At 36.1% G+C, this 72089-nt stretch overlaps 2 protein-coding genes across 2 annotated transcripts; one reads left to right on the top strand and one right to left on the bottom strand.

Annotated features, from left to right (window-relative positions):
- The first annotated feature begins 15748 nt into the window (after positions 1-15748).
- On the top strand, positions 15749-21189 carry LOC107810796 (zinc finger CCCH domain-containing protein 49). The gene is made up of 5 exons (XM_016635625.2): positions 15749-15967; positions 16058-16183; positions 17705-17974; positions 18684-18907; positions 20200-21189. Exons 2-5 carry the CDS (start codon positions 16079-16081, stop codon positions 21029-21031), a joined length of 1431 nt encoding a protein of 476 aa, XP_016491111.1. The 5' UTR covers positions 15749-15967; positions 16058-16078; the 3' UTR covers positions 21032-21189.
- A 36327-nt stretch (positions 21190-57516) lies between these two features.
- On the bottom strand, positions 57517-61662 carry LOC107763995 (protein SUPPRESSOR OF MAX2 1A-like). The gene is made up of 3 exons (XM_016582518.2): positions 60221-61662; positions 59507-59807; positions 57517-59414 (listed from the first exon to the last, which is right to left on the bottom strand). Exons 1-3 carry the CDS (start codon positions 61471-61473, stop codon positions 57807-57809), a joined length of 3162 nt encoding a protein of 1053 aa, XP_016438004.2. The 5' UTR covers positions 61474-61662; the 3' UTR covers positions 57517-57806.
- Between the last annotated feature and the right edge of the window lie 10427 nt (positions 61663-72089).

The raw sequence follows: 72089 nt of genomic DNA, 5'->3' as shown, positions 1-72089 counted from the left end.
TGAGTCAAGTCATGTGAGGCCGCCCTTGCCACGATGTGCTTAGTATGGTAAGCAGCATGCCGGGCAATTCCTTATGGGGTTGGGTGTTTTTTATACTTGTGGTTATCCAGGCCACGTTATGAGAGATTGTCCGACGAGAGGTGATGCAAGCATAGTTCAACCAGTGGGATCTGTAGCTGGTTCGTCATCATCAGTACGCCCCCCCTGGGCAAGGTTCACAGGCACTAGCCGGTCGTGGTAGAGCCAGAGGTAGAGCATCTAGCTCGAGCGGTCCTCAGAACCGCATTTACGCATTAGCATGTCGACATGATCAAGAGTCGTCACCTGATGTTGTTACATATATATTATCAGTCTCCTCATATGATGTATATGCATTGATTGATCCAGGTTCCACCTTATCATATGTCACTCCGTTGGTTGCTAGTAACTTTGGGATAGAACCTGAGTTGGTTAAACCTTTTGAGGTGTCCATACCTGTTGGGGATACAATGATAGCTAGGCGGGTATATAGAGATTGTATAGTAGTAGTTCATAGTCGAATACAGTAGCAGACCTAATTGAGTTAGATATGGTTGAATTTGATGTTATAACGGGTATGGATTGGTTGGCTTCTTGTTATGCCAACGTTGATTGTAGATCAAAGATGGTTCGACTCCAATTCCCAAGGAAGCTTATTTTGGAGTGGAAAGGTAATACGACATCGCCGAGAGGTAGATTTATTTCCTATCTCAAGGTAAGGAAGCGTCACGCCCTGAAATCGAAGAACGCGACCGGCACTCAACCGAGTGAACCCGACCGAGTAAACCTGTTAGATTTTCTTCTACCCAAACTCATCCATGAATAAAGAGGAGAAGTACTCCATTAATCAAACATTGAAACGATTTCATTAGCAACTCCCATTTCATTTCCATTAGCTGTTTCATTTATAATTTCCAAATTATTATAAGTTTATAGATATAATGAAAAATATGTTTTTCAAATACCAACATTTCTAGTTCAATTCCCAACATCGAATACCACCAACAACCTGTCTACGGAGCCTCTAAGTACATCACAAAAGTCGTATGGAAGTGCCGGCAACAAGGCCCCAGCTATACCTCAAAACACAATGTACAACTCAAATGAGGCCCAGAATATAGTAGGGCTCACTAAAACCTGCTGAATAGAAAGTGACTGCTAACGAGGACCAAAACTGCCCGCTGATGAACCACTTGCATCCATTAAAGATGTAGCGCCTCCGGCAAAAAAGGACGTTAGTATATATAGAATAGTACTAGTATATAAAGCTAACTGTCCTCTTTCAAAATAGAATACCAGTGTAAGAAAGGGAAAATCATGGAAGCAACAATCAACAATCAATGATATTCAAAAGCCAAGTTAAAACATAATAATTTCCAAAATAGGAACATAACATTGTGAAATGATCCAAATATGATGATAATATTATTTTTGGTTGGGAGATTTTTAGCATCGACATACCATTGTTCGCAATACCACTGTTCACAATATCAATGCTCACAATACCAATACCACCATATTTTTAGCATAGAGTTCGATCACGACCCGATCGGCTAGGCCGTCTCATCCGAGACATCAACCACAATCACAATTTCAATTAAAATTTCCAGCACAATCACCACCATGTGTGTGGCAAGGTGTCTGATCACAACCCGATCGGCAAGGCCATCTCACCACAATGTCGTGTGGATTGACATCATCCTTTTCTATCAATCATCTCATCCCTATTAAGGGGAATAATTTTATCTCATCAATCTCATACCAAATAAGGGGAATAATTATAATCCACTCCTACACCGACACGTGTAGTTTCGGAGCTAGGTTATTTCAACCTACCCTTCCTCGGTAACTATCGATACTCCCAAAAATATTTTTTTATTTGCTTTCAAAGGAAACAACAATACAAATGTATTTACTTCATAACCTTTCATACCGTATATAGCATTGTTGGCATTTACAACAACTTTCAACATCATTATTTCATTGGCTCTTTTGGCTATACATATGATTCTTCATTCATGGCACAATGGCCGTAATTCATATTCCACACTTTCATTTCTTCCCTTTAATGGATCATCATCATAAATATCAACAAATAGAATACCCCGGAAATCACAACTTTAGGTTCATTAGTAATGATGGCTTTAAACACAATAAATTTCTTTCCAAGAAATGGAGTAAAATGACTACAATCGAAGCACAAGTTAAAATCATAAACAAGTAACATATCATTTATTCTTGAAATACTTTTTCCCAAAAAGGGCAATACACAATTTCAACTCACGAATATGTAAGAACGCAAAACACATTAAAACTACTTATAAAGCATAGCATTAGTTAAAACAGCCACATATGGGCATCACTTGGGTTCATAAGCTTTTAGGCAATTCTATTTTTGAAGTCAATTTTGGAACAGTTGAATCAAAGTTCATTTCATAATCTTTTTCACATCTTCTCATTTCATTGGCACCTCTAGCCACAAGTATAACTTTCATTCTTGGCACGGTGGCCACACTTTATATCTTCAACTCACTTCTTTCACTTTCGAGCATCTTTATAGATTATCAACAACAAGGCCTTTCCAACCAAGACTTTAGGTACACATATGAGCAATTAAGAGTCTTAAGCATAACGAGTTTTTCTCACACAGTTTGGTATACTAGTTTTCATTTGGAACACGACTCAAAGCCATAATATTTTAATACACAACCCGTACTTTGAACATTTATCTTTCGACATAAGGCTCAATCGGAATAGTCAAGTTTATAAGGAATAACTCGGAACATAGGAATTAGGAACTTGATCCAACCATGCTTGAAACTTACGGGAACATCATAGAATTTAATTCTAAGAGAGTAGTCTAGCCAACATACTTAGAATTCGCCCCTTAATAATACTATGACGTTCCACCATACTAAACAACTTCAATCTACAACAATGCAACATAATTGCACCAATGTTAGCAATATTTCTATACTTTAAGTCATTTAGACTTTTTATCAAACATGTAGTATGCATATATTTCTACAACCCCCTCCAATGGAATTTCTTCACCTAACAACCACCTTCCACACCAATGATTCACCTCATAATCGCCTCTAGGCCATCCACAACTTCCATTAGCACATGCATGCCTAACAATTTAATCCCAAAACCATCAATCTCATCAATTAAACCATTTTACCATCTCTACAACACCAACACAACCTAAGTTAGGCACTTATGGCTTCCAATCACCATCTCATAAGTCGTAACACACATTTCATAGGTCCTATACCATAGGTCTCCTTTAATACTCGAATACGTTATCCTCAAATACCGCTGGCACACTTAAAAATCTTAAATCATTAGGGAATTTTAACGGGCCTTATATTCTCCCTTGCTTAGGATTATTCGTCCTCGAATGAGATTTAGAGTCCGCCATGGACATCTAATGTGACATAAATCTTTATCCACACACCAAAAGCTCCAAAATTTGACTAACTCCCCAAATTTCCAGAAATTTCGGCAGAGTCTCCCCTGTAATTGGGCCTAATCACCTGCCAGAGAACCACCAAAACAACTCCTAAAAACACATCAAAAACTCAACAAAGTATCACAGTATATATCAACAACATTGATCTCAACATTAATGGCATTACATTAACAGAAGTGGCGTCTAGACATGAGTTGCACATATTTAAATCATAACACATAACAAGTACCCTTTTGAACCATAAACATTTGGTTATACATGCAAGTGAGAATACTTACTTTACTTTGACCGTGGCAGATCTCAATTTCCAGACTTATCTAACAGGGATGACAACTAGGTACCTCTTATAAGCCAATTACCCATTAACTTTACCTTTAATAGTTTCCACTAGAACGATAGGCAAAGGATTTCCAACAACCTTCTGGAACTTAGATACATGATGCAACGGGTGTATGGAGGACAACGATGGGAAAACATCATACTCATAGTTTGGCCTATTTCCTTCAATATTCCATAAGGACTAATGTGACTACACATACTTTACCTTCCTTAACAAATCACCCAATATATTCATAGAGAAAATCTTGAGAATAACCCATTCACTTTCTTCAACTCTAAATCCCTACCCGAACACCTAGACTAAACCTTTGGCGACCTCCAACAATTACTCTAAGATGTGCTAGCTTGAACATTACTATAAAACTTCCTATCCAATATATTTGATCACGAGATGATGCTTCTTCTTTGACATGTTTGAACCTTCAACCCCCATAAGTTACTATAAATAGGAACAACGAGGTCCGAGATTGGGCTGAAAGTTTTCAAGAATCCATCAATATGCTGAGCATGGCATTTCAGGAGGTTATATCCTAAGAGACATGAAGGTTACTACCAATAGTGCTAACTTGGTTAATCATTGTGATGACGTCATTGATTCGACAAATGAGGCATAGAGTTGCCTAGTAGGCATTGATAATATAGGGACCATGTGATTCTGAGATTTAAAAGAAATGAGTCGTTTTAGACATGTGACATATGAGAGGCATGGTCGGGAGGATAAAGACAATATCGTCAGTTGTTCTTGGAATACTATGAGTCATGAAAAGGACAACAACAATTGTTTCATTCCATATGTGCCTTGTTCGGCAATAGTAGGCCTCAAAGAGAAATAGCCAAGTACGTGACACCAATCGCCTCTTGGAATGTAGGGAAAATCAACTTAACTCGAAATGAGAATATTCTGGCACCCTGAATGTGATATGGGTTTCAAAATACATGTAGTTGCATTACGCTCTTAACATTAACTAACACAAGGAATAGATATGCCACAAGCCCATGAGGATGAAAAAAGAAGTTGAACACTTGTGAGATTATTATCATTCTGACAGCTTAACCCTTCACAATAGTTTATCCTATATGAGAGGACTAGAGATATAACAAACTTGTCTTTCAAATCAATATGTTCATGATATGTGCTAGAATTTAAACATCCACATGAGGTTGGGAGGGAAAGGTCGCGATAGGGCTACTTAACTTTCAACCACACACAAGGGAAACCATGTAGCTATGACATCTTAATGTTGGGATGAAATCATGTATTGGTTAGAGAGAATGAACATTTTGCTATGAGCTAGACACATTTCCGCCATAATAACTTTCAAGATGCGATACCAGGCCACTTCATGGGCAACTACAATACTAGGAACAAAGTATTCTACTTACTGCAGAATGATCTAAGTGGACATGAAATTCATACTGAGATGGGAAAACAAAAACATCTACCTGTGACCCCTTTCAATTTACAGGTACACATATGATAGGTGCTGAGATATGCTCTCATGTTACTAGACAGTGAAAAGGATTCTTGATAATATTCACAAAGGAGTTAAGTGATTGTTCAAACTATAGGAGCTACATACACCGGAGAGAAAAAGAGTGGCTCAAGAAGGATCTCAACACTAGGCCGCTATACATTGGATTTGATACCACATAGGTAAGCTTTATGACGGTGCATGCATAAGCATAAGTGAGCAGATGTTATCCATTTGAATCAAAAGGTTCTATGAGAAATTATTCAGGTATAGTCCCTTGTTGAGAATTTAGGGAAGCAGTGGGAAGTATTAACCTAGGGTTATAACTCATTTCAAGGACATAATAATGACTCGCCCCACCGACCTAATATTTACCCTTTTTGCATACATCATAAGTATTCCCCGTATCCTTCCTCCAGGACCCCATGGCGGGATTAACAATCTCTGCAATAGCTCATTGTATGGACTTTTGGAATTGCCCAAATCTACCATCCCTAACACGCTTCTGAGCATACTCACAACATGATGCGAAATATTCCCGCCTGCATATCGGGTAGACCGGGATGTGTGTATCCAACCTAAGGGTATTTGTTCTTCTTGTTCCCCCTCTTTCCACAACTATAACATATTTCAAGAGTGACCCAACATAAACCCAAGTGGTGCTTCTTACAAATCAAACAATCCGGCTTATTGGGGCCGACAATCCTCTTTTATTTCTTAAGTTCCCTCACCACATGATCTGGTGGCGCAGTGACATTAATAGGAATAAGGAAACTTCCCCTAGTAACTGGTTCTTTCATTTCCTTCTCATTGCCTCAAACTCGTGGGTTACTCATCTAGAAAATGAGATATAACGAGGAAATTAACTTCCTATTTTATGCTTTACCGCACGATCTGGAATACAAAATAAGGGTGACATTCCTAAATGTCCAAGTAGCCTCCTTATTATAGATGTGATCGACAACACACCGATAAGAAGGACTCTACTAGACACGGATCCGAGACATCCTAGGACACTTTAAAACCTTAGGCTCTGATACCAAGTTTGTCACGCCCCGAAATTGAGGAGCGCGACCGGCGCTCAATTGAGTGATCCCGGCCGAGCAAGTCTGTTAGATTTCCTTCTACCCAAACTTATCCATGAATAAAGAGGAGATGTACTCTATTAATCAAACATTGAAACGATTTCCATTTCATTTCCATTAGCAGCTTCATTTATAATTTCCAAATTATTTCAAGTTTACAGATATAATGAAAAACATGTTTGCCAAATACCAACATTTCTATTTCAATTCCCAACATCGAAAACCACCCACAACCTGTCTACAGAGCCTCTAAGTATAACACAAGAGTAGTATGGATGTGCCGGCAACAAAACATCGGGTATACCTCAAAACACAATGTACAACTCAAATGACATCAGGCCCGGAATAGAGTAGGGCTCACCACTGGTGACTGCTAACGAGGACCAAAGCTGCCCGCTGATGAACCACCTGCATCCATTAAAGATGCAACGCCCCTGATAAAAGGGACGCTAGTACATATGGAATAGTACTAGTATGTCAATCTAATTGTCCTCATTCAAAATAGAATACCAATGTAAGAAAGGAAAAATCATGGAAACAACAATCAACAATCAATGATATTCAAACGCCAAGTTAAAACATAATAATTTCCAAAATAGGAACAAAACATTGTGAAGTGATAATACAAATATGATAATAATAATATTTTTGGTTGGGAGACCTTTAGCACCGATATACCACTATTCGCAATACAACTGTTCACAATACCAATGCTCATTGTACCAATACCACCGTATTTTTAGCACAGAGTCCGATCACGACCGATTGGCTAGGCTGTCTCATCCGAGACATCAACCACAATCACAATTTTAATTATAATTTCCAGCACAATCACCACCATATGTGCGGCATAGTGTCCGATCATGACCCGGTCAGCTAGGCCATCTCACTACAATGCCGTGTCGATCGATATCATCCTTTTCTATCAATCATCGCATCCCAATTAAGGGGAATAATTTTATCGCATCAATCTCATCCTAAATAAGGAAAATAATTATAATCCACTCCTACACCAATACGTGTAGTTTCGGGGCTAGGTTATTTCAACCTACCCTTCATCGGTGACTATCGATACTCCCAATTTTTTTTTATTTGCTTGCAAAGGAAACAACAATATAATTGTATTTACCCCATAACCTTTCATACCGTATATAGCCTCATTAGCACTTACAACGACTTTCAACATCATTATTTCATTGGCTCTCTTGGCCATACATATGATTCTTCATTCATGGCACAATGACCGTATTTCATATTCCATACTTTCATTTTTTCCCTTTCATGGATCATCATCATAAATATCAACAAATAGAATACTCCGAAAATCACAACTTTAGGTTCATTTGTAATGATGGCTTTAAACACAATAAATTTCTTTCCAAGAAATGGAGTAAAATGATTGGCAATCGAAGCACAAGTTAAAATCATAAACAAGTAACATATCATTTATTCTTGAAATACTTTTTCCCAAAAAGGGCAATACATAATTTCAACTCACGAATATGTAAGAACGCAAAACACATCGAAACTACTTATAAAGCATAGCATTAGTTAAAACATCCACCTATGGGCATCACTTGGTTCATAAGCTTTTAGGCAATTCTATTTTTGAAGTCAATTTTGGAACAGTTGAATCAAAGTTCATTTCATAATCTTTCTCATATCTTCTCATTTCATTGGCACCTCTAGCCACAAGTATAACTTTCATTCTTGGCACAGTGGCCACACTTTATATCTTCAACTCACTTCTTTCACTTTCGAGCATCTTTATAGATTATCAACATCAAGGCCTTTCCAACCAAGACTTTAGGTACACATATGAGAAATTAAGAGTCTTAAGCATAATGAGTTTTTCTCACACAGTTTGGTATACTAGCTTTCATTTGGAACGCGACTCAAAGCTATAATATTTTAATACACAACCCGTACTTTGAACATTTATCTTTCGACATAAGGCTCAATCGGAATAGTCAAGTTTATAAGGAATAACTCGGAACATAGGAATTAGGAACTTGATCCAACCATGCTTGAAACTTACGGGAACATCATAGAATTCAATTCTAAGAGAGTAGTCTAGCCAACATACCTGGAATTCACCCCTTAATAATACTACGACGTTCCACCACACTAAACAACTTCAATCTACAACAATGCAACACAATTGCACCAATATTAGCAAGATTTCTATACTTTAAGTCATTTAGACTTTTTATCAAACATGTAGTGTACATATATTTCTACAACCCCATCCAATGGAATTTCTTCACCTAACAACCACCTTCCACACCAATGATTCACCTCACAATCGCCTCTAGGCCATCCACAACTTCCATTAGCACATGCATGCCCAACAATTTAATCCTAAACCATCAATCTCATTAATTAAACCATTTTACAATCTCTACAACACCAACACAACCTAAGTTAGGCACTTATGGCTTCCAATCACCATCCCATAAGTCATAACACATATTTCATACATAAATAATCACTATAGATTAGTTAGAGATGGTGGACATACCTCTTGTAGACCAAATATTGAAAGATAACTTTTTGGGTGTTCCTGAGATTTTGAAGAAATTCTATGAAATCCAATCAAAACCTTGTTGTAACTAGTGATTGAGAAGTGAAATCATCATAAAAACACACTTAAAATCTCACCTTAGGTGTGTATTGGAAGCCTTGGCCGGATGGGTGATGGAGAGAAAGCCCTAGTCTTGAAGAAATGACTTAGTCCCTCTCTCTACCCGTCCTTGGGGTTATTTAATGGGCTCCTACGTGCGTGGCCGCACACCTGGGCAAGTGGCCGCGCATCTGGTCGTGCACCTAAGGCAGAATACCCTCTAATATGCACGGCCGCGCATCTGGGCGCGCATATGGCATATGTCCGGTAAAATGGCCATAACTTTCTGTAGAAATGTCCGAATGATGAACGGTTTAATGCGTTGGAAACTTGACTCAAAGACCTTTAATTTGATAGGTATATCACCTCCTAAATCTTTTTAATTTGGTATCATCATGTGGTTTAAGTAGGATGTTGTGCAAATTGAGATATCCTTTCCACTTAATGTATCCAACTTGTTCCGCATAAATTCTTGCCATTCACAAAACTCCTTAGTATGTTCCAACGCACCTTAAACATATATTTGCATTTCAAAATGATGTGGTCCTATTCCATAGGTCTCCTTTAATACTCGAATACGTTATCCTCAAATACCGTTGGCGCACTTTAAAATCTTAAATCATTAGGAAATTTTAACGGGGACTTACAGGAAGATGATTAGAAAGGGCTATATTTATCACTTAGTTCAGGTAAAGGATGTGAAAGTAGAGTCACCAACCTTTCAATCTTTCCCTGTGGTTAATGAGTTTTCCGATGTTTTTCCCGAAGAGCTTTCTGGTCTTCCGCCGGAGCGAGAAACTGAGTTTGCTATTAACATATTACCAGATACTCGACCAATATCTATTCCTCCCTATAGAATGGAACTTGTAGAGCTGAGAGAGTTGAAGGAACAACCAAGGGACTTGCTTGAAAAAGGCTTTATCAGACCTAGTACATCACCGTGGGGAGAACCTGTGTTATTTTTGAGGAAGAAAGATGGTTCCTTGCGGATGTTTATTGATTATAGACAGTTGAATAAGCTGACGATCAAGAATAAGTATCCGCTCCTGAGGATTGATGATTTATTTGATCAGTTACAGGGTGCCAAGTGTTTCTCGAAGATAGACTTGATGTCTGGGTACCATCAGGTAAGGGTTAAAGAGAAAGATATTCCGAAGACATCATTCAGGACCAGATATGGGCATTTTGAGTTTCGTGTTATGTCGTTCGGTTTGACCAATGCCCCAGCAGTATCCATGGACTTGATGAATCGTGTGTTCAGACCCTTTCTAGATCTATTCGTGATTGTATTTATCGATGATATATTGGTTTACTACCATTCAGAGGCTGAGCATGCAGATCATTTGCGTATGGTGCTCAGAGTTCTACAAAAAGAGAAGTTGTACGCAAATCTCTCAAAATGTGAATTGTGGTTGAATTCTGTAGCTTTCCTTGGACATATTATTTCAGGTGAGGGTATCCAGGTTGATACCCAAAATATTGAGGCAGTGAGGACTTGGCCTAGACCCACGACACCAACGGAGGTTCGTTGCTTCCTCAACTTGGCAAGTTATTATAGGAGATTCGTAGAGGGATTTTCTTCTGTTTCAGCACCATTGACAAAGTTGACTCAGAAGGGAGCTAAGTTTCAGTGGACTGATGCTTGTGAGCGGAGTTTTTAGGCATTGAAGGATAGATTGACTTCAACACCGATTCTAACACTCCCAGAGGGAACCAATGGTTATACTATCTATTGTGACACTTCGGGCGTTAGATTGGGTTGTGTAATGATGTAGCGTGGTAAGGTTGTAGCTTATTCTTCTAAACAACTAAGAAAGCACGAGAAGAATCACCCGACCCACGATTTAGAGTTAGCCGCGGTGATTCATGCACTAAAGATATGGAGGCATTATTTGTATGGCATTCATGTTGATATCTATATGGATCATATGAGCCTTCAGTATATCTTCAAGCAAAAGGAATTGAATTTTCACCTAAGGATATGGTTGGAGCTACTAAAAGACTATGACGTTGATATTTTATACTATCCGGGGAAGGCGAATGTAGTAGCCGACGCCCTCAACCGTAGATCTATGGGTAGCCTGTCATATTTACAGCCAGAGAAGAGTGGAATAGCCCATGAGATTCATCAGCTAGATAGTCTTGGAGTTCGATTACTGGACTCAGGTGATACCGGAGTTACTATTCAAGACACGACAACATTCTCTTTAGTAACTGAAGTGAAGGAACGCCAGTACGAGGATCTTGTGTTAGCTCATTACAGGGATACAACCCCTCATAAGGAGAAGACATCATTTGAGATTACAGGAGATAGAGTCCTTAGATATCGAGGACGATTATGTGTCCTTAATGTTGCAGGGTTGTGCCGACAGGTTATGGGTGAGACTTACTATTCTCGTTATTCTGTCCATCCAGGAGCAACAAAGATGTATCATGATATAAAGGAAATATATTGGTGGGACGGAATGAAAAAGGATATAGAGGAGTTTGTTGCTTAGTGCCCTAACTATCAGCAGGTTAAGATTGAGCATAAAAAATTCGGTGGATTATTGCAGGATATAGAGATTCTGACTTGGAAGTGAGAAGTAATTAATATAGATTTCGTCATAGGCTTACCTTGTACCCAGCATAAGTTCGATTCTATATGGGTGATTTTTGATAGACTTACAAAATCAGCCCATTTTCTCCCCGTTAGGAATACATATTCCACAGAGGATTATGCAAGGCTTTACATTAAGGAGATAGTACGACTTCATGGTGTCCCTATATATGTGCTCAGTTTACAGCTAATTTCTGGAGGTCCTTCCAAAAAGGATTAGGGACTCAGGTAAGTCTTAGTACAACATTTCATCCCCAGACAGACGGACATGCTGAGAGTACTATTCGGACACTTGAGGATATGTTACGGGCTAGTGTGATAGACTTCAAGGGTAGCTGGGATGATCATCTTCCGCTTATTGAGTTCGTGTATAATAATAGTTATCATTCCAGTTGCTCTGATGGTAAGCACCCTCCACTTCCAACTAAGAGGTTGTGAGTTCGAGTCACCCCAAGATCAAGGTGGGGAGTTCTTGGAGGGAAGGATGCCGAGGGTCATTTGGAAACAGCCTCTCTACCCCAGGGTAGGAGTAAGGTCTGCGTACACACTACCCTCCCCATACCCCACTAGTGGGATTATACTGGGTTGTTGTGTTGTTGTTGTTGTTATTGTATTCCAGTATTCAGATGGCTCCATATGAAGCTTTTTACATACGGAAGTGTAGGTCGCCTATAAGATGGTTCGATATTGGGGAAACAAAGTTAGTAGGACCATAGTTAGTACAACAGGCAATCGAGAAGATTAAGCTTATACATGAAAGGCTATTAGCAACTCAAAGCCATCGGAAGTCTTATGCGGATAATCGACGACGAGACTTGGAGTTTCAGACGACTGGGTATTCCTAAAGGTATCACCGATGAAAGGCGTTATGAGGTTTGGTAAGAAAGGAAAACTTAGCCCTCGGTACATTGGACCATATAAGATCATACGCAAGGTAGGCCAGGTAGCATATGAGTTAGACTTGCCTTCTAACTTGGAATCAGTACATCCGGTCTTTCATGTGTCTATGCTCTGTAAATGTATCGGAGATCCTTCCAGAGTCGTGTCAGTTGACGATGTTCAGGTCACATAACAACTATCATATGAGGAAACTCCCATTGCTATACTAGATAGACATGTTCGGAGATTGAGGACTAAAGACGTAGCTTCGGTGAAAGTACTTTGGAGAAACAATAATGTGGAAGAAATGACTTAGGACGCCGAAGAAGACACGAAGTCTAGATATCCTCACTTGTTTCCTCTTCCAGAGGAGGATCAGACTGAGACATCACAGCCTTAAGGTGTGTATATGGATTCTCGTGTTAGTTATTATCATTGGTCGTATGAGGCCATTGTTGTTGTTGATGAATATGGCCCTGTATGGCCTTGTATTAGTTTCGTTGAATGTTGTCAGTTTGGGATAAAATATGGTCCAAGCTATAATACCCCGTATTTATGGACTAGTGACATACAAGGTACCACATGACCATGATAGTAAGGTATATAAAGTGGGTTAAAAGTGATTAGTATTTTAAGTAATTTGAGATAATTCTTAATTATATGGGTAATTGGTTAATTATTGATTTAGTGGGAGATTAACAAGCTAATTAGGAAATTGTAGATAAGCTTAATACCTCCCAACGTGGCAGCAAGTAGGGGTTCTTAACAAGCCTAATATTGGCTAGGTGAGTTATGAGGCTAGGTGACATATTTAAGGAATTCTTTGGTTAAGTCATCACATAAAGTCAGTCCCCCACCCACTATGATAGATACACATCCCTATATCATTAAAGGGAAAGGTATATTCTTGCTAGTAACGGATGGAAATTCTCAAAAAAGAATTCTTATGAACCCCTACAATGCTATATCTGCGTGAATTGCAAATTCTGAGGGAGCTCGGTATAACTTTTTTCAAGAATATCATACGGATTTTTCACTACTTCGATCTCGCCGTTATGTGTTTTGTTGCGATTGACGTGTGTTAGAGGGATTGTCAAGAGAATCTGCTCGGTATGTTAAGGCTATCCCTTCTTTCATTTTGGCATGATCTATACGATACAAACGAAACGAGCAAACATACAACTTTCATAAATGCCTATATTCAAAGAAACACTAGGGATGCCAATGTTGTTGATTCCCCACGTGTCTTATTATTATATCATTTGTTCATGGGTTTTAGAAAATACGTAAGTTGATAAAGTTATTTCGTGATATTACCCGAAGGCATATTGATCGTATGACATCCCGAGAGATCTTATTGACTTACTTCATTATGCATTGCATTCATTTATACATGTACATTGACCCATGACCATATGGTGTTATATACGCATATATGGGGTATGGAGAAAGGTTACAACGTTATATACGCACCACCACCTGATCAGTTGGTATACATTAATGATTTCGCCCACTAAGGCCGAGATGATATGGTGGGATTCCCTCAGAGGCTTGATGACGTTATGTACGCATATACCTATGCATAATATGATATTTATACGCACATGCATGACATTATAAATATTTTAGGATTCACAAAGTTATTTAGGCTTACAGGCGGATTCCTTTACTCCATCTTCTTTTATGACTTATATGTACTAATTTTCATGCCTTACATACTCAGTATATTATTCGTACTGACACCCCTATTTCCTGGGGCCTGCGTTTCATGCCCGCAGGTGCAAGTAGACAGGCTGACAGTTTCCCTTTTTAGGATCCTTGATCAACGAGAGTTGGTGTGCTCCACTTGATCCGAAGTTGTTATTAGTTTTGGTACGCTATTTTTGTATGTAGATATGGGTACGACGTGGCCCAGTCCCGTCTTTTATATAGTTGTACACTCTATTAGAGGTCTGTAGACAGTCATATATAGTTGGATAATATGTGGCCTTGTCGGCTTCTAATTTTGGATATATAGTTGTCTATAACAGCCTTGTCGGCTCGCCCTACCGTATTCTGCATGTATATGTATATATGTCTTTTGGACATGTTTTCCTCACATATGTTATTCACGTGATTCAGCAGTTTATTGACAGATGTTATTCATGACCTACCCTTAATTCATGTTTATATCTTAGACGCATGCTTAGGGGTATTCGACACGTAGGACTCAGGCACTCGTCATGGCCCATCGATTTGGGTCGTGATATTGTAGTAAGTCAGATATTGCATGTTGAACAAATTTCTTTTTCCGTAACCTTAATAACTCATAATTTTGATTTCTTGACCAACATGGAGCCAGGTGTTTCTGGACGTAGAGGAGTTTAAGAAGCAAATGAAAACTTTTGACACATTTAAATACGCAAAGTAGATGATGAGAATTTCATGTGTCTTTTTACATGTTCATTTCTTAATAAAAATAATATAAACATTTACATCAAGTGGGTTCCAATAAGTCATGTAACAAAGGCTAAAATGAGAATTGCATGGTTAAATAATTTATCAATATGAAAATATGATAATCTTTTTAAAACAAACTAAAAGAAAATATATATCACACCACATAACAACTTGTTTGGGTGGTTGTTATGTATCGTTTCATAATGTTTTGTATTGTATTGTATTGTACTATATCGTTTTAATGTATAGAATGGTTGGATAGATTGTATTGTTTGTTGTCGTTTCAGGATGTTATGCATCAACAATGTGAAGAATAAACGTGTAACATTACAAAGAAAAAGTAAGGTACAATGTAGAATTATTATATAAAAAGGTAGGGTAAAGGATATAATAAGATTGTTTAATATTAAAAAAGGATAAGATCAGAGGAAAAACAAGGTAACGACGCGACCACATTAAATTGGTCGTTACATAAAGTGACACTTTTCGTTGTCATGTAACGACGAATTTAACAATACGATATAATAAAATTTAAGTAACAATCAAAATAAATATTATATTTAAAATAATAATACAATACAATACAATACAATAGGTAACAACCATCCAAACAAGTTGTAAATGGATGAACAAAATATAGGACAATAGGAAAATGTCAACTTCGTGAAATTTATTTGCATTCTATGTTTACACCAAATTAATAAATAAAAAGTATATATTTTTAGTACACATATTTATCACTTGATTTTGATTAAATTTTATTTGTTTGATGTAAACAGGGTAAATATTTAGTTTGAAGTTGGGGTAGTTTTACAATTTACGAAACTTGTGGGGAATATGTACACTTATTGATAGCAGAAATCCACTAGAAAGAGATGATCTTATCTCGCTATTGTTCCCGCCGAGCAGGGCTATTTGCTTCGTTCTCGTTCATCGGAAGCTTCTTCTCTCCACCGACGCCGACCGCCGAGGATTACGACGCCGACCATCGAGGATACCGTTAAACTGAATTTCACTAGCCTAAACTGCCTTTATCAGGTACTATTAATTTCGAAACTTTTTCAGATTCAACTCGAATCTGTATTAAAACGTTTGGAATGAGCTTTCTCATACTTGTTCGTTTGGCAGATTGAAATATAGAAATAATCGATGGCGCATAGGTTGCTGAGAGATGCAGAAGCTGATGGATGGGAACGATCTGATTTCCCTATTATATGCGAGTCGTGTCTTGGCGACAGTCCTTACGTGCGGATGGTAATTTTTTTGGCTCAATTTTGTTGTTATAGAGATCGTGAATGATATTAGGGTTTGTTATTTTCTCGTCATTGTGAATTTTGAAGCAGAATTGCTAAGTTATGATTTTTAGTGCCTTTGGTTGCTTGGCTGCTAATTGAATGACGGGTGTAAGAAATATTTACAGAATCTGGTCCTAATTAAACATTTAGTAATTAGTAACCTAGTAAAAATAGTAACTAACCTTGTACAACAGGTTGAAATTCGTTGACAGTAGCACCCAAGGGCGTGACCTAGTGGTTAATAATGTGGGAGGATAACCATGAGGTCTTAGGTTCAAATACCAGCAAAGGCAAAAAATACTAGGTGATTTGTTTCCTATCTACCTAAGCCGTGGTGGGCTAAGTTGCTGGGTACCTGTGCTGGTGGGAGGTAGCAGGTAGCCAGGGATCCAGTGGAGTTGTCGAGGTGTGCCGAAACTGGCCCAGACACCACCGTCCTAAAAATAAATAAATTCCACTGACTGGAGGAAAGTTTTCATATTTGCACTGCTCCTACCTGCTACTGAGGTGAAGTGTAGAAAACTGTATTAGGCAAAGAACTTGCGAAAATTCTGGCCGTAGTTTTAGGTGATTATAAGTGTAAAGAGGCTAGAGCAGATGGATATTGAGGATTCATATAACCAACAGTAAAGTTTGGGACTGAGGCGTAGTTGAATGACTAGTTGATTGATGTGGTTTTAGGTGAATATAGCAATGTTACTTTTGAATACATCTGAAAGTTCATTTTCAGAAAATTTTGGGTGAATTTTTCAAGAATTTTGAAGAAATTAATTATTTTGCATATCCCAATTTTATTAATACAGTAACTGTGGAAAATTTGTGTTCCATTGAAAAAAAGTAAGTTAAGAAGGATATCTCTATTCAAGTTTAAAAGGTTAAAATCTGTCATTTCATCAATCTTGATGAAAGGTCGCAGTCCCATTTCGAAATCGTGTGGGATTAAGTTATATGTAACATGTATTTCTTCCTTAAGAATGTGAAATGTGTGGGGATGTGGTTGGATCCTTTGATAGAGGTAGCACAACTTAATGTTTTCTCCAAATTCCTAGGTGAAGTTTGAATTGATTTTTGTTTCTACAGGAGAGGCTGTTAGCCTTTTTGTAAGAACTGTTAATTCATTGCAGTTATTTAATTGCTTGGTTTTGTGCAGGCTTCAGCAAACTGTATTTTAAATTCCATTTGCTCATAGTTAGGTGGGACCACTTCCATTCGAATCTTTGTGGCAGTCTGAAAGAGCTCTATGTTTGGACCTTTGTCTATTTATAGCTTCTCCTGATTCACTGCTACTTTTTGGCACATTGTTACGATATTGACTCTCTTCATATAGTTGTAAGGATTAATTTCTTTCAAGATTATCTCTAGTTTGGCGGTAGAATCAGTCTGGATGTTTGACTTTGTTTCAGCTGCACGTTCTCTACTTTAATCTTTCTTTCTCCAACTTCACTATCTGACTTTTGATCTGGTTATGGATTTCATACAGACAAAAGCAGACTATGACAAGGAGTGCAAGATCTGCACACGACCCTTCACAGTGTTTAGATGGAGGCCTGGTCGGGATGCAAGATACAAAAAGACTGAGATCTGTCAGACCTGCAGCAAATTGAAGAATGTTTGTCAAGTTTGCCTATTGGATCTTGAATATGGTTTGCCAGTTCAGGTCCGAGACACTGCTCTCAGTATCAACTCGAATGATGCCATCCCGAAGAGTGACGTAAATAGAGAATATTTTGCAGAGGAACATGACCGCAGGGTACGTGAATTACTAAGTGGAAGCACAATTTATTGTTATGACATGCTTTTTACCTCATTACTTGCATGGCAATTTAATATATTCTATGTTGCTCGGACTCTCCGAAAATATCGATGGGTGCGTGTCGGATCCTTCAAAAATAGTGTATTTTTGGAGGATCCGACACGGATGCGACAACTATTTTGGAGAGTCCGCGCAACACAGAATATATTCATATAAGTAAGGACAGAGAATTATTTCGCTGAAGCATTAGGCCCCTCTCTCTCTCTCTCTCTCTCTCTCTCTCTCTCTCTCTCTCTTTTTAAAACTGAATTTACTTTCTTAAAGAGGACATATACTTACCAGTAAATACTTTTGAGTGTCTTCCCACCCCACCCCCTCACAAAAAAAGGCGAGAAATTGATACTGCTTAATTGATAAGTGTCCAAATTTTGAGCTGAAACTATTTTAAGCTTAAGTTTTGACAATTTTGGGAGCTGTCTTTATTATTGGTCTTGTCGCCTTCCCCCCTTCCTCCAGGTCTTGCAGGGAATAACTTAGGGATGACGTACTTTTGAGATTAGGAGGAAGAGATTAAACCTGGTGAAACCAAGGGTTTATAAAACTTAAAGAAGCACCTTGACAAAAAAGCTGATGTTTGTGATGCTTTTTCTTTTTACATTTTGGTTTCCCCCCTAGGTCATAGACTCATAGTTTAATGTTTGACCAGGCAAGAGCTGGTATTGATTATGAATCTTCATATGGGAAAGTCCGTCCAAATGACACTATCATGAAGCTTCAAAGAACAAGTCCATACTACAAGAGAAATCGGGCACATGTTTGCAGTTTCTATATACGTGGTCAATGTACAAGAGGTCTGGAGTGTCCTTACAGGCATGAGATGCCTGAGACAGGAGAATTGTCACAGCAAAATATTAAAGACCGTTACTATGGGTATGTCAAACCGATTTCTTTATTGCTGATGTGAATTTCTCCTCTTTCCATTGATGCTCACATATCTGTATTGACATGTTTCTGATTGGGTGCTGGATCTTAAATTTTAGTGGTTGGGTGAGAGAAGGGTGGTTCACTTTTCTGTTGATAAGTCCATGGAGGCTAACTTGTCACTGTAATACGCTATCTGTTTTCCTTAGCTGCAATGCTAATATAGGATGAAGGACAGTGTTGTATCATGGCCACCAGATATTATATAAAATAGTACTCTCGTACAACAAGTGGGGAGTAAAATAGGTAATAACCTGGAGCTTAGATCTCCTCTTTTTATCATGTAAGAAGGAATGAAGGAGAAGCAAAACAACTCGAGTGAAATATATCTCAATATGCAAAGGCAGTAACTTGGACTTGGTCAAGTCAGGAGGCAAATAGCTTGTCTTGAGTTGCTCTTTTAACCTCGTTGAAATAAAAAAAAAAATATCATATGTGAACATGTGAATACCTCACATCTGACATTTAAGTCCTCCTGCTGTCAATATACTGTATACATTTTTCATAGTTTTTACAGCTAAAAAATGCTGATGTTTTGTAATTGCTTTTCTACTGCTTGGAGTCTTTGTTCTATACTTTTTTAGTGGCTTATTCCTCTCTGGTTTCTTAGTCCCTTCCGCTTGTATATTGGTTATGCCTTCTTTAGATATCTTTACTTACTATGCTTGTTCAAATCCTTGCATCCTACAACCAGCGGAAGTCTAAGAAGAAAATTTTGGGTGAATGCTTTTTCATGCGTTTCAATATTTGGTTAAGGTTTGAACAAAAGCTGGAGGATTACCGAAACTAGCAAGGGTCCTTGTTACAACCCAGTCAACTCTATGGTTATCGACATAACTAAGTTAGATACGTAAATCTAGAAAAATTCCTTTGTCACATGAGCAATCAATGAAATACTCTATGCACTTTTGAAACACACCTTGCCTTGTCTCTCCATGATTACATGATGACTAGGCTGTTTACTGATGGCATCAATTTGCTGGTCACTTTTCTTTTGCTTATCTTTGCTGTGTTGGTTGTATGGAAGAATCCATGTATTTGTGACACTGTGGTTTGTGGTTTGTAGTGACTATAAAATGTCTGCTACATATATCTCCTCCTCTTTTACAAAGATCTATTTAATCCTACATTATTCTCCTAACTTAAAGTGAAAAAATGATTTGTATTACTATCTTGCTGAATGTTCATTGGCTTATGTTGTTTTCAACTGATAAGTTTTCACTGTACTGTAATGCTTGCAGAGTCAATGATCCAGTGGCTTTAAAGCTACTGAATAAAGCAGGTGAAATGCCTACATTGGAGGCCCCTGATGATGAGAGCATTAGAACCCTCTATGTCGGTGGTGTTGATGCAAGAATCACCGAACAGGACCTTAGGGACCACTTTTATGCACATGGTGAAATTGAGTCCATCAAAATGGTGGTCCAACGTGGTTGTGCTTTCGTAACTTACACAACCAGAGAAGGTGCAGAGAAGGCAGCTGAGGAACTAGCAAACAAGCTGGTGATAAAGGGCCTGAGACTGAAGCTACTCTGGGGGAGACCTCAAGCACCCAAGCCAGAGTCTGAGGTCCCCGATGAAGCAAGGCAGCAGGCTGCTGTGACTCACAGTGGATTGTTGCCTAGGGCAGTCATATCACAGCAGCAAAATCAGCCTTTTCAGCCACCAGGAACTCAGGACCAACCCCCATCCATGCCTTACTTCAACATACCCCCGATGCCTCAGCAAGACAGACCATATTATCCATCAATGGATCCACAAAGGATGGGTGCCCTAGTTCAATCCCAGGAGGGGGCTTCTAGTTCAGCTACTGGGTCCGGTCCCGGTGAAAATAGGAGTGGTTCTGAGAATCAACAAGGACAACGTTATGCATATCCACCTGGGGCACCACCTCAAGTTCAATTTTATCCGCCTTATTATCCACCCTATGGGTATACGCCACCACCTCCTCCACCTTATCAACAGTATCCTCCTCAACCTTATCAAGCTACAGCACCCCCACCACCTGGTGGTCAGCAATCTGCACATCTGCAGCTGCCTCAGTCGGCGGCAGCAGCCGCACAACAGCCTTAATCTTTGCAGTTTTGTCAGGCATCTGCAATCAGGGAGATCAATGTGAACATGGCCAGCATATCTGTTACTGCTGAAAGTTGTCTGTACTCTTTTAGCCATTTTGAATTAAGTATTGATTCTGTTGTGTCAATGAAAATTTTTGGTGTTATGTTTCTCGTCACTGCCAATTTGGTTCTGTTCAAGTTTCCTACAATATGATCTCATTTAACCCTTTCAGCTCTTGGGCAAACCGCAATTTACCCTCGTTTTTTCCCCCTTCATAGAAGAAGTTCCCCGCGGTTTTTATGAATTTTATATTTGTGCTTGGCATATAAATGTGTATAAATGCACCTTGCTAAGCGTATACACGAGCTTATGTGTATTTTCTTTGGTAGGCACATGTCATATGATTGCAAGTACACAATGATCAGTGAGAGCTTATATTATCATCGCCATCCTAATTGAACGCCTTTAGAAAATATTTATGTAAATCTATGGTTAAGAAATTTATTTCTTCTTAATAAATTTTACGGGCCCATGAGAAACGATATAATGAATCATAGTCATTGCTTTGCCATGACCGTTCCTCGTTTTTGACGTTTTAGAGCCATAAAATAGAAATTCATAACAATTCCCACATGTCCATACAATCCGAATGAATTTGGACGACCGGCCCTGAATCTCCTAAAATTTTGCGAGCCCGTAAAAAATGACTTAATGAACAATAATCATCACTTTGCCATGACCGTTCCTCGTTTTTGACGTTTTAGGGCCATAATAAAGGAATTCAGGATGATTTTTGCCGTCCACGTCATCTGCATAAATTCAAGCGATTGTCCTCGAAATTCCTAAAATTTTGTGGGTCTATCAAAAACGATCTAATGAACAATAGTCATCGCTTTGTCATGATCGTTCCTCATTTTTTGACGTTTTAGGGCCACAAATCAGGAATTCAGGACGACTCCCAGATTTTCGTGTGTTATAGACCATGCCTTCTGCATGAATTCGGGGGACCAACCGCGAGTCTTAATTTTGTGAGCCCATAAAAAACGTCGGAATGAACAGTAGTCATCGCCACGCCATGACCGTTCCTCGGTTTTTTGCGTTTTAGGGCCATAAAACAGTAATTCAGAATGATTCTCAAATTTTCGTGTGCTATTGTCCATGCCATCTGCATGAATTCGGGCGACCAACGCCGTATCTCCTAAAATTTTTGCGTTCCCATAAAAAATGACCTAATGAACAATAATCATCGCTTCGCCATGACCGTTCCTCGTATTTTGGCGTTCTATGGCCATAAAACTGGAATTCACGAATTCAGGACGATTCAAGATTTTCGTGTGTTATAATTCACGCCATATGTATGAATTCGGGCGACCGCCACCGAATATCCTAAAATTATTCGTACCCATAAAAATGACCTAATGAACAATAGTCAACGCTTCACCATGACTTTTCCTCATTTTTGAAATTTTAGGGCCATAAAATAAGAATTCAGGACGTTTCTCAGATTTTTGTATGTTATTGTCCACGCCATATGTATTAATTTGAGCGACCGGTCCGAAATCTCATAAAATTTGCGGGCCCTAAAAAGAAACCTAATGAACAATAGTCATCTCTTCGCCATGTTTGTTTCTCATTTTTTGGCATTTTATGGCCATAAAACAAGAATTGAGGACGACTCTCAGATTTTCGCGTCTCTGGCAGTCGACCCCGAATCTCCAAAACATTTATGGGCCTATCAAAAAAGATCTAATGAACAATATTCATTGCTCGCCATGGCCGTTCCTTGTTTTTTGGCGTTTTAGAGCCATAAAACAGAAATTCAGGATGATTCGAAAATTTTCGTTTGCTATAGTTCATGCCATCTGCATGAATTCGAGGGACAGACCCCGAATCTCCTAAAATTTTGCGGGCCCATAAAAAAGGCCTAATGAATAATTATCATCGCTTCGCCATGACCGTTTCTCGTTTTTTGGCGTTAGGGCCATAAAACATGAGTTCATGACGGTTCCCAAACTTTCTTGTGCTATAGTCTACGCTATCTGCATAAATTTGGGCGACCGACCCCAAATCTCCTAAAATTCTGCGAGCCCATAAAAAACGACCTAATAAACAGCAGTAATCGCTTCGCCATGACTGTTCCTCGCTTTCTGGCATTTTGGGGCCAAGCAGATAGTGTGGCCTATAGCACACGAAAATCTGGGAATCGGGATTCTAGTTTTATGGACAAAAAATGCCAAAATGGAACGGTCATGGCGAGTCGATGACTAATGTTCCTTAGGTCATTTTTGATAGGCCGATAAAATTTTAGACGATTCGGATCCGGGCGCCCAGGCCCATGCAGATGGCGTGGGTTTTAGCACATGAAAATCTAGAAATCTAACAGAATTCAAGTTTATGCCCCTAAAATGCAAAACAATGAGGAACGGTCATGCCGAGGCGATGACTAATGTTCCTTAGGTCATTTTGTATGGGGCGGAATTTTTTTAGTAGGCATTCCACGTCCGGGCGAATGGGCCCATCTAGATGGCGTGGGCTATAATACACGAAAATTTAGGAATTGGGCGAAATTCCAGTTTTATGGCCCTAAAACGTCAAAAAGGGAGAAACGGTCATGGTGAGGCGATGAATAATGTTCCTTAGGTCGTTTTTATGGGCTGGCAAAATTTTAGGCGATCCGGGTACGGATGCCCGGGCTCATGCACATGGGGTGGGCTATATAGCACACGAAACCTAAAAACCGGGCGGAATTCTAATTTTATGGCCTTAAAACGCCAAAAAATGAGGAACGATCTTGGCGAGGAAATGACTAATATTCCTTAGGTCATTTTATATGAGCTTAAATTTACCCGGGCCTATGCTGACGGTGCGGGCTAGAACACACGAAAATATAGGAATCAGGCAGAAGTTCAGTTTTATGGCCCCAAAATGCCAAACCACAAGGAACGGCTATGGCGAGGGGAAAACAAATGTTCCATAGGTCATTTTTGATGGGCCGGCAAAATTTTAGGCTCCCGGGCCCATGCAGATGGCGTGGGCAAGAGAACACGAAAATCTGGAAATCGAGTGGAATTCGAGTTTTATGGCCCTAAAACGCTAAAAAATGATAAACGGTCATGGAGAGGTGATGACTAATTATCCTTAGGGCCTATTTGATGGGCCGGCAAATATTTAGGCGAATCCAGGTCTGGGCACCCGAGCCATGCAGATGGCGTGGTCTTCGCACATGAAAATATGAGAATCGGGCGTAATTCCAATTTTATGGCACTAAAACTTCAAAAAATGAGGAACAACCATGGCGCGGCGATGACTAATGTTCCTTAGGTCGTTTTTGATGGGCCAACAAAATTTTAGGCGATCCGGGTCCGGAAGTCCGGGCCCATGCAGATGGAGTGGGCTATAGCACACGAAAATTTGAGAACCGAGTGGAATTCAAGTTTTATAGCCCTAAAATGCCAAAAATTGAGGAAGGGTCATGACGAAGCGATGACTAATATTCCTTAGGTTGTTGTGATGGGCCGGAAAAATTATATGTGATCCGGTATCGGGCAACCGGGCCCATGCTGATCGCGTAGGCTACTGCACAAGACAATCTGGGAATCAGGCGGAATTCCACTTATATGGACATAAAATGCCAAAACATGAGGAACGGTCACGGCGAGGTGATGACAAATGTTCCTTAGGTCATTTTTGATTGGCCGGCAAAATTTTACGCGATCTAGGTCCGGGCGCCCGGGCCCATGCAGATGGCGTGGCCTATAGCACACGAAAATCTGGGAATCGGAAAGAATTCAAGTTTTATGGCCAGAACATTAACAAACGATAAATGGTCATGGCGAGGCGATGATTAATGTTTCTTAGGTCATTTTTGACGGGCCGTCAAAATTTGAGGCGATCCGAGTATGGGTACCCGGACCCATACAAATGGTGTGGGCTATACCACACGAAAATCTAATAATCGGGCAGAATTCCAATTGTATGGCCTTAAAACGCCAAAAAACAAGGAACGGTCATGGCGAGGCGATGACTAATGTTCCTAATAACGTTTTTGTTGGGCCGACAAAATTTTAGGCGATCCGGGTCCGGGCGCTGGGCCCATACAGATGGCGTGGGATATAACATACTAAAATCTAAGAATCGGGCGGAATTTCAATTTTATGGACCTAAAACGCAAAAAAACAAGGAACGGTCATGGCGAGGCGATGATTAATGTTCCTTAGGTCATTTTTGTTGGGCCGACAATATTTTAGGCGATCCAGGTCGGGGTGCCCAGGCCCACGCCAGGCGATCCAAGTCCAAGCACCTGGGCCTACACGGATGGCGTGGGTTATTTTACACGAAAATTTGGAAATCGGGCAGAATTTCAATTTTATGGCCCTATATCGCTAAAAATATGAGGTACGGTCCTGGTGAGGCGATGAATAAAATTTCTTAGGTCATTCTTTATGGGCCGACAAAATTTTAGTCAATCTGGGTAGGGCGCCCAAGCCCATACAGATGGCCCTGAAACGCTAGAAAACGAGGAACGGTCATGGCGAGGTGATGACTAATGTTCCTTAGGTCATTTTTGATGGGACTACAAAATTTTATGTGATAAAATGCCAAAAATGAGGAACGGTCATGGTGAAACGATGACTAATATATTCCTTAGGTCGTTCTTGATGGGTCTCCAGTGGTTTGGTTCGAACCGGGCGAAGCTAGACTATTGGGGACAGACTTGGTTCAGGATGCCTTGGAAAAGGTTAAATTGATTCAGGAACGACTTCGTATAGCCCAATCTAGACAGAAGAGTTATACGGATCGGAAGGTTCGTGATGTTGCATTCATGGTTGGTGAGCGGGTCTTGCTCCGGGTTTCGCCTATGAAGGGTGTTATAAGGTTCCAAAAGAAGGGCAAGTTGAGCCCGAGGTATATCAGACCTTTTAAGATTCTTGAGAGAGTTGGAGAGGTAGCATACACACTTGCACTACCGCCTAGTCTCTCTGCAATTCATCCGGTATTCCATGTTTCTATGCTCCGGAAGTATCACGACGATCCGTTTCATGTGTTAGACTTCAGTTCAGTTCGATTGGACAAGGATCTATCTTATGTTGTGGAACCAATGGCTATTTTGGACAGGCAGGTTCGAAAGCTGAGGTCAAAGAACATTGCTTCCGTGAAAGTTCAATGGATGGGTCATCCGGTTGAGGAGGCGACTTGGGAGACCGAGCAGGATATGCGCAGCCATTATCCTCATCTTTTCACCACTGCAAGTATGTCTCTATGCTCGTTCGAGGATGAACGATTGTTTAAAGAGGGGGAGGATGTAACGACCCGGCCAGTTGTTTTAAAAGTTGTAGACCCATTCCCCTATTTACTTCTCATTCTGTACTTTACAACTGATATATGTCTTGCCGGAGTTATTGGTTTAGGTCCGGTGAGGTTTTGGAATGAATTGAAATACTTAGTTCCAAGTTTTAATGCTTAAGTTCAAATAGTGACCGGATGTCGACTTATGTGCAAATGACTCCGGAATAGAATTTTGATGATTCCAACAACTCCGTATGGTGATTTTGGGCTTAGGAGTATGTTCGGAATTTTATTTGGAAGTCCGAAGTTAAATTAGGCATGAAATGGCTAAAATAGGAATTTAAGTTTGAAAGTTTGATCGGGGAGTTGATTTTTTGATATCGGGGCCGGAATCCAGTTCTGAAAATTTTTATAACTCCGCTATATCATTTATGACTTGTGTGCAAAATTTGAGGCCAATCGGACTTGATTTGATAGGTTTCGACATCGAATGTAGAAGTTTGAAATTCTTAAGTTTCATTAAGCTTGAATTGGGATGTGAATTGCGATTTTAGCGTTGTTTGATGTGATTTAAGGTTTCAAATAAGTTCGTATAATATTTTAGGACTTGTTGGTGTATTTGGTTAAGGTCCCGAGGGCCTCAGATGAGTTTTGGATGGTTAACGGATCAAAAGTTGGACTTAAACAGCTGTTGCAATTTTCTTCTGCTAGTAATGCAGAAATCGAAGCCCAGAAATCGAGCCAAGGATCGAAGCTCGGAAATCGAGCCCATGATCGAAGCCCAGAAATCGATCCCAGGGTCGATGACCAGGATCAAAGCCAGGGTCGAGGCTTAGGATCGAGGGCCATGATCGAGGGCCATGATCGAGGCTCGGGATCGAGGGCCATGATCGAGGCTCGGGATCGAGGGCCATGATCGAAGGCTCAGGATCGAGGGCCATAATCGAACTCCAGAATCGAGGGCCATGATCGAGGCCCGGGATCGAGGGCTGCCTGGACAGAATTATAAAACGGGGGACTTCGTCCCATTTGCCATTTTTGACGAATTGGAGCTTGAGGAGAGGCGATTTTTAATAGATTTTCAAAAAAAAATATTTGGGTAAGTGATTCTAACTCGGATTTAGTCAATATACACGAATATATCATTGTTTTCACCATTTAATTAGTGTATTGAGATGGAAATTTGGAAATTTTTTAGAAATCTCATATAAATGAATTTTTGAGATTTCGGTGTCGATTCAGAGTCGGATTTGAGTGAAACTGGTATGGTTGAACTCGTAATTAAATGGGTTATCGGATTTTGTGAGTTTCACCGAATTTCAAATGTGGGCCCCACGGGCGAGTTTTGAGTTAATTTCGGGGTTTTATTGAAAAATATAGTATTTTCTTATGAAATTGATTCCTATAATTTTTGTTTACTGTATCAAATTATTATGACTAGATTCGAGTTGATCGGAGTCGGAAAATCAAGGAAAAAGGCATACTACTTGATTAAATTGGAGTAAGTCGAGGTAAGTAACTTGTCTAATCTTGTGTTGGGGAAATTTTCCCTAGGATTGGTATTGATTTGATAATTGTAATATGATGAAAGTCGTGTACACGAGGTGACGAGTATGTACACGGGCTAAATGTGCAAGATTATATTTTTAAATTGTGTAGATCATTGTTGCATATTAATTAAATTATTAAATCTTGTTATATTCTCCATCATTGATCTGATTTATATACTTTAAATTTGCTTGACCTTCTCCTGCTAATTGTTTTTACTTGTTTAGTTAAAATTTGGTTTCTTTTATTCTGTGCATTATTTGAAGGTGGAATTTTTTTGATTTAAATATTATTAATATCAAGTATTTGATATTTTGAATTTGGAACTGAGACAACGTATTAAAAAATTTTAAATATTATTTTGTTGAGTTATTTATTCCCGAATATTTTGTGAGATTTTGTACTCATTGTGATTGAGTCGTGAGCTCCCTGTTGCAGAAAGTATTGTTGATGTTGTTTATTTTGGCAAATTGAATTATTTGGGCACTTGAGGTGTAAATTGTGATATATTGTGATATTGATACGCATGCGGTGGTATAAGGTCTGGGTGTTGAAACGCATGCGGTGAGATAAGGGTGGCTTGATACGCGTGACTAGTAGGGGAACTACTAGAAGTCATGCGGTGTGATAAGGGTAGCTAAAACGCGGGATGCTATTTCGGGAAAAATATTTTTCTTTAAAATTAAATGTGAAGGCTCCCGCGGTGATATAAGAAAATGAGACATTGTGAATTTATTTATGATTACGGACTACAAGGCGGTACCTAGAGAGTGCCCTTGTTGATATTGATTCATGGCCGCAGTTTCCTTTGATTATTGTTGTGATTTTCTTAAAGTTGAAAATGATTCTGTTTTGTTTCCACGAGTTATTATTTGCCATTATTTTGCGTAGTTAATTGGTGACATACTACTTACTTGATTCATTTCCATTGTCATTTTATTTTTATTATATTGTTAAATATTTTACCTTGTCTTTTATTATTCCAGTAGGGCCTGACCTGACCTCGTCACTACTCTACCGAGGTTAGGCTTGGCATCTATTGGGTACTGTTATGGTGTACTCATACTATACTTCTACACATCTTTTTGTGCAGATCTAGGTATATCCTACCAGTCCATACATCAGTGAGCTACCTGTGTACGTAGATTTCGAGGTATATCTTCCAGCATCCGCAGACTCTGGAGTCCCCTTCTATCATTATTATGTTGCTTCCTTATTTTTCTTAGACCCCGATATATATTGATACATCGAAGATAAATTCTTAGAAGCTTATGACTTATTTCTATCGGGTTTTGGGAGTTGTAATTATGTGAATTTGAAGATTATTTATTTCAGATTTCTATTGTTATTCTGCATTGATAGGCTTACTTAGTCTTAGAGACTAGGTACCATCACGACATCCTACGGAGGGAATTTGAGGTCGTGACAAGTGCCCTCCATCACTAACGGGAGACTCATAAAGCCAAGTGGAATATATGTGAGGGCAAGTTAGACCTAGTTCGAATTGTACATGGGCATATATGAGTCAGTTATATTAGTTTACTTAGACACCTATTTGACAACACAAAACTAATTATCACAGTAAATAAACTAAGTCATAGACACAAATATTCAAATGAACGGCAATGACTTCATTAAATCCTAGTAACTCAAAGGGGTGGAATCATAACAAAAGACAATGTCGGAATGTTCTAGTAGCTCAAAGGGGTCGAATAGGAGGTGTCGTTGCGGACTTGCTGCCAATTATTTCATGGCATGGACTCCTTTAATTGCTGGGAGAAGGTTTTTCAAGTGCCCGAAGCATGAGGTAAGTAAATTTTTTGATGGGTTCTTTTAATTATTCCGATTTGCTTGTAAATTTGTTTTATTTATTTTTGGTTTTTAGGATGAAAAATATTCCTTTTGGGAATGGCAATATGAAGATATTCCTCCTAGAGTTTCAAATCTCATATGTAGTTTAAAGAAGGAAACGAAAGCTCTAATCCGTAAAAGAAATGCTCTCCAAAGAAAAGTTTGAAATGTTATGATGCTCGTCGATCATGGAGGAATAGAAGCCTTGGAATTGGAAAGAAATATTCTAATAAACAAAGTGACCAATTTAGAGTACTTAGTTGTGCTTGATGCTAAATTTTGGAAGAAAATGTGGATTTCATGTGTGTGATATTGGGATATTTTGTTATGTTCTTGGGATCCGTGGAAAATAATATGTAATGTTAGTGTTATTGTGGCTTAATTATTGTATTTTATTATATAATAAAGCATTATATTTTTGTACAAGGATTTAATGAACTCATTGTCGTTCATTTGTTGTGTCTATGACTGAGTTTATTTGCTATGATAATTAGTTTGGTATTGTCAAATATGTGTCTAAGTAAACTGATATGGAGTTGTGAAGTGTTTAAAAAATGACTATTATAACTGACTCATATATGCCCCTGTACAATTCAAACTAGGTCTAACTTTCCCTCACATATATTCGATGTGGCTTTATGAGTCTCCCGTTAGGGATGGAGGGCATATACGAGCCCATTTGTTGACGGCAAGGGCATAATAGAGACCAGTTTTTAACGGATGGCTAGCCTGTCCTATTTCATATAGTAAAGGGGTATTTTAGGACCTTTTCCGTATACATAATAATGCTACAAAGAGAAATACTAAACCAAAAATTTCTCCTATTTATAGCAATCAAGAAACAAACATGTAGAAAAGTAAAACCCCACTTCAACCTACAAAGAGAAATACTAAACCAAAAATTTCTCCTATATTTATAGTAATCAAGAAACAAACAATGTAGAAAAGTAAAACTCCACTTCAACCAACAAGTCATGATCGCGCACTCGATGAAAGAGCTTTACAAGCGGCATTGCCCTTCTTCACTCACAGCTAGGGGAGTTGCAGGACTAATTACATTTCCAAAGCTAAAAGTCCTAGACTAGAAGGGAGATTTGCTTGGTATTAAGTCCAATCAATTGAGTAGAGAGGGCAATTGAATCAGTCATCATCCTTTGCTCTTGTGCTAAAAGCTCTCTTACCACAGGTCATCATTCCATTCTTTTTCGAAAGGGTAGATGCTTTTCTCCTCGATTCATCGAGTTCCATCAGAATCGAGAACTGCGAAGAGGTTCTAACCGGCCTAGCCTAACCAACCGCTAGAAGAGGGCAGGAAATAGATGTGGTGGAGACTCAAGTCAAGGCGATTGAATTCCTTCTATGGTTCCACATGAGAAACCAGTATGAATAATTGAAATACTACATAACAAAGTATGAACGTCCAGGAAGTTGCAAAGGGATTTCCAAACAACAATGCATACAGGACGTCACGATAACAGATAAGGAATCGTTAGCAGCCTTAAGATAAAAAGAGATAATTGTTTTCTTTCTTCTCAAGTACTAGCTAATACTTCAATGGAGATGGGACTTACAGGGCAATCAGATAGCAGATTCCCCTTTACTGTCTTCAATGTAGGAATGACTGACTATAAGAGAAGGATAGAGACTTTCCTAAATAGGTCTTATATATTCTTAAAAGTCTTTATTATTTTTTTACCGTCTTGCTTAGGAAAGACACATCTCCGTCCAGACAAGATCCTTAGATGATCCTTTTGTATCGTATGTCCTGTCTTGAAGAACATCTTTCCCGGTCTGAAATAGGTCAATAATCGTGGAAGGCCCAGGATGGTCGCTATAACGTCTTTTTTCGGCACGGTAACAAGGTACAACGATGAATCTAACATGGAAGACGGTTATTATGCCTTAAACGATGCGATATAGGCTTTAAAGAGGGTTTTCACGAAGGATAGTGGGATAACCTTTCACTCGGACTTGAGATCCTTCCCTTGGCTGGCCAAAGAGAAAGATCTCAAATATCTGGAGTTTCTTTTTATATATTATATGGATGATCCGATCCGCAAGGACCATGATTGGGAATTGTTTGATTGTCTTTCTCTAAGGAAGAGTCGAAATAGAATCAACTTGAATTCGGGACCGCTATTCGAAATCTTGGGGAAAAACTGGATTTCTTATCTCATGTGTGCTTTTCGTGAAAAAATACCAATTGAAGTGGAGGGCTTCTTAAAACAACAAGTGGCTGGGTCAACTATTCAATCAAATGATATTGAGAATCGTTACCATCTCCTCTCGAGAAAGAAGCGGGCTATTTCTTTGCAAAACTGTGCTCAATTTCATATGTGGCAATTCCGCCACGATCTCTTCATTAGTTGGGGGAAGAATCCGCCAGAATCGAATTTTTTGAGGAACGTATCGAGAGAGAATTGGATTTAGTTAGACAATGTGTGGTTAGTAAACAAGGATCGATTTTTAGCAATATATCGTCAAATATTCAATATGATTCCACAAGATCTAGTTTCGTTCAAGTAACGAATTCTAGCCAACTAAAAGGATCTTCTGATCATAGTCTAGGGCTTTGCTTGGCATTGGGCTTCGATATAACTTGCTTTCCTGGTCTTGAATTAAACGGAAAACATGGGAGAAAGATGCACAAACGAAAAAGGGCTAATAAGGACCCTCATACTAGAAGACATAGTTGATTAAATCGAGAAAATGGAAGAGATCTTCTAAAAGCCAACTCGAACACCCCCTTAAAAGAACATCGTAATAGGTATCTTGGAGGTGTCCTGGAATTAGAAAAGCCTCGTCTCTCATAACAACTTGAATAAGATTTGTTATGTTCGCGCTTCTCCTCCAGCTCCCTCTTCTGTCGTACATGTGCTCACCATAAACCTGCCTTTTAAAGAATAAGTTCTGGAAGTGGATAAGCCAATGGTAGGGAAGGCTAGCACACATTATTTCTCTAAGAATAAGTGAGTTTCACGACGAGTCCAGCTCGTAGTGACCCTAAGACTGTGTTATGGCGAACCGGGAATGCTTTCCAAGTCTATAGTCTTATAAAAGTAGTAATGTCGTAGTCTTACTTAAATAAATAGGAGTTCCTGCTTCTAGCTAGCTCAACCAGTGCGCTGGAGTTCCGTTCTTTCAATCTCTCCGCCAGGGAAGTGCTCTTCGGGCTGAGGTCCAATTCATCTCGTAGGCCCCTTAACTAGGTTTTTTACTAATACTAACTAATATGCTTTCAAAAGCTTTTCCACACAAAGAGGGGAGGAAGTGCTTGCTGCCAACTTGGGCAAGGCTATTCCAGGGCGCCAAGCGTTTGTAGGCCTATCAGCCATAAAACCCTTCTTTCACTACGCCCTATCACTCTTGAACTACTTGAACAAGGAGGGCAGGGCTGGGGAATTCATACGAAAGGGAACGAGGAATTCTCAACAAAAAAAGTGCTCTCTGAACTGAACGTGAAAGTAGTTTTCCATCAGACGGCTTTTCCTGTAACTCTACTCTCGACTTGGATTATATATCCAAAAGCATATTGTGGTTGTTTCGGTCCTTCTGTCAGCCTTGCACTTCTATTGAGTAATGCCTGAGTCGCAGCATCAAGGTCTGAGCTAAATTGAGCAAGGGCGGCCACTTCGCGATATTGTGCCAATTCCAGTTTTGAACTACCGCAGACTTGTTTCATAGTTTTCAACTGAGCGGACTGACAGATAAGCCGCTCATCAGCAGAAATGTCTCGAGGAGTAGTTAAACGGGCAGGATAATAACAGAATAATTGTGTGCTCTGGTAGACCAAAATGCCTGCACGCCTGCCAGTGTTTTCCCTGGTCCTATAAATTGAGCTTCCGAAAGGGGTGCTTGCTGGAGCAGCTCAACGATATGAGAGAAATACTAAACCAAAAATTTCTCCTATTTATAGCAATCAAGAAACAAACAATGTAGCAAAGTAAAACCCCACTTCAACCTACAAAGAGAAATACTAACCAAATATTTCTCCAATTTATAGCAATCAAGAAACAAACATGTAGCATAGTAAAATCCCACTTCAACCTAGAAAAGAATCAAACTTTAGAAACTATACAACAACAAAAGAAGGCTCAATATTCCCATGAATTCCTTTACCTCTGAAGAATCATAGCTTCTTCAATAGCGCACCTGAGGCTTGATTTTTTATGACCCAAACCTGAACATCAAAAGGTTTATTTTTAGAATAAACTGAGTTTCTTAAACTTTTTGGAGTAGAAAAAGAAAACCCATTTGAGGAAAATAATGGTGAAGCAAAAGCATCGTAAAGTTATGGTTTAAGCTGCAACTCTAAGTATGAGCGTTTAAATGTTTTGATCGCCATTTCTGAATAACATAACAGAGGAACAGATGAGTATGAAGATCCAGAAACTTACTTTGGTCCCTCAAAGTGTGTAAATGTTTCAGTTTAGTACCTCGCATAAAAAGATGCGACTTATATTTATGATGATTTTTCCCTTTTTTTTTAAATATTTTTCCATTCTCCATTTTCGTTTTGGACTTTCTTAGTAGTTATATATAGATTTTTTAAAAAAAAAAAATTAATTCTTTATTTATAATTCTCCAACTTCGGATTCTAAGGTGTGCTTGCTACTGCACTTCCTTTTATCTTTTCTAAGCCGAGGGTCTTCCGAAAATAACAACTTTGCCTTCTTGAAAGTAGGGGTAAAGTCTGCATACATACTACCCTCTTCAAACCCAACTTATGGGATTATATTGTTTCTGCTGTTGTTATTTATAATTCTCCAACAGATAATGACTTACAAAAACAAGGTTTCTCTTTTATGGTGTAACCCTTATATAATGAAGTAAATAATTTGCCAATTTCTTTGATAAATGTTGAAATTCACTTATGCTCTTTAATAAATATAGAAATTTATTGATGCATATGTATACTCAATAATGCTTTATAAGTTAAATTTGTTTAGTTCTGAAAAATAAATCATTCCTCTGTATAGGAGAAACTCATTTTTTTTATTTTAAAAATTTATTATTTATTGAAGAATTATAAATGAAGAGCTAAAGTTTTTAAAATAAAATTAATATGTACTTCCTTCGGTCTCAAAGAAAGCAAAAATTTGATCTTTTTAGCTATAAATAATTAATTGGCTAATATTGGTAACATTTTATAAATTGACTATTTTTTTTTCATAAATAGGCCTGGCCTTGGGCTCCGTGTCAACCTAACACATAATCTCGGCCCATGAAAAAATGGACTTGGACTAACCTTCAGCTTAAAAACATAATCCTATAAAAGGAAGCCCAATATGAAAAGCCCAATTCAAATTGTTTGAAGGCCCTATATCTCCACATAAGACGGCCCATGTAATTTTGCCTTTACCATCATCAATTTAACCTATAGTTGTTGTTGATCTCATTGTTATTGTTTAGATTGGGGGGGGGGGGGGATGACGAGAGAGATCGCAAAAAATACAGTAGAATCACGCAACACACGCTATTGGTGTGCTATTGTCACGTCGCACGAGAAAAGGATTTCGAAAGTTTAGCAACTGCTATGATTCAGTATTGCATCGATTGTTATGTGCTAAAAACTATGGAATAAGAACTCCTAAGTCCTTTTGGCAAAATTATGTGTTCGCCATTGTTGAATTTGAGAAGAAATCTTATTATTGTTAAAGAATTTAAACTTAGTCTTACCTTTTCCAATATCTTTTTTAGTGTCAACAATAGGGTGTGCCAAGGGATCTACATTTTAGTCTTTCTTTTTCTTCACTTTATTTATTTCACAAAACTACCTCTTGAACTAAATAATCGACATACATCAAGCTGTAAAGATATTTTTGGCCACAGATGGCCAGAGATCAATGGATAAGTACAAAATTTGGGCCACATTGTATCATTCTAAATATAGCAGAAATCCAAAAGGGTCATAATCTAATAATAGCAAGGAACGTGAAGGTAGGCCAATTCAGTCACTTCATGCATCTATTTCTAGATCAATACTCTATCTTAAATTCTATCAACTATTTTGAAGCTTTGAAGTAGTCAATGTTTTATTACTAAGGGTGGTTTGGTTGGAAACAAGTTATCCTATTATATCGGGATTGTTATCTCACCCTCTCATAAGGATAAAAATAACACTACAATCCCGAGATTAGTTATACCGCGATTATATCTCAATCAAACGCGGGATAAACTCATCTCAAATATAATTCCGGGATTATCTTCGTACCAAACGAGTCCTGAGAGGTGTACTGGGATGTCGCTATCGGAAACAGCCTCTCTACTTGTGGGATTCCACTGGGGTTATTGTTGTAGTTGTACTGGGATGTCGGAATCCCTCCATACTTAAATAGAAGTCTTGAGTTCTAACAACAAGAATAGATAAACCTCTTGGTAGAAAGTATTTTACCCTCCCTTAATAGATTTATATTTGATACGAATCTGAACTAATCGAGTCAGTGAATTCTGAATACCGGTTCCTAAAAAGTAGTAGTCAATGTTTTTATGTCAAGTTGCCCTCAATACAAAGGACAAGTTGGCAAGTTAAGCCATGCCAAAGCCAACTCCTCTATGGCTCCCCACATATTAAAACCTATGGTTGATCCTTTTTTATTTGATTGTCTAGATCCTTGTTAGTAACTCAATTGTGTAGCATAACTAACACCTGGAAAAAAAAAGTAAAGATTGTTTTTATGTGTTTGGGATTTGTGCCTTTACTTGCCCTTTTTAGTTATTGTCCCCTCTATTTAAATCCTCACCCAACACACACATGGGCTCTTTACTCTTATATAAGACTCAATCAAACTATCGATTAGATCCCTTCATTATAATTATAAAATTGTTTCTTGTTTTTCCTTATAATCTTTAGATAATTTGTGTGGGGATGGTATCAAGATTTGGATGGGAATGTGACTTGCTATTTGTGTAAAATCTTTTTTTTCTATAGGAATAATAGTTTTTTTTCGTTTTTCATGGTCATCCATAATAATGTATGACTAATTCTACGAAAGATTATATTTTAATGATAATAAAAGTAGCTATCTGACATATTAGGAAGTGCTCAAAATGTAATCGGTCTGTTACGATTAATCATTAGGGTGATTTTTATTTTCGCTTGGTTCTGAACTATCACTTGAATAGGGTGAGATTGATCAATCTACATAAAAAAAGGTCTGATTTCCATTTCATTGTCACATTTACAAAATAAAGAAAATAAAAGAGAATCTTGTAGCAATGATAAAATTGTTATCGTGTGACTTATAGGTTACGAGTTCGAACCGTAAAAATAATTACTAATGCTTGTATTAGGGTAAACTTTATACATCATACTTTTTGAGATTTGACACTTCTTCGAACCCTATGTGAACATAAAATGTGTGTACGGGACTGTCTTTTATTTACAAAATAAAGAGAGCATGCACCACGATTTGGGCAAATAAAATGAGACAATTAATTGGAGACAGAGGGGTTGTTACTTAATAGTACCTTTACTCATCTTGTTTTCTTTTCTTTTTTTTTGGGGGGGAGGGGGGGGGGGGGTTGCAATTTTTGGATTTAGACAAGATGGGGTGGGGAGAATGGGGGGTGGGGTACAAATTGGTAGTAATATATTGACAAAAATAAGTGAGAGAAAAAGGTGATAGAAATAAATAATATATGGAGTGTGGTTAGAGGGAACAGGTAAGCATGGTACTCAAAAAGCCTGCATATCTACAAAAAGATGAGCAAATAAAAAGGCATGTTCTGATTTGTCTTTTACTTGTTCAATGGCTCTCACATAAAGGTGTTAACATTCCATTTTATTATTCTTTAATCAAATTGTATCTTATTCATTGATTAAAGGAAGATCTATAAAGTAGATACATCTTTATTTTATTTATTGTTTAAGATAACAATCCAGCTCCTTGATTAGGTGGTTAATAACACTTTCTTAATGTTTGTTTTCTAAAAGTAATAAAAAAACTTATTTTTCTATTAAAGATGGAGTCAGAATTTGAAGTTTATAGGCTTTGAATTTGTCATAAAATTCATAATTTGTCTTAGTTATTGGATGTGCAATTTAATATTCATATACATCAACAACAACAACAACAACAACATACTCAGTATTATCTCACACCGTGGGGTCTAGAGAGGGTAGTGTGTACACAGACCTTACCCCTACCTTGTGAGGATAGAAATGTTGTTTACAATAAACCCTCGGCTCAGGAATTAATATTCATATACATATTAAATAAAATTTCTAGTAAAATGTAGTATTTAATCAAAAATATTAAATTCGATCGAACCCGCACCTAATAGGCTAACTCCGCATGTTCCTTTAATTTACTCAATAACAACAACATACACAGTATTATCACACACCGATATTTCTTTAATTTACTCCTTGTTTTAATTTACATGAACGTATTGACTAGACAAATATTTCGAACATCATCATATAACTTTTGGAAAATCGCCTCTGTTTCAAAAGTGTCATTTTTTAAAATTTTGTGTCTAGTCAAACGTGGTTATTTAAATTGATACGGAATGAATAACTAATTAATATTTTTAGTGGGAGTTTACTTTCTAAGGAGAAAGGTGAACAGTAATTAAGCAAAAGGGTAAATGTAATAGAAAAAGAAAGGGATGTCATTTTGTACCTTCTAATTCTAGCCAAAGGTGAAAAAAGTTGATGCTTTTATCTTTTTTCTTCTGAAGCAATTCTTTTACTTTTTAAATGTTTACGTAACCAAAAGCTTCTTTCCTTTATTTTTATCTTTATTCTGGTGAAACTTGATTGATTGATTTTGAAGAGAGAGAGAGATAATAAAACAAAATAAAAAGAAGAGAGAGAGAGAAAGAGAAGAGACTGTGTGTTAGGTTAAAAGTCATCTTTAGTCTTAATTAATAAATTAAGAATTGAAGAAAATTAGATTAATTAAAGAATACTTTGATGTTGACTAATAATATTATTTATATCATCACTGCACTTTGGCATGTACCTCTGAAATAGTACACTAAATTAATTTATAATTTAATAACTATATGGTAATTACAAAAATGAAACCAGTTGAATTGTAGACTAGGCAGCTAAGAAAAATGAATTTTAATGATAGAGACTGATACGTGAATTCTAACGGGTAAATTACCCTATTTGATGTGTTTTTTATTAGGATTTATTGGAGAAGCAAATATAGAAAGGGATAGCAGCTAAGCCAGAAAATTAAATAGTGGGGTAAAGGTGTTTAGAACCTATTTTTTAATTAATAATAAGTAATTTTTTATCTTATACACAATATAATTTTCGGCGACGGATGTTCAGTTGACCACCCTCGACCATACATAACTCCGCCCCTAAAAGTAGAGCTTGGAGCAACGGTAAAGGCTATTACAACACCATGTAAATTACAATAAATTATTTTAGTAAATATTTAATTAATTTTCTTTGAATTTTAATACTTGCTAATTTTAAATAAAGATAAGTTATACAATATTAATGACTATGGGCAATTCAAATATTAAGAAAATAAATAATCTTTAAAGACAAGATATATATTTAAATTCAAATATTTTTATTTTATAAAAGGACGAACAGGACCTAAGTAGGATCTATAATGATTATCAATCCCACTTTAGCTTTGGTATTCATTTTTGATTTATCTGTCGGCGCCGAAGGGCTTATCACCTTTTTATTCTTCTTCTAGAAAATTATATTTGGCTTTTTAGTTAATCTTTCCAATCTATTTGACTTTCCAATTTTTTCTAAACGCGTTTTTATATACTTTTTTTTCCAACAAAGCTTACCAAAAAAGTCTTGTTTTGTTGTCAATCTATAGTGTAACTGTGCAGGAATGAGATAAGAGTGCCTAGGTCCAACCCTTTTTCTTTCTTTTGTTTTATTATCTTTTTATATTTTATAGTAAAGGACAATCCGCTTCATAAAGTATCTTAACCACGCAAGGTTCGGAGAAATGACGCGCCTCAAGGGGTATATAGACAGTCTACCCTAATGCAAGCATTAGTGACGGCTTTCATATCTTGAACCAAGAACCTAACGGTCACAAGATGATAACTTTACCATTGATTCAAGATTCCCTTCATTAAGCTTTTTTGTTATTTTAGGGTTCATAAATAAGCCGAACCATATTGAATTTATTGCACGCAATCTTATATTGTAATTTTATATTAGATTGTTTTCAAGATTTGAACGCATAACCTTCTGATAACACGATTTTTTGTTAGTCTTGCGCCAAGATCACATTTATTTTCATTTGTGGATTAACAAAATAAACTATCGATGTGACATTTTGGATTGTTTTAATTCCTAATTTTGATAGTGTATTAGGTTAGGGAGATTGGGATTTTTAAGGATGGATTAGTATGAAGTGTGAACATGACATGTGGGACAATTTCATAGTTGTTGGCTTGGAATAAGGTGGAGGATCTAAGTTGGGATCAATTATTTTTATAGGATGACAAAACAAATGAAATTAATGTTTGTAACTTATTAATTACATGAATTACTTAAAATATAATTATTCTATTCAATTTAAATATATATATAATCGATAATATATCATAATATGTTAAATTATAGATGGTATAAAAATTATTGATAGTATAAAACTTTTACATGTCAGTCAATATACGTTAAATCGTTTTTAAACTATTTAAAATCCAACTTGAATATTTTAAAAAAATGCTTGGGAGAAACAAGTAAGAAAAAACAAATGGCATTCTTCCAAACACTAGCAAGAAATCTATCAACACTATTTAATCAAATAAAATATTCATTTTAAGACTCTAATTTTATCTGAAAAAACCGATGAAATAAGTAGGGTTTGGTTAGGTAAAAGAGTGAAAAATAAATAAAAAGAATAGAGTGGGTGGAAGAGTAGTTTGTCTTTATATTAAAAAGGTTGATTTGACAGAGACATAGGACAAATAATAATGTAATGGCTTTAGCTTTTACAAGTATTGCTGCAATACATATAAACTATAATATAAAGTTGTAAAGGCAATGAAGGGCTACATTTAAACTACTTTTTTCTGATCCAAAATAAAATATTCTTTTTCTCAGACAAACATGTGGGAGCTTTCTTGCCTGCTGATTATAAGAATATTCTGAAGATATACATGTTGATAATTATTTGTAAATTAAATTATTTGACATTATTACAAAGTCCCTTAAAGTATGTTCAAGTTTCAATTCCTCTCTTTTTAATCTGGATAATACTATTTTTTTTATTGTACAATAACACATTTTATGAATTTCTTGAACTTTATAAGGATTATTTGACTAATTTATTCCTCATATATTGTCAAGTTACTCATTATTTTTCCTCAGAATATTGAGATCATTTTATTGAAGTAAGTGTAGAACTGAAAACAACTAATTACTTTTGTGTAATTTTTGTGTGGCTAAAACAATAATAATTTTAAATGAAGGGAGTAATATTGTTTTTTGCTTTGGTCTCTTTCTCATTTTCTCTGTGCCAAAGCAAATCTACAATGGCCGAAGAGCAATTATTGAATATTTTTTGCTGAAATATTATATTATGTATATAGATCAAAATTATTTTTTATTTATATATATTAAATCTTAAACAATATTAGTGAAACTTTTAATTTTTTACTTCTATGTGAATGATCATGTAATGAGGAAGGAAATAGTGGCCATAATAAAGGCTACTTGCGTGGAGTGGATAGAGAAAGGCAATATTGGAGTGGAGTGAGTTTGCTCATTAATTATTTTACCTAAAAAATAATACAAAGGCTTAACTTAGTAGCTTTTATTTAAATAATATATTTATGTTAAGTAATTTATTAAATATATATACATATTAGAACTTAATGCCTGATAACACGTCTTCTTCCACCATGACAAAATTATTCACTAAAAAAATTAAAATTAGCTACGAACTTCTTCGCTAATCTGCCGCTAAATCGATTGTAACTAACAAAATTTCTTTATAATCGATCGCTAATCTATCTCTAGCAAATGAACTTTTTTATTTAACTACAAAATTTGACCGTCGCTAATTTTTATTTTTTTTTAGTAGTCTTCTCTAGAAGTTTATCTCATTCTCACGATTCTCTAATTAATTTCCGAGCTTCCCCTCCATCACTTTCAAGAGTTGCTTTCAAGAACCGAATGTGCATATTCATATTCAATATAAGAGGCTATCATATTGAATAAATAAAACACTAGACTATAGCAACTAATTGGTAGAAGACTAGAATTCAATTTGACATTCAAAAGATGTATACTTTTTGATAGCAATTAATTGGTAGAAGACTAGAATTCAATTTGACATTCAAAAGATGTATACTTTTTGCCTTTTTGCATAATGGTTTTTTCCTGCAAAACACCAAACTACAAGTAGCTATCTTGGACTTCTTAAAACATCCCATTAATTTTTCCGCGTATAATTTCACAATTTTGTGCACTTTCTCTGCCTTTGACTAAGAAAAAAACAGTCTTATCCTTCCCCCATACCTATTTAATGTCTGTTAAATAAAACTAGCTTAACTTATATACACGCAGGGGGGATTACACTGCAAAATTCGATTTGTATATTTATATATTATATTTTGAATCCTTTTGACACAGCCAAAAAATAAAGTTCAATGATCAAGGGGGTTCAAAATCTTTGTTAGGTTGCTGCCTTGCTGGTTCAATTCCCACCTGGCCATAAGTTTCTTTAATTTTTTAACTTTTTCCTTTTTTTATGAACTCTTTTAATAGAAATTTTGCTTCCGCCATTGTATACACAGACAACATAAAACATTTACCAGATCATTTTTATCTTCTATAGTAAGTAACATATCACTTATTATAAAGGGTTATCTAGAGAGATTTTTGGAGAATATGATAGTGTAAAAATTTATTGAGGTTCTATCGGAAACAATCTCTCTACCTCATATAGTAGGGATAGGATTTGCATACACCGATCCTTCTCAGACTTTGCTCGTGAAATTTTACGAGGTTTGTGATTATTAATGTTGTTGATGATAGTGCAATATTCTCTTTTATAATGTCGAAATATATAAGCTAAACTCGAAAAAATACTAGCATGTATGAACACAAAACTATGGTATATATGCATGGTCATTATTGCAAGCAATTAAGAAAGACCTAACATATTGTCATTTGTAGCTTCACAATAAACGTTTAATGAAAAAGATAGTTCTTTTTCACTCTTCTCTTATTTTTCAATAATAAATTATAGGAGTATCTGAAAATCTTATTACCATTTGGAAAGATTCTTTCTACTTTTGGATGATAGACTTATTGTCAAGTGGACTTTTTGCTAGGCAAAATTTTGCATGATTTTAATGCTATTGGCCAACATGCCGTGGTATTGTTGTAGGGACAAATGTGAAGCCATTGGTGATTTAGTATAAAGAAAAAAAAAGAAAATGAAAAAAGAAGAGCAGTCAATAAATGAAAACACATGCATGGTCTTAAAATCAATTCTCAATAGGCCGACTAATAAAGATGAAATTATTAGTATGTCAAAGTCTCACTGTCTCACCACATTTTTCACGAATAAACCAAATAACCGTGTTATTAGAAGACTACAAGAAAAGGAACCGTATTAGAATTTTGTGACGGGTTAACGATAAATTATTTTATAAAATTATTTTTAATTACATAGGGGATAGGAGAAGGAAAAATGAGGAAGGAGATTACAAGGTCGGGAATCGAACTCTTACGAACAAGGTGAAAGTTCACAACTAATTCCATTTTCGTGTAGTACATAGGTTCAAGCCATGAAAAATGGTTTAGTTCTTCCTTCAGTTCCTTGAATCTCGCATATAACGGGAGCTTAATATATCGACAGGGGCGAAGCCACACTATGATTAGGGTGGTCAATTGACCACCCTTTATCAAAAAATTACACTGCATATATAGGTAAAATATTACGTTTTAGAGATACATAACATATATTGAACACCCTTTATCGGATTTTTATTTATTTATTTCAAGCTTGAATACCCTTGAGGAAAATCCTGGCTTCGCCACTGTACACCGAACTATGCCCTTGTACAAGTCAAGTTTCCAAATTCTTTTTCACTATCAGAATCGCAATTATTTTTTTTTAAAGTGAATCCGTTTTTCTCATACTGTCCAAAACCATTTAAATGTTTTGAGATTGAAGTTTGATATTCAATTTTAAACAGCTAAAGTACATAAAAGTGATCATTACCTGTATTAATAGAGAACTTACAAAAATAAGCAACCCTAAAACTAACTTGTATACCAAAAAAATCATTTTTGGTTTGATGGCAAAAAGGTCCATCTATTTTTTTAAGGTCCACCTAGTTAATTATAGAATTTGTTTAAATGTAGTTGGTGAAGTTTAGACAAGCCAAGAATTTATCCTTTCCATTTTCAGCAAATGTAACTAAAACCAAACTGTGTTTTGATCTCACAATGACATCTCCTTAGATAGCTGCGCTAAATTATTGATCTTGTAGGGAATTCTCTATTTGTCAAATTCCAAATTCAAAAATAAGTATTGTTTGTTTTAGCTTAACAAATTTTATATATGAGTTTGTTTCTCGAGCTAAGTCAAATCGAGTCCTAAAACATGTGTACTATGTGAACATGTATATATATACCTTATGTAACGATCGGAAAATCAAGTAGTGCGGAATTTAGCCAAGCAACGTTATAATGACAATAACAAAGACAATACAAGTTGATAATAACGGCAATTAAAGAAGATAAAGAACACACAAATTTAACGTGGTTCGGTCAAAGTGACCTATGTCCACAAGCGGAGAGGAGCAATTTTACTATAACAACAAGAGTACAAAAGAGAGTACAAAGTAAGAGTAAATACTCTAATTCCCAAATACCCCAAGAGAATAACCTCACAAGATCACTCTTTACTCTAATTCCCAAATACCCCAAGAGAATAACCTCACAAGATCACTCTAAAGAAAGGGTTCACACAAGTGTTTCTCAATACTCACTCTCTAACAAAATACTCTATAATAATGGAGGAGAAAGAAAGACAAGAGTGAAAAGCTCTTGAATTTGTGTATTCTCAAATGAGGAGTAGCTCCTCTATTTATAGCAAGAAATCCTTGGCTTAATAGTGGATATTATGTCATGGCAAATGTCATGAAAATTTGGTCCATTAATTGTATTATAATGGATATTATGTCATGGCAAATATCATGAAAATTTGGTCCATAAATTGTGTTATAGTGGATATTATGTCATGGCAAATGTCATGAAAATTTGGCCCCCACTTGAAAATAAGCCAAATTAATGGCCATATTATAAATCTCCACCTTGGCCTAATTTTGGCTTATATATAGTAAATTTACTCCACCTTCTCCGCAAAAACCCCAATGGGCAAAATTATTCTTTATAAATGCCAATCAAGTTCAGGCAAAGCTTGAACTTGGACACTGGAAGAGGTTTTGTGAATATGTCAGCAGGATTGTCTCTAGTGCTGATCTTCTGAATAGACACCTTTCCTTCAACAATGGTTTCTCGGATGAAATGATACTTTATATAAATGTGCTTCGTCCTCTCGTGATACATTTGATCTTTAGTCAAGTGAATGGCACTTTGACTATCACAGAAAATGGTAATACCACCTTGGTGTAAACTGACTTCCGCATATAGACCCTTCAACCATAAAACTTCTTTGATCGCCTCGGTCACTGCCATATATTATGCTTCGATAGTAGATAAAGCAACTACATGTTGTAATGTAGCTTTTCAACTAATAGCGCAACCACCAATGCAAAATACATAGCCTGTCAGTGATCTTCTTTTGTCAAGATCACCTGCATAATCTGAGTCTACAAAACTAACCAAAGTATTAGTATTTCTCCCAAACTCCAAATATGTGTTTGAAGTACCTCGCAAGTATCTGAGAATCCATTTCACAGCATGCCAATGCGCTTTACCAGGGCAAGTCATAAATCGGCTTACAACGCTCACTGCTTGTGAAATGTCTGGACGTGTACAGACCATTGCATACATAATACTGCTGACTACACTGGAATAATGAACTTGCACCATGTACCTCTTTTCTTCCTCTGACTGCGGGGACTGAGCAGCTGATAGCTTAAAATGAGCAGCAAGAGGGGTACTAATTGGTTTAGCATCTTTCATGCCAAACCTCTCCAAGACTTTCTCCAAGTACTTCTTCTGGGTCAGAAATAACCTGTTGGCTTTTCGATCTCTTTTGATCTCCATGCCAAGGATTTTCTTAGCTGCTCCCAAATCTTTCATCTCAAATTCACTTTTTAGCTGACTTTTCAAATTGTGAATTTCTCTTAAATCCTTAGCATCAATGAGCATGTCATCAATATATAATAATAGGTACACAAATGAACCATCATTTAACTTTTGAAAGTAAACACAACTATCATGCATGCTCCTCGAATAATCACGGCCCGACATAAAGGAATCAAACCTTTTATACCATTGTCTTGGAGACTACTTTAATCCGTACAAGGATTTCTTCAACAAGCAAATACGATCTTCTTTTCTTTCAATTTCAAATCCTTCGGGTTGATGCATGTATATTTGTTCTTCAAGTTCGCCATGTAAGAAAGCTGTCTTAACATCAAGTTATTCTAATTCCAAATCATACGTGGCAACAAAGGCATGCATGAGACGAATAGAGCTATATTTAACAACATGTGAGAAAATATCATTAAAATCAACTCCTTGTACCTCACTATAGCCCATTGTAACTAATCGTGCCTTATACCTCGCATCTTCAACCCCTGGAATGCCATCCTTTTTCTTGAAGACCCATTTGCAACCAACAATTCTTTTTTCTCATGGCAGCTTCCCAAGAGACTAGGTACCATTCTTGTTGAGAGACTCAATTTATTCATTCATTGCAATCAGCCACTTGGCTGAGTCAGCACCAAAAACTGCTTCTGAATATTTTTTATGGTTCTCCAATTTCTTCAGTTTCCTGTGCAACTCAAAAAGCAAATGCAACATAATCTCTAAACCTTAATGGTTGTTTACCTTCTCTTCTTGGTCTATATTTGGCTATAGAATACTCCTCTTCTTCTGGTTCAACTTCAGTAGTCTCAACTTCAGGAGTTTCAACTGTATTTTGCTCCAAAGTTTATGAGCTTGGCTCAGAACGAATGCCAATCTCAACCTCCACCTGCTTCTATGTACTCTTTCCTTTATCTATATTACAAGAACTAGAAGACTCTTTTCTAGAATATAACATAGAGGATTCATCAAAGGTTACATATTTGTTAATTAAAAATTTTGGTATCGTGGAATCAGGATACCATAGTCGATATCCTTTCACCCCAGATGCATACCCAAGGAAAATGCACTTTTTAGCCGTTGACTCTAATTTTTCATTATTTACATGCATGTATGCAGGGCAACCAAATATCTTTAAATCAGAATAATTAATAGGAGTGCATGACCATATTTTCTTTAGAGCCTTAAAGTTCAAAGGTGTAGAAGGAGCACGGTTGACAATATAACAGGTTGTAGAGATAGCTTCTGCCCAAAAGACGTTTGTCAACCCAACATTTAAAATCATGCAACGAGCCCTTTTCCAAAGAGTTCTATTCATCCTTTCTGCCATACCATTTTGCTGAGGTATCATTCTTACAGTACGATGTCGAGCAATTCCTTCATTCTTGCAAAATTCGTTGAATTCATCATTACAAAATTCCAAGCTATTATGTGTTCTAAGTCGCTTAACCTGTTTTCCTGTTTGCTTCTCAATCAAAACTTTTCATTATTTGAAATTTAAGAAAACATCACTTTTATTTTACAGGAAATAAACCCAAACTTTCCTTGAATAATTATCAATGAAAGTTAACATATACTTGGCACCACCTTTTGATGGGGTACGTGAAGGACCCCAAAGATCTGAATGAATGTAATCCAAAGTACCCTTTGTTCTATGAATCGCTGGAGATTTGAAGTTGACTCTTTTCTGCTTCCCGAACACACAATGTTCACAGAACTCCATATTTTCGGTACTTTGGCCACATAAGAGACCTCTTTTGCTGAGGATGGAAAGACTTTTTTCACTCATATGCCCCAATCGCATATGCCACAATTTGGTGATGTCAGAATCTGATAATTTGATATTGAAACTGCAGTAGCACCTGTAACAGTAGATCCCAAAAGAGTATACAAGGTACCAGATCTGCGTGCTTTCATGATTACAAAAGCACCATGAGAAACTTTCAGAACTTCACCTTCACTTGTGTACTTGCACCCAAGAGATTCTAGAGTGCCCAAAGAGATGAGATTTTTCTTCAAGTCAGGAACATGTCTAACATCGGTGAGAGTTCTTACCACACCATCGTGCATTTTAATTCGGATTGTACCTTTTTTAATAACTTTGCAGGCAGCATTGTTGCCTATCAATACAACTCCACCTCCAATAGATTCATATATGGTAAATAAATTCTGACTGGGACACATATGATAAGAACAACCCGAATCGAAAATCCACTCATTGTTAGATTTGAAACTATTATTAGTTGCTAAAAAAATAGTTTCCTCAGTCTCATCAGTAGCTACACTTGCTTCGGCAGTGTCAGTATTTTTGTGCTTATTTTTCTTCTGTATGCTTTTCTTTATTTTTTAATTTAAAGCATTCAAAAATAATGTGACCTTTCTTATGACAATATTTGCACATGACATTTCTGTATCTGGATTTTGATCTTAATTTAGGTTTCTCACTATTTGAATCTTTCTTATTGGATCTACCTCTTATGAATAAGCCTTCCCCTTGGTTCCTACTAGTTTCCCCAGTAATATCTCTATCTATTTGTTCTTTTAATTTCAAAATAGATTTGATATCTTTATAAGAGATATTATCCTTTCCATAAAGCATAGTATCTCTTATATGTTTAAACGACTGAGGTAAGAAAACAAGCAATAACACAGCTTGATCATCATCTTTGCTTTCAGCATCTATATTACTTAAATCCATAGGAAGAGAATCAAAAGCATCAAGATGTGTAAGTATAGAGATACCTTCAGCCATACGAAAAGTGTAGAGTTTTTGCTTTAGGCAAAACCTGTTTTCTATTGTTCTTTTCATATATAGGGTTTTAAGCTTTTCCCATATGCCTTTGGCTGAGCTTCCTGCTGCAACATCACGCAAAATCTCATTTGAAATATTTAAAATAATACATGCTTTTGCCTTTTTGTCTATGACGGCAAACTTCTTGTCCGTCATTTTATCGAGCATCTTCTCCTTTCCTTGCAGTGCCAAATCTAAGTCATCCTGAATTAAGATAACTTCCATCTTTAATTACCACATTTTGAAGTTTACACTTCGGTCAAAATTTTCAACATAAGACTTTGTTAGAATCATTTTGGCTATTTAAACTAACCCGATTAGATATGACTCTGATACCAATTTGTTAGGATCGAAAAATCGAGTAGTGCATAATTTAGCCAAACAACGTTATAATGACAATAACAAAGACAATGCAAGCTGATAATAATGGCAATTAAAGAAAATAAAGAAGACACAAATTTAACGTGGTTCGGTCAAGGTGACCTACGTCCACAAGCGAAGAGGAGCAATTTTACTATAGCAACAAGAGTACAAAAGAGAGTACAAAATTAGAGTAAATACTCTAATTCCCAAATATCTCAAGAGAATAACCTCACAAGATCACTCTAAAGAAAGGTTCACACAAGTGTTTCCCAACACTCACTCTTTTACAAAATACTCTATAATAAAGGAGGAGAAAGAAAGGCAAGAGTGAAAATCTCTTGAATTGGTATGTTCTCAAATGAGGAGAAACTCCTCTATTTATAGCAAGAAATCCTTGGCCTAATAGTGGATATTATGTCATGGCAAATGTCATGAAAACTTGGTCCACAAATTGTGTTATAATGGATATTATGTCATGACAAATGTCATGAAAATTTGGTCCACAAATTGTGTTATAATGGATATTATGTCATGACAAATTTTGTCATGAGTGCCCCCCACTTGAAAATAAGCCAAATTAATGGTCATATTACACCTTATGTGTACTTCACTTTTCTTTTCCTTTTTAATGCGAGATTTACTCAAGGGGTCATATACATCATTTTTTTCAGAAGCTTGTCAATTTAGAAATTTATTAATCCTTTTGAGTGCATATATTACCTATCAACCAACTAATAAGATTAGAGCACACAAAATGGATAGGGGCAAGGGAGTGACACTTTCTCGATCAATAAAAGTAATAAAATGAATGAGATTACTTCACCCTTAATTAAATATTTTCGTTTTGAAAATAAAATAAAAAAATCTAACAGGGTGCGATTCGCCTTAAATACCATTACGCAAATCTATTAGGCGAATCAGTGAGTTCTAAATAAAAAAGAGCAGCTTGATGCAAAACGTAACTCGCATTCACACAAGGTGTGGAGAAAAACCGCAACTCAGGAGGTGTGATGTAGACAGTCTATCCAATGCAAGCATTAGTGACTGCTTTCACGACTCCGGCAGAAAGGTAAGGCCTACCAGGCTGTATACCCATGGGTGCAGGATTCTTCGAAAAAGCGCTGGCTGACGCGGAAACTTGGTACCTTGGCTTAGTAATGAATGAAGGGAAGCTCTTCGAGCTTTCTCCGCCAACAACTTATATAGTGATTTGCCTTATAGATCACACAAAAATAATTTTACTATTGCTCCAAGACTTACCTTACTAATACCATATGATTAATCAGAAGATAGCAACACTTTTTGTCATGTTACTATAAGTTAAAAAAGCAATGGCTTTCACTTTCTAATTGATCTTTCTTAAAGGCGTGGATGAGTAGGCGAGAGGGTGTCTACATTCAAAGAAAAATGTCCTTTGTGGAAAGGCTATTTGCCATTAATTAGGCGGGGGGTTGGGTATTGTAAGTGGGGTTAGGGGAATGGACAGGGGAAGAAAAGTATACATTTATTGAGTGATAGTTTTATTTGTTGTTTTTTGAGCCAAACAATAGTGGTCTCCAAATTCAAGCTGGTAATGCATTAAAGAGGTCGGTTGTCTGTTTCTTGTGAAGCGGGATTCTTTTATTTTGTATCATATTCTTTTCATATGTGGCTTCTATTGATCTTCTAAAGTAGAACACCTTCTAGAGAAAGAAAAAAAAACAAAAATATATCATATTGAACGGCTGAAAGAGAGTCTCGGAGCGACAATAAAGTTGTTTCGTATGATGACTTATAAGTCATTTATTTGAATCGTGAAAACAGTCATTAATGTTTGTATTAAGATAGTTATCTACATCACATTTTTGGGGTGCGGTCTTTCTATGAATATTGCATGAACGCGAGATACTTTGTGTACTAGACTGTCCTTATAGACTATCTACATCACATTCTTGAGGTACAGTATTTTTATGAATACTGCGTGAACGCGAGATATTTTGTGTACGAAACTGTCCTTATTCGACAACTATTGGTTCGACTAGTTCTAATCCATTTCGGAGACCTACAAAAGATTAAATGGTTCAAGAAATTTTCCAATAATCTAAAGGTTCGAACTCAAAATATTTGAATAAATATGGATAAAATCTCAATCATCCCACCACATTTTATCAAAGTGTAATTCAACCACAAACCCAAAGCCGTAAACTTTCTAAACTAGAAAAACCAAATCCAAACACCACACACGTGTATTCAGATCAATGTATAAATATATGATACTTTTTGCCCCATAGTTAAAATGTGAATACGATTATATTATACAGGCTCAAACGTTGATGTTTGAAAATCATAGTCAAAACTCTCTTCACAAAACTTATCCCTTTTATTATTTAGACTCAAAGTTCATTTCACCATGTCAAAAATTGTAAAAAAAAAATCCCTTGCTTCAGAAATTTCTTTGTAGTTTCCTTTGAAAATGCTAAAATGTCAACAATAATCAATTTCAATTTCTATCAATTGCTATCACTTCAATTTCTCCATAAATTTAAGACTATGCCGGCTTAAGTATACGTAAAAGAAAAAGGTCGATAATAGGGCTGACTAAGAAAAGTCTTAATATATTAAATTATAATCTCTCTTTCCGACCTAATCTCTTTAATTCAAGGGCAACTTATGTCTTATTCACGCACATATTTTTATTTTGTTTTTTTACTTGATGTCCGACATTCACATTGACGTCCGACTAAATTCGAATCCGCGCCGGAAAGTCCCATATTGGAGGGTGAAACGCTTTCTACTTAAGGCGACTTCATATCTAGAGCTCAAACTCGAAACCTTTAAGTAATGATGAAAAAATATTTACCACCCTACAATAATTTTTATTGGCGGCCGAACACACATTTAGTAATTTAATAGGGCGAGCTGTTTGATAGGTACTTATTTCGTTTGGTATAATAATTAAGTAAACCTACCTTCTTAAGTTTGGAAAATACTTATCTTATGTCAGCCATATCTAAACTGTCCAAAAAGTGACAATTAATGAGCATATATTATATACAGGTTTGAAGTTGCATCATTCATGACGATGAATAACTCCCCTATTCCTCGGGGGGCAAATAAATCTAAGATTAAAATAATTCACAATAATGAAAGACAGCCAATTTTTCTAGTGCAATATATTTTAAAAAATCAAGTTGTTCATCTTGTATAACGACTTATCTATTAAAAAACGATAATAAAGGCAGGCTTTGTTGTTTTGCAGGTTCTTTTCTATAGTCGAGAATTAAATTTCTAGTTGTCATCCAATGTTCTTTCTTTCTATTTTCTCCCATTAAATTATTTGCTTGGTCTGGTAAAAGTGTTTGACAAAGGAGAAATACTAAGATCGGCTAGAAAAAAGTGATCACCAAAAAGAATTACTGAATAACTTAGAAAGATAGGATTATAGGCACAAAATTATATCGATGTTATGTATAGTTGGCGAGCATAAAACACACACTTAAATTGTGCTTGCTAGTCAAAGATAGTATAATATCGTATCCACAGTGATTGGAGTTAAACAGTATTATCGTAGTTTGTAGCTAGATCGCTATCCAAGATGATCAACAATTTAAATTTATGTGGTTAATACTAAAATTAATTAAGAATCTAGAGCTAATTGACTAATGACAATCGAAGCAAGGGCTAAGCAAAGGAAGATATCAATGGCAGAAAATGGAGTTTTGATAGGATAGGTATAAAATAATTGTCAGGGATTTAACTCTAGATAATTCACTTCTAATATTCAAGCGAGTCTCTTGAATTCGCTTAATTATCACTACAATTGTTTAGTAGAAACTCCTCTCTCACTTAAGTCTCAACCTCTCAATATTAACCAATTTAAGCTCTGTGAAAATATGCAAGAATGCGTAATGGATCGATCTTTAGGAAAACCCCTTTCGATTATTCTCCTAACTAGGTTTAATCAATGATTTAACTAGCCTCTTTCGATTACTTAGAAGAATCTATGAACTCAACCAACAATATTATGCAAAGATATCACAAGTTATGCCTCTTTCGATTGCAAGAACAAGTGAATATAGATGCAACAATTAAATCTTCCAAAAATGATTCAAATACATAAAAATAGAGTTATAATCCATAAACAATCATCAATACACCAAATCCATCAAAACCCAAAAGGATCTACTCCATAGACATGGAGAAGTTCTTCACAAATGTAACTAAAGTATAGGAAAACATAAATTCAATCCAAACTGGGATCTTGAGTGAGGAATGAATGATGAAATTCTTGTGCTTGTATTCTTCCAACTCCTCCTTAGCCTCCTTGGCCTCCTTAGGTCGAAATTGTATCAAAAGTCCCGAAAATGGTATTTTTTTCGTATATTTAAGCCATCCCCCAATAATCCCCGGACGAAATTACCCCTTTTTAGCGGAATTGAGAAGTCACTTTAATATTTTTGGGCTACCGCACCACCCCATGCGGCGCGTATGTAGGAAATTCCAGAACGTGCCAAAATATAATTTTTTGTCACTTTTTGCACTAGCACCCCGTACCCCACAGGGCATGTCGCGGGGCGGTAGTGCAAATTGTGGCCATAAATGAATTTTTCAAATTTTTGACATCCAGACTTGATTTTCGACCCCCAAACGTGATCCCGGCTTAATTGCTTGGGCTTCTACTCAGATTTCAAAACTCCAAATAGTTCGAATTAGCTCCACAACATCTACATAACTAGGAATCACTCATACAAGGCATAAAACACACAATAAGTACAAAACACTACCAATTAAAGCTCAACATAAGTAAAGTGCAGTGAATTAGAGTATAATAAGCGACTAAAACACGGGATGATAGCCTACCATCAATAGTATTTTTAGTTTAGATGATGATCAAAATTTTGTGCATATCCGTTACACCTATGTCTCTATACAATCTATATGTCATCGATTCGAGTTGTGAAATCTGTTGTTGATGCTTGTATCAAGGTCGGTTACCTAACATCATACTCCTTTGGATGCGACCTTTTCCTGGATCCTCCATGAATACAGAATGTTTCGTGCACCGGACTGCCCCTTTTTTTTCTGGTTGAAAGCGTTAGCTTTTAGGGTCATATGCCGTGGGAATTTAGATTAATTAGGGTCAACGAATACTGAAGTGAGTTAGTATATTATTTAAATATGATTTAAAGATAACCAATTTTATAAACATATGTAATGTATTTATTGAATTGGTATAAACACTCGATGCTAGTGAGTATTAACCGCTATAAAAGAAAGATTGCCGGCCTCACCTTTAATTTCTTTCCTCCTTTTTTTTTTAAAATTTTCGCAAGCCTTACTTGAAAATTATGCCGGCCTTTTCTTTAAGACTTTAAATTATTTATTTTAGCTCTTTTTAGCTGACGATCTATTTTTTCTTTTTTTAATTTTGCGTGGGAACTCTGAATTACTAAATTAGAAATTTTCATCTTAGAAATGACGATATTGTCAAAGCTTGCTATTGTTATATCCAAAGGGACAACTGATATCAAGAGAATACCATTTCGAATGGCGCAAAAGGCAATTTCCTGATTTTTATTTTGTAATTAAAATTTCTATTTATAGAAGATATTGAAAAATAAAAGAAAAATAAAACGATTCATACGCAAGTTCCAAAAAACAAGAGATGAATAATTGTTTGTTAACAAATTTTGTGTATACACATATTAATGAAGAAACTTTCAGCTAGTGCGTATTAAATATGAGATGACTATAAAAAAAATTCTAATATTTCCGAAATTAAATTTGATATTCTCATAAAAAGAAAAAAAGAAAAGAAAATATGTAATGGTCATTGTGACAATGAGAAGAATCTTCGAGAAAGCAACTGTGTTCACACAAGAGACAATTTGGTAAAATGCAAAGAGCTTAATTAGCTTCTATAAACGACATTGTAAATATGCTATAAGATCATTTAAAATTAACTATCAATCATCGTTCATAATAAGTGTAATAATTTAAAATAAAAGGTAAATTATTTGTAATATATCATATTCAAATATACAGATAGCATAAAAAATTATATTTTATAGAATAGAAATAAATTTTGCGGGTTAAGTCGAACCCACTAAATTTGGTCCAATTTTTATATATGTTCAAAGATAAATTATATTAACTTGAATATTCTTTTATGCAGGGCCGAAGCTAGAGTATCTGGAACGGGTTCGGTCGAATCTAGTAGCTTTGGTTCGAACCCTGCATTTATTTTAAAAAATTATTAAATATATATAAATTATTAATTTTGTAAAAGAAATTTTTTATTTATTATTTTTATAATATATTCGTACATTAAAAAGATAAAATTAAAATTGAAGACTGAAGCAAATATAGTAATATACTAATTAATCAAGTAAAGAAAACTATCATAATTTATGAATTTAGTGATAAAAAATAACAATCAAATAACCAAAAAAAAAAATACAGTTACACATTTCCTTATACTAATTATTTATATAATTTAAATAATAATAATAATAATAATAATAATTTAAAATAAATTTGGGGCTTTCAAATTTTTGGGGGCTTAAGGCGACTACCTCACTGCCCAAGCCGTTAGAGCTGCCCCTGCCCCAAATTTGCATAAATATGCGGTGCTTTGTACACCTGACTACAAAGGCGGATCGAGAATTTGAACTTTATGGGTTCAGATTCGTAATTCTACCTCATCTTATCTAATTTAATGAGTCTAAAATTTATTATTTGTATATATTTAATAATTTTTTCTTAACGTTAATTTTCAAGATATATAAGTAGCATTATTAAATTTGTCAGTAATATTACGCTCCTGCCGAATTATTTTCTTTAAATTTAGAAATCAATAACTTAAAATGAATATATAAAAAAAAAGTCTCTATATCACACACGTAGTGGACAAGTCACTGTTGGAGTTAGAATATCACTTTGCATGGTCCAAATTTATACACTCAAACAATTTATAGAAGAGGGGATTTTCATAGGGAAAAATGATACTGTATAGCTGCTGTAAAAATAATAGTCAAAAATATATATTTTTTTATATATATATACATTTTGTATGTTATATACAAAAATTATATAAATTTTATATATTTTTTTGACTATCAAATATAAATAATTTCTGATACGGACTAAAAAGTGATAATACCCCTTTTTCTAATGTTACAGCTTTTTACAGGGGTAGCGACACGTAACACATGCAAGAACGTGACTTGTGTACAAAACAGCATGCGCTTTCATTTTCTCATTAATTAATAATTAATAGTACCTTTTAAGTTTTTTTTCTTTCACCAAAAACCATCAAACTAAAAAGTTCATTTTTGACCATCTGATCTCTGCTATACCTTTGTATTTCTACCTTTGACCTGTCACTTAGAAATCTCTCTCTTTTTCCTTCTGCTATGTTTTTAATTCTTTTTAATTTTTCTATTTGATTATGAGTTGAAATGAAGATATTCAAACTCAAAATTGGTTGTCTAGTAAAGTATTGTTATAAGATAACATATAAAACTGGTTCTAAAAAAACAAATTAGCCGTTATAATAAAGTATTGTTATATATAAAGGATAACTTTTATAAAAAAGTTTGACCGTATATTTATATCCCTTTTGATTGAAAGTTGAAACTTTAACTCTTTACTCCTCTTGTTTTAATTTATTTAATATATTTTGAACCAACAGAGCGTTTAAAATGTAAAATTTTTGAAATTAATGATCTAAAATATGTTAGCATTTGTGTGATTATAACAATTTTGAAATCTTTGACCTTAAATATGCCATAATATTTGTGATAATTATAAAATCTTTTGTATCTCAGGGAAGTATACAATTAATTATTTCAAAATTTAAAAACATATCATTCTTTTTTAAACGACCAACAGCTTGTTTGGATGGTTGTTATACATCGTTTCATAATGTATCGTATCGTATTGTATTGTATCGTTTGTTGTTGTTTCATGATATCATGCATCAACAATATGAAGAATAAACTTGCAATATTATAAAGAAAAATTATGATATTGGCTAAATTTATTATATAAAAAGGTAGGGCAAATGATAAAATAAAATTATTTAATAATAATGAAGGGTGAGATGAGAGAAAAAGACAAGATAACGATGCAACTATACCAAATCGATTGTTATATAAAGTGACACATTTAGATTTAATGATAGACTACAATAAAATTTAATTAACAACCAAAACAAATATTGTATTTAAAACAAATATTGTATTTAAAATAACAGATACGATACAACAGGTAACAGCCATAAATAGTGTGTTTGCTTGGTATTCCCTTTATAGTCAAATGTGTGAGAGATATTGAAGTTGATAAATGGTTGACTTATTAAACGTTGGCATTAACAAGTCTTTTGACCCATTCAATGCAGAGATGTATACAAAGTTATCCTTACAGAGGAAAAATGGAGAATTTCCAAAGGAGGAATTCCTCTATCTTATTAATCATGGCTCATAATAATAAATATCTAGTACAAGATTTACTATAACAACAAAAATATTAAAAACAAAAAAAATAAAATATGGAAAAAAAGTGCCTGGGACATTTCAAGGTTTTCTCTAATTTATCAACATCTCACTCTTTTGTGGTAAATCTTTTGCTTCTTTACCCCCCCTCTCTATCCTGTTTTGTTTGTTCCACAGCCACAAAGTCTTTCCTATTTACAAATGTACCCAAGAGGAATTGAGGAAAATACCATTTCACTACTGCCCATCTTCTACTATTGTGACTTTACTAGGTAGACATTCTCCATTGCTATGGACATTGGAGTCTGTATGCAGTTCAAGCTGAAGTCGAACGATAACATTCTCATCGGAAGAGGATAGACGCGGCTGGATTTGATCGAAACTTGGCCCTAAAACTTTCTCAACCCATTGTTCTAAGCTTGTCCGACCACGAAATAATCCACCTAGGATCCGGTCTACTATATTGTCTTCCACTTCGATTGAGACCTTGTCATCGACGACCATTGAGAATTTCGTGCTTATTGTTTTCTTGATCTCACGTCGAGCAAAGGGATATTCAATCGGCTTGAATTGTATGGTATCGTCCACTGAACTGACGAGTTCGTGAGGAACTGATGCAACTGAGAATCGCCTGTTTTCAAGTCCGGGTTCTTCTTCATGCTCAACAGTTAGATCACTCGAGTTGTGCGATCCATCAGTTCTATAATCCTCAAAATCTGCTGCTTCGTTAAGATCGAACGAAAGTCCTAGATTCAATTCTTTTCTAGGTCTTGTAAGCCTGTCTTCATCATGCAACCAACTCGCTCTTCGCTTAGCACTCTTTTCACCCATTGTTAACTTTAACTGCCAATTGGAACTAGCTAGCGAGATGAGCTTCTTTTCTTCCATCAAATACTCATTCCTGTAGCTCTCAGGGCTCATTGCAGACCAATTCCCGGTAAGGATGAATATAACATTGCCGAGACTTATCTCACGGCCATGTGAATCAGTAAGCCTACCTCTGTCCATGGCTCGTTTTATGTTTCCGCGAACTAGCACATTTGCTTCATCAATATCCTCGAGCATAATAACTGAAAGTGGATTCCTCCTAACAGCCTCTGCGATACGGTCTACAGCTGTTTTGCCACGGAAACCTACGTCGGACTCTTCATCATCTCGTCGTGAACCAAGGCATATCATTATAGGACTGTTTCCGCACATTTGCTCAGCAAGAACTGATGCCATCTTTCTCTTGGCAAATCTGTCAGGACCAGTGAATAACAGCCATATGTCACCCTTTGGTGCACCACCGCGCTGTGTCCCGTTCCCCAATCTGCACCTTGACACAGCGGAAGCTACAGAAGAAGCTGCATCTCGCTGCCACCACGCCTTTTCCATTAGACCCTTGAGAAGCCTTTTAAATGTATCAGCATCTAATGCACTAGCAAATTTGTCAAGTAACTTGTTCTGAGGCACAGAAGATATGCAGCTGAGGAAGTCCTTCGCTTGATCTTCCAAAGTTTTCTCACCGGTAGTTTCAGTCGGTTTTTGACCTAGAACCAAGTCGGTCCTAACAGGGCTGCGTGGCGGACTAGCCGCTGCCTTTTCCGGTGGTTGGCTAGCCATTTGGGTGGTGTTCAGTTGCAGGCTCACTCCTAGGGTTCTGCTCGGTTGTAGCTTAGGCTGTAAAGGTTGATGCAAAAGCAGGTTCGGATTATACAACCCCGGCATAGAGAGAACAGGGGATAGTACTGTTCTTTCATGACCAACATTGCGCTGGAAATTCGGATGAAGTTGCAAGCATGTATCGTTCCACTTCTTTTGCAATTCTTGAGTCTTCTGCTGCAAAAGTCCTTGATCCTTACTCTGCGAAGACATCAAAAGACAGAATTGATTCATCCGCTCGCACACAATATAAGTCATCCTAAGGTTTCATTAATCAAGTAAGTAACACATACCTGTGACAGAGCAGTTACTTTAGTATCATTCTTTAGCTTGGCATTTTGCAACCACTGAGGCAACTGAGGTCGAGGAGATTCTGATTTAGATTCTTCAGCAGATGAATTCTCAAACTTGGATACAAGTTTCGCCAACTCGTGTTCAAACTTCTCCTTGCACTGAGGACAACACGACATCCTCAATCTCGGATTTGAATTCTCCGGTACACGCATCAGTAATGCAGGCACTGGGGCGGCAATAAAGCTCTTCAGCGGATTCATAGGATCCAAAGAATTTCCAAGAATTCTTTCATTTCCAAGCCTAAAAGGTTCAAACCAATAACCAAATCAAAAGATCGCTCTAAAAACAAAATCGGAAAGTGAACATATACACATACTAAACATCCAATCCAATCAATTCTGGAGGAAAATTAAATAGTTTCAACAGAATAATTCTAGAAAGAGCATCTTACTGGATTATATACACACACACACACACACACACACAAAAGATACGAAGATTCAATTTTTATCCCAACATGTCAATTCAATGACTCAAAAAATATTCCCAAAGATCGATATTCAATATTTTAAGATTCAATTTTTATCCCAAATTGTCAAATTCAGTGACTCAAAAATGTTCCCAAAGATCAATATTCAACATTCAAAGATTCAATTTTATCCCAAATTGTCAAATTTAGTGACTCAAAAATAGAATTAATGCAAACCAAATACCTTGAAAATATTCCGGGATGAGGAGATCTTGAAGCAATGGGAACAGCTTGAAGATCCCAATCATTTTCCATAGTAGAATGATAAACTTGACACCTCAAATAAGTCTCACAAGTTGCTGTACCAATCAACCATAATCTATTATTACCCTCTCGAAATCGCGCTAATAACTTTCCCATTTCAGCCACTGCTGCTTTTCCAATCTCAGAAACCATAGCTGGCTGTTGCTGCTGTTGCTCAACAAGCCATTTCAAATCGCCCAAATCAAGAATCACTCCTCCACTACTAATTTTCCCCTCAATTACCCCTACCAATTCCTTAATCTTGTTCAGTATCTCGTTTTTATCTAATTCCTTCTCCATTTGAACAATTTGTAAATTCTTCAAAACCCCTTCTCCCAATTCCCCTTTCTCAATCCTCCTTAAAACTTCCTTCACCACACTTTCCGGCTCACCTTCCCCAACTAAAACCGGGTTCCTTTTCTTACTTCTCAACAAAATTTCCAACACCCTTTTCACTTCTTCACTCCTTTGTAAATTTCCCAATCCCCCTACCCCTAACCCACCCCCTCCACCCAAACCCCCACCCTGATGCTGCAACTGCAACTTGGGATTCAAGTACATATTTCGAGAACCACCAAGAGAAGTATTAAAAGTAGCCAAAGTAACATCATTACTATTGTTATTGCGAGCACCACCAAGAAAACCGGGAGAAGCAGTAAGACAATTATGATTCAAGGGAGTCGAAACAGTCTGTGTCAACGATTGTTCAATTGTTGCCTTAACAGCTGGACTAGAAAAACTAGCCTCACGCATAACACGACTCACACTAGGATCATCTAGAATAGATATAATCAATTGTTCTAATTCAACTTTAACAGCTAAAAGCGGCTGTTGTTGTTGTTCAGGACAACCTCTACGTTGATGCGCTTGTGCCCGCTTTAAAGCGGCCATAAGCGCATTAGAAATCGGGGGCTCAGTCCCTGATGGCATATTTTGTGCCGTAGGTAACCGCTCCAGCGCGACGCTGAAGCAAAGCTCAAGCGCTCGGCACTGGAGCGGGTGAGATGAATTAGGGTGTGAACGGATACAGGCTTGACGGAGAAATCCGGAAGGTGAAGAGAGTAAGGTTGCTGCCACGTGTAACGGCGTCGTTTGGCCATGGTTACGGCGACCGGCTTCTGATATTGAGTGGTTTAGTACGGCTGCAGCCTCTGCCGTTAGCGTTTGTTGAATCGTACTCAAACCTGCCCTCATACCGAACAAAATTACTCTATAGAAATGAAATTTGAGAAGAAGATGAAATTTGAGAGAGTTTTATCGAGTTTTCTCTCTCTATGTCTACAGCTAAGTTTGTGCTTGTTGTTTTGAGTTGTTTTTTTTTTTCTCTCTCTAGGAAAGATGAAGATGATAAAAGGAAATAAACAACACATGCACACCGTCTTCTTCTTTTTCATTAAATACCCACTTCACTTCTTCTTTCCTCCAAAAATATCTCCTTTTTACTTGCTACTATTACTATGACATAAGCTAAAAGATTAAAATAATAGTATTGTTATTGTTTTATTTTATATGGCTTTGAAAGTGAGCTTTAGTGACATAAGCAAGAGGTTATGGGTTCGAGCGTTAAAAACAGCTTTTCATAGAAATATAAGATAAGGTTGCATATAATAAATATTTGTGATTCGACCCTTTCCAAATCCTGTGCATAGCGATAGGACATGCCTTTTATTTTATATGACTTTTATTTTCTTGTTGTTCCAAGAAAATAATATATTCCTATGTTTGAAAACTTTTGAACTTTAAATTAGTCCTACCTTTTTCATTGGTTATTCGTATTGCGACCCTAATTGATTCGAATTTGCGCCTTTAAAGGGTGAAACACGCCTTATCAAAAAAAAATTCATACTCACGCTCGAACTCAATACATTTACTAAAAATATAAAGATCTTATTCATCTCACCATAAAACTTGATAGTTATAATACTTTACAGCTTGTTTGGATTGTTATTACATGTCGTTTCATAATGTATCATATTGCATTATATTGTATTGTTTGATAAATATAATATTTGGATAAATTGTATCGTTTGTCATCATTTCATAATATCATTCACCAATAATGTGAAAATAAACTTGCTATATTACTAAGAAAATATATGATACGAAGTAGAATTATTATATTAAAGAGTAGGGCAAAGTATAAAATATGATTATTTAATAATAAGGAAGGGTAAGCCGGAGAAAAAAGAAAGATAACGACGCCACCACACCAAATTCGGCGTTTCATAAAGTCTTTATACCGAAATACCAAAAATTTAATACCGAAATACCGAAAAAACCGAAATACCGAATTAATTCGGTCCGGTTCGAAATTCGGTTTTTCGGATTTTATGCCTGCCCCTGTATAAAGTGGCACTTTGTTACGTAAAGACGGATTTAACGATACGATACAATAAAATTTAAGTAATAATCAAAACAAATATTATATTTAAACTAACAATACGACACAATACAATACAATATGTAACAATCATCCAAACTAGTTGTTAGTTAAGTGTGAGAAGTCCTTCTCTTTTTCTTAAATTCGAATATCATCATATGAAATAATATGTGGGACTACATCAATATCATTTAATAATTGATATATGTATTTATATTAATAGCAACAAAATAAAATATTAAATAAAGTAACAATCTATATATTAGAAAGTTATTACATCAAAATTTAAAATTTTATCTTCAAACTACAATAATTATGCTTTAATCACAAATAAAATGATAATGAGGAGCTCATTCACGTAACCAATATGAATTTGAAAAAGAAGAAAGTTTTTGTTAAATTGACGATCAACGTAAAATTAAATAATTTATGATAAATTATCATATTATTAAATTTTAAATTTTATGTATGATAAATAATTGCTAATTGTATGAAAGCATAAAAAAGTTAACGAGGCAGATAAAGGAGGGCATGTCATTGTTTGTTTTTATTGTATGTGCCTTTTTTGAGTTTTAGGTGGGTGGGGGGTTAAGGGGGGTAGGGGGGAGAGAATTTATGGAAGAAAGGGAGATAAGTGAAAGTACTTTCAGTTGCAAAGATTTCTGGAAAATGCTCTGTGGACAGAGGAAAAAACCAAACCTGCCCTACTTTTTGTGTCATCTTTTTCTTATTACAACAACATTTTTCTGAATTCTTTAATCAAAATGGTTTCCCCTTTTCATTGTTGCTTTATTGTTATTCTATATTGTGGTGTTGGACTAGTTTATGCGCATCTAGGTTGATTTTATAAAAATCTGTTATTTTTTACCAATATAGATATCGAATAACTTTATTTACTAAAAATTAGACAGTAAGAATAAATCACCTAGTATTATCAACTAGTAGGATTTGAACACAAGAACAACAACATTGTCGCTTGGTTCTTTGGGGTATAGTGGAAAAGTTTGCTAGGAGACATTCGTTGGCCTTGGCACTAAACCCTCGAAGTTAGAAATTAGATGCTTCCTCAACAACGATAAGACTCTCAATTAAGAAAGATCAATCCTGAATAAGGTTCAGCTGATTCGTAATCTCACAAGTGAAATTTGTAGAGGATGGTGTATACACAGACCTTATTCCTACCTCATGAAGATAAAAAAATTATTTCTGAAAGACTCTCGGCAAGGAGTCGTGCGAGTTAGAAACTTTATGATCCTTGATTCATTTTGTTGACCACTAAGAAGCACCTTTAATGGCTTCATTATTATTTTTTATTGTTTTTCACTAATAAACAAAACAATCTTATGTCATTGTATTATTTTCAAATAGATAATGGGGGAGAGAGAAAGAAAGAAGCAAGAAATAAAATAATAGTAACTAAAAGTTGAAACCTTTTTAAAGAGTGAGATGAGGAGATTCATGAGTAGCTAAGATTGCTTTTTTATTATCTCTAAAAAGCTTTTTCTTCTTCCTTTTTCATTCACTATGACTAGATTGACTGCCTTTTTAGTTCCCTCATTTGTTTTGCAATTAGTTGCTTCTTTACTATTGATTCATACACAAGTATCCCAAACACTTTTCTGGCGCGTGTATCTACTTTACAATTTCCTTCTTCTTTTTCCTTTTTTGTTTAAAATTATTATAACTTGATTTTTAGTTTGTTTTTTTTCTGAAGATGAGAAAGTGGAGCCGCACCCCTTAAAAATCATTTAATAAATATTACAATGCACAAACTTTTTTGCTCTTAATTTTAGTGGGTTCCTCCATTTAATGCAAAATAATTCTATTTTAAGATTTTATTTCTATAGCTATCTCATATCTAAGACAAAGTCTTCCCTCCGCATTAAATTGTGATTCGTTTGATGTATGCTTATAATAATTTTAGAAAGTATGTTATAATTTACCTCCTCCCCCTTCCTCTCTTTTTAAATAGTAGTACTTCAAAAAAAATTATACGATAGTCTTTTATTTTTAATATGTTTCAAAAAAATATTATATTTTTCTGCTTCTAACTTCTTTAAATTTTAAATTTTTTATTTTATTATTAATAAAATCTCTTATAATAACCAGGAATATCATTATATTTAAAATAATAAACCAAATGAGTAATAAAATAACAAAGGTCTTTTATCCTTTAACCAAATGTCTCGAATTCGAGTTCTGGATACAAAATCGCTTTTGTTAGGCAATATTTTACCTTCAATATGGGACTCTTAATTGTGAATCTGAATTTAATCGGGTCTTAGCGAGGATACCAGGTGAGAAACAAAAAATTAAGGTCAAGTCTTCAAGACCAAATGAAGAGAGTGAGTTACACGAAAGTTGTAGAAGCGTGAGGTAAGGTGGAGATTCACTAACTCGTGTTTACCTTTAAACCAATTTTCTGCTTTTCACACGCAACTGCTGCAAAAAGGCATCGCACGGGCTATATTCATACTTTACTCCTTTTTCACTTTTATCTTTTACATCCCCAACCACTCCGGGGACCACCTCTCTTCTTAAAATTCAATAAATGCCTTTAATGTACGGTTTTAAAAGGTATTTTTATAGCTAACTCAATTTAATTTATAGGTCGCGGGTTCGACCAGTAAAAATAGTTACTAACACTTGTATTAATATAAGCTCTCTATATCATATTTTTTGAGTGCGCTCCTTCCTCAGACTCTGCATTAATACAAAATATTTTGTATATCGAGCTGCTCTTTTCTTTAATTGAATTTACAGTAAATTATTTATAGTTATTTTATATATAGACAGAAAGAGAGGGACTTTGGACAAAAATAATTAGATTTATGTAAACATGCCAAAAAATATTTTCCTATAAGGTATTTTCTGACTTAAAAGTCTTTATTGTTGACATTAAAATAGGAAAGTGCCCTCGAAAATAGTAAGCCAAAAAATACAACAAAATTACAAATAAAGAGAAAATAGATTTATATGGTAGATAAATTAATTTTCATTTCATGTGATAGTATATGGCTTATAGTTATTATTATAAAATTAATGTTATATTCTTCTAATGGTGCCATTTAAATACAAAAATAAGAATTTCAAAAAACAAAATTGCTAAGAGAAAACCTTATTTGCTAGAAAACGACAAATGCCTTCAATTAGTAATCTCTTAACTCTTACTCAACATCTTTTCTCTATCATTTATTTCGTTTGCATTAGTCTATTTTAGACTTTCATTTTTGGTAAACATCCCTTAATTAAATAGCTAAGAGGCTTGTTAAGCCTACCTTATTTTTTTGGTAAGTTTTTATCCACTAAGATATTTATATCAAATTAGATTTTCTTATTATCGTAAAATAATAAATTAAGATAAAATATATATTAATTAAAAATAATTTAATAATTATTATTATATTTATATCAAATCATATTATATTTATAAAATTAATTGGTATAAACACCCTGCATGTAAGAATTTATTATTTTTTTGGCGTACAAAGCATTCTCTTTTTATTAATATTTTTTTATTTTTTTGGAATAGAGCTTTCAAGTACCTTTATTGCTCCTAACTAACTTTCATTTATTTATATTTTAAAGAAAGTTCGTGATTATCACTATTACATTTGATTTTTTGGTAATCTAACTTTAAATTAGGTGTTTGAATTTATGTCATATTACATACCTATACAATTAAGGTCTTGAAATTATGCTTCAAAACTTACATCTATAGATAAGGTCATAAATATGCCAAGTATTAATTATTTGGAGGTTAATACAGATAATAACAATTTGATTATCAAGATTATAGAATGGAACAAAATAAATTAATGATTCTAAGTGAGCTACTTACCTACATCCACTTTTATCTCCTCATATTACTTTATGTTTTTATATATAAATTACTCCAATAAAAGCAAACAGAGGAATTTCATAGAAATTTGAGATTGAATTATTTAATGAGATAAAATCCACTAGAAGATCATGGATAGTCCAATATCATTGGGAAAGTTGTAAGCTAAGCATGAGAACAAAGGAATTTTCATGAAAAGTAGAAACCATTGGTTGATTCTCATGTACCCTTTTAATAAAATTTGTTCCCTTTTTTTACTTTTGCCTTTTTTCTTTTTTCAACTAACCTTTTCTTTGTGTAAAATAGAAGCATCAATTTGAAAACGAACCACCGAGGAGAATATTTTCGTGTTAAAATATGAAAAGTAAATATATAAAAAATCAAAAACATTTAATATTATTAAAAAATTATCTATTTATACATTATAATTTTTTTAACTCGGTGTGTCAATTATACCCTTTAGATAAGGACACCATTACTAAAGAGTGTGATGAGATGGATGAAATTCTACGCTTGCAGTTACAAGTCTCAGATTTGTACTCCGTGAATGGAGAACTCCTCAGCATAGAGTGTTTTCTCCTTTAATAAACTCTATTCTATGGAAATTTGGTTTAGTCGGGTCGGTGTATACCGATTATAATATAATTATAAAAAATAGCAACTTGGAAGGGGAATCTAATAACAACGGTAAAATTATTTTTGTGTGATTTATTTGTCACGGGTTCGAACCGTAAAATCAAGTGTTGATATTTGCATCCAAATAGGCTGCTTATATCACGCTCTTTCGGAGTGCGACACTTTCTCAAACTCTGCCTGAATGCGACATAAGACTGGGCATCATTTTTTGTAAAATAAAAAATGTCAATTTGAAAAAGGAAGGCTCTAGGTAAAACAAAGTATATGTACTTATGTAGGTGTGGGCCTTGCTAATATTCAAGCAGTAAATTGTACCCTCAAATGATACAAATGGTAAGCTTTTTTGGGATTCTTAACTTTTTACATAACTTTTTGTAAGAATAAAAGAAAATGTAAATAAAAAGATCACTACTTTTTGTGAAGTCTTTACAAACAAAAATCATCATCATATTCCCTTTTGGTAACGCACGCTTTCACTTGCCTTTTACGCGTTTTTCGAACTCCTGACTTTTCATTCCTTTTCCCACCTTTTCTACCGCCCCGAAAAAAAGGAAAAAGAACAAAAAAACAGAGAAATTCTTCCTTTTTCTTTATTTGAAAATAGTTTATACACTTCATTATTCAGGCAATCCATGTTTTAGATAATGTTGTAAATTAAACGAAGAGATGATATTGTTACTAAGAGAAATTTGAAATTAGACGGTAATAACTCAACTTTTTAATACGATATCTTTACTTTTGAAGGAGAGTCCTGAAGCAACGATAAAGTTATCTCTCCAAAAATAAAACTCAAATGAATTGAAGGGGGCACACAAGCGCTGAAACATGTGGTTTAATTCGATACAAAGCAAACAACCTTACTGATATTTGGCATATTTCGATATGTGTTGATGTTACTTTACTCATGTTTTAATCGTTTTTGATGTTATTTGATCTTTAAAATGCCCAACATGGTTTAATTATTGGTTTTATGACTAATTGAGTTGTGTGTGGTGAATTAGGGTGTTTGGAGTGCAAAAATATGAAGAAAAGGTGCTCTAGGTAGAGGAAGAGAGATTGGATGCGTCGCATCCAATCTAGAAAAAAATCAGATTTCGTGCATCCTTAGCAGTGAAGTCAGCCCATAGCATCCGCCATAGCATCCGCACCTGGGCAAAGCTGAGATGGAGGAACAAGGGTTGGATGTGTCGCATCCACCCTCGCATGCAAAGCTGAGAAGTAGAGGACGAGGTGGATGCGTCGCATCCACCCTCACATGTGAAGCTGAGAAATGGAGGACGAGGTGGATGCGTCGCATCCATCTTAGCATCAATCCCTGAAGCCGATTTGGATTAGGAATAGGAGAACTTTGGCCCACGACTTTTGTACGCAATATATAAGCCAAAAACGCCTCCTTTAGGTCATCTAACATATTGGTAAGGGGGGAAAAGCCACGACAAAGCTGGGGAACCACAGAATTCATCTTGAGTTCTTATTTTTCCTTCTTTTATTGATTCTTATGCACTCTGGTGAATTATTTGATGATTGCATGAACATGAGTGGCTAAGAACCCTATTATTCTAGGGTCATGGGCGATACATGAATGTTGATGTTTGAAGTTTAATTTGACAAAGTTGATTTTATCATATTGGGTTGCTTATTTAATTCTGTTTTTAATTAATTTGTTGAGTAGCTAACAGTGAATTACTATCTACGAATCTAGAGTTGAACTCTAAAGTGGGAATTCTAGATTGCATATAGAATTAAATAGAGCAAGTTCTTGAACCCGGACATCGGGGAACGGATTCGCAATTAGGATAGAAATATACCTAATTGCCTTTCTCGGTTGTAATACAGGAATTGTAAATGCGTTCTTGTTAATCTTAATTCCATAGACATATAGGCATTAAGTTAGCTTGAATAGGCGAGTAAGAACTTAACAGATTTTTATGAGTAATATCAACCCTGTCAATCAACAATCCAGATAAATCAATTAGTTATTTTAAACTAAGAATGCAATGTGATTGTTAGATAACCCGTGACCCTGGAATATTATATCCTATTGATTGTTATTCAAAACTATTTAAGTGTTGTGGTTGATTCCTAGTATTTCATTACTTGATAGTCTTTAGGTAGTAATTCAGAAAATTATATATTTTGTGAGAAATCTTTGGAATCAATAAGGCATTTGAGTTAGAATCAGTCGAAAGTTAATCATAGGTCTTCGTGGGAACAATACTCTACTCATTACTCTATTACTTGACGACCACGTATACTTGCGTGAGTGTGCGTTTGGTCCCAAAAATTTTTTGACGCCGTTGTCGGGGACCTAGAAATTAGCTACTTGACTGAGTTAAGCTTTTATTACTTATTTGTTCAAGTTATAATTTTCAGTTTGCCTTGTTTGTGTTAACGCAGGCTCTTCTCTTGAATGCAGAGGAGTAGAAGTGCAAACAACCTACTTCCTTTATATCCAGAAATTGAACGAACACTTCATAGAGTGAGAAAGGAAGTCGAAGCTAGAACGAGAATAGAAATGGAGTTGGACATCGTAGTTCAACCACAGCCAATAGAGATGGCAGGTAATGAAGAGCGTCCGGTGATAGAAGCCGCAAGGCCCAATCTTGCTAATATGACTCAGGCTATCGTGAAGCCTGACATCACGGGGCATTTTGAACTCAAACAGTACATGGTACAGCTGATTCAATCCACAGGACAATATGTGGGTCTATTTCATGAAGACCCGCAGAGGCACATTCAGAACTTCTTGGAAATTACGGACACTTACAATTATCCGAACGTTTCCAAGGACTATGTTAGGCTGACATTATTTCCCTTTTCACTGTTGGGGGAAGCTAAGGAATGGTTGCAAAAGGATCCCGCAAACTCAATCCACACTTGGGATGATTTAGCAAGGAAATTCCTAATCAAGCTTTTCCCTACTAAGAAGACAAAATCGCCAAGGAGCCAAATTCTTGGGTTCCAACAACGGGACGGCGAGACACTTCGTCAAGCTTGGGAAAGATACAAGAAGTTACTCAGAGACTGCCCGCATCATTGTCATACTGATGAGGTATTGGGTCACACTTTTGTTGATGGGCTAGACGAGACATCAAAGATGAATCTGGATTCAGCTTGTGGGGGTAGTTGCATGGCGAGGCCGTACAGTGAAATTCAACTCTTGCTAAACAACTTCACATCTAATGATCATAATTGGCAAGGAGATGGGGATGCAAGAAGAGCAATTAAACAGAAGTCAGCCGGGTTGATTGAGCTTGATGACTTCTCAGCCATGAGAGCAGATATTGCAAAGCCGACAAATCAGATGAACCGAATGACAACACAACAAACGCAACATGTACAACAGATGTCTATTTGTTGCGAAATATGTGGTGACAGTCATATGAGTGACATGTGCCACACGAATCATGAATCTATATACTATGTGGGGCAACAAAATAGAGGTCCTATGAATCAACATGCACAATATGGGAACACTTACAATCCAAATTGGAGGAATCATCCTAACTTCTCATGGGGCGGAAATAAACAGAATCAGAATCAGTATAGGCCTCAAGGAAATTTTAATCAGCCTCAGAAGCCACCCCAACAAATAGAAGAGAGTACGAATGACTTGCTGAAAAAGTTGTTGCTAGACAATCAACATCTCAGGACCGATTTCAGAAATCTTGAGAGGCAAATGGGGCAGTTAGCAGCAAATCAAAATACTAGACCTACATGCTCTCTTCCCAGTGATACAGAGAAAAACCCTCAAGTTAATGCAGTTACACTAAGAAACGGGAGAGAACCTAGAGGAAGTGCCAAAGAAGAGAAAGGACAAACCTATACCTGAGGGGGAGCTGGCCCCTAAGGCAATACACGAGTCAAAGAAAAATGATGCAAGTTCAGAGCCAGTGGAGGCTGTAAGGCCACCACCACCTTTCCCCCAGAGATTGCAGAAAAAGAATGACGATCAAAGGTTCAACAAATTTCTCTCTATGCTGAGTCAGGTTCAATTAAATATTCCATTGGTGGATGTACTTCGTGAAATTCCAAAGTATGCTAAGTACAAAAAAGATATAGTGACTCACAAGAGGAAATTGACTGAGTTCGAGACAGTTGCACTTACTGAGGAGTGCACTTCAAGGGTCCAAAATAAGCTTCCCCAAAAGCTTAAGGATCCTGGCAGCTTCACTATCCCAGTCTGAATCGGTAATAGTGATGTGGGTCGTGCTCTTTGTGATTTGGGGGCAAACATAAATCTAATGCCCTTGTCCTTGTTTAAGCAATTGGGTTTGGGAGCTCCAAGACCAAACATTATGATGTTGCAATTAGCTGATAGGTCCATAGCCTACCCGGAAGGAGTGATTGAAGATGTGCTGCTGCAAATTGGGAAATTTATCTTCCCAGCTGACTTCATTATTCTAAATTTTGAGGCTGATGAACAAGTTCCAATCATATTGGAACGACCTCTCTTGGCTACTGGTGATGCAATAATTAAAGTGAGAGAGGGAAAAATGATTATGAGGGTGGACAATGAGGAAGCAGTCTTTAATGTCTACAAAACAATCCAACTTCCTCGCCACTATGAGGAGCTCTCTATGATATCTGTTGTGGAGGCGGACGAGCAACTTCTTGACACAAGTGTATATCTAGACAACTCTCTAGAAAAAGCACTCATAGTGTTCGATAGCTTGACGATTGATGATGAGGTTGAGGAGATGATGCATATCCTAGATACATCATGTGCTTACATACAAAGAATACACCCGTTTGAGCCCCTGAATAAGCCAAGCGGGCATCCTCCAAAGCCGTCAATTGAAGAAGCTCCAAAACTGGAGCTTAAACCCCTACCCCCTCACCTTCAATATGCTTATTTGGGTAGTTCTGACACTTTACCTGTTATTGTTTCTTCTCACTTGTCTAAATTGCAGGAAGAAAAGCTATTGAGAGTGCTACGTGAGCACAAGCGAG

This window comes from Nicotiana tabacum, chromosome 18, assembly GCF_000715075.1.
Source record: "Nicotiana tabacum cultivar K326 chromosome 18, ASM71507v2, whole genome shotgun sequence".
Lineage (NCBI taxonomy): Eukaryota > Viridiplantae > Streptophyta > Magnoliopsida > Solanales > Solanaceae > Nicotiana > Nicotiana tabacum.
Note: the sequence above shows the minus strand (reverse complement) of the source record. Positions and strands in the feature narration are given on the sequence as shown.

What these genes read in the sequence shown, in the direction of transcription:
- LOC107810796 (XM_016635625.2), top strand. Translation starts at nt 16,079, where the DNA reads ATGGCGCATAGGTTGCTGAGAGATGCAGAAGCTGATGGATGGGAACGA. An exon ending in CAGAGGAACATGACCGCAGG is followed by an intron (nt 17,975 to 18,683) that starts GTACGTGAATTA and finishes ATGTTTGACCAG; the next exon opens with GCAAGAGCTGGTATTGATTA. An exon ending in ATTAAAGACCGTTACTATGG is followed by an intron (nt 18,908 to 20,199) that starts GTATGTCAAACC and finishes TAATGCTTGCAG; the next exon opens with AGTCAATGATCCAGTGGCTT.
- LOC107763995 (XM_016582518.2), bottom strand. Translation starts at nt 61,473, where the DNA reads ATGAGGGCAGGTTTGAGTACGATTCAACAAACGCTAACGGCAGAGGCT. An exon ending in CATCCCGGAATATTTTCAAG is followed by an intron (nt 59,808 to 60,220) that starts GTATTTGGTTTG and finishes TGAACCTTTTAG; the next exon opens with GCTTGGAAATGAAAGAATTC. An exon ending in AAGTAACTGCTCTGTCACAG is followed by an intron (nt 59,415 to 59,506) that starts GTATGTGTTACT and finishes ATGTCTTCGCAG; the next exon opens with AGTAAGGATCAAGGACTTTT.